Source organism: Balaenoptera ricei, chromosome 4 (genome assembly GCF_028023285.1).
Source record: "Balaenoptera ricei isolate mBalRic1 chromosome 4, mBalRic1.hap2, whole genome shotgun sequence".
NCBI lineage: Eukaryota > Metazoa > Chordata > Mammalia > Artiodactyla > Balaenopteridae > Balaenoptera > Balaenoptera ricei.
Window position 1 is genome coordinate 81,151,886 of NC_082642.1, and position 72,089 is coordinate 81,223,974.

The window sequence follows — 72,089 nt, forward strand, 5'->3', positions numbered from 1 at the left end:
ATGAAATATCTAGGATAAAATCTAATAAAAGATGTTCAAATCCTCTCTGCAGGTTAGCATAAAATTGTTGAGACGTTAAGGAAGACCAAACTAAACGGAGAGATACAGTATACTCATGGACTGAAGACCTATTGTAAATATGACCTTTCTTCCAAATTGATCTAAATATGCAATACAATCCCAATCAATCTTAAAGTATTATGATCATGTTTATGATTATGATAATCTTAAAGCTTATCTTGATAAGCTGATTATAAAATGTATATGAAATATGAAGAGTCAAGCATAGCCAAGATACTTTTGAAAAAGAAACCAAGGTAGGAAGACATGCTGTAAAAATATGAAGCCTTATTATGAGGTTACAGTTATTAAAACAGTGTAACCTTAGCACAGGAATATAAACCAAGGGACTAGAATAGAAAACATAGAGGCAGACTCCAGTATATATGGATGTCTGATATGTGATATAGGTGACAATGCTGAGCAGTAGAGAAAGACAGTTTTTTCAGTAAATGGTGCTAGCTTGACCCCTACCTTACAACATAAGCAAAAATTAACTCCAAGGGGATTTGAGATCTAAATGCGAAAGACAAACAAAAAATATTTTACAAGATAAAATAGGCAAATTTCTTTATACTTCAGGGAAAGTAAATTTTTCTTATAGAGGGCATGAAAGGGGAATTCCCTGGCAGTCCAGAAGTTAGGACTCCGCGCCTCCACGGCATGGGGCACACGTTCAATCCCTGGTTGGGGAACTAGGATCCCACAAGTTGCGCGGCACGGCCAAAAATAAATAAATAAATAAATAAATAAAATGGACATGAAAGCAACGATCATATAATAAAAGAATGAAAAATTTGAGTATATTAGAATGAAGAAATTACGTTCATCAAAAGACACCACCGAGAGAGTGAAAATACAAGCCATAGATTGGGAGAATATTTTTTCCAGGAGTTCATACCCAAAAATATAATTAAGAAACAAATCAATAAGAAAATGGCAGACAATCCAAGAGTTAGCAAGAGTCTGGAACAGGCATTTCACAAAAGGCAAAAAATTGTAGGAAATTAATATATGAAAAAGCACCCACTTTCAATAGTAATCCCAGAGATACAAAATTAAAATCACTGGAAGATATCACTACACATTCACCAGAATGATTATAATTAAAAAGACTAACCATATCTCATATCAGGGAGAATGTAAAGCAATAGGAACTCATACGTGTGGGAGTTATAAATAGGCACAATCCCTTTATATGAGTTAGGCAATCTCTACTAAATTTAAAGATACTCACCATGCTCCAACAACTCTACTTATTGTTACATAGCCAATGGAAATGTGTGCACAAGAAACTTGTTCAAGAATGTTCATAGCAGCATTATAAAATAGCCCAAGCTGGAAATAACCCAAATGTCAGACAATGGTGGAAGAGAAAAATAAATTGTTGTGTATTTATACGATGGGATATTATACAGCATCGCCACCAACAACCAAAAGCTATAGCTACACATAACAAGATGAATAAATCTTTAAAATGTAATACTGAGCAAAGGAAGTAAGACATGAAAGATTTGTATAGAATAATTTTATTTATGTACATTTCAGAAACAGGCAAATCTAAATGTTAAAGTACTGAATATACACCTTGGTGGTTAAAATATGAAGAGAAAGGAGGAAATTCCTACACAAATCAGGATAATGGTAACATTCAAGGGGAAGGTTGAGAATAACTGTTGGCTTTTAGAGTTCTGTCAATGATCTACATTCAGTTACTTGAACTGGGTAGTGGTTAGATGAGCAATTCTTTAAGCCATACATTTGTGTTCTATGCATCTTTTTCTGTATATTTCATAGTAAAAATTTAATGTATATCCTTAAAATACAAAAAAAAAAGAAACACCTAAGAGTGGCAATGTTAATATCAGATGAAGTAAAATTTGAGTCCAAGAGTAAAAATGGAAAAAGAGAATATTTCCCATTTGATTAGAAACACCAAGACTAGAACTCCCTGGCAGTCCAGTGGTGAGGACCTGGTGCTTTCACTGCTGTGGCTCGAGTTCAATCCCTGGTTGGGGAACTAAGATCCTACAAGCTGCGCGGTGTGGCCAAAAAACAAAAAAAATAAAACCCCACCAAGATTATATATTTGTCATAAACTTTCATGTACTCTACACTAAACAGTACTTTGCAAGATATACAAAACACAACTCTTAGAGACAAAAACAAAATTTGATAAAAACAGAATTGAAGAGTTTTTTTTTAACATTGTTGTCTCAGAATTTGATTGACCAAATAGACAAAAAAATATAAAAAGGATAAAAATGAGTTTAAGCATATAATTAGTAGGATAAACTTACTAGATAATCTAGTACTTGATACTTTATAGAGAATATATATTCTCACATGCCCATAGAAGTAGAAGAAAATCGTGATGTGTTTAGTCATAAAGAAAATCCTGAATAATACTTTTCAAAATGTAAAAATCTTACCACATTTTGGGACTATCACACAATCAAACTAGAGCCACATGAATGGTAGATCAAAACAAAAAAAAACCTAAACAAATAAAATCCACAATTTCTTTAAAGAAATTGTAAATTAAGTCAAAATCATACTCTGAGATCATCTAAATATCAACAAAAATAAGAACAGTGCATAGCAAAACTATGGGTTGGTGCTAACAAGAACTATTATAGATTTAAATTCTTTTACTATTAATCAAAAAAGGCGAAAGATAACAACCAAGCGTTCAACTCAAGACAATAGAAAAATTAATAAAATAAGCCAAATATATAAAATTATATATTATAATTAATAAAAGCAGAAATAACCTAGAATGCTAAAAATAAAACAGAATTAATAAAACAGAATTAATGGAAAAAGGAAGTGATTCTTCAAGAAGATAAAATAAGCAAGTCCCTAGGAATTTGGGCTTTGAATAAAGGGAGAAAATAAAAATATAAAACATTAGGAATGAGAAAGGTATAACTACATTAAGAAGCTAAGTGAAACATATAATTCTTTAGGAAAGTTGAAATAATCAAAATTGACTTGCAACAGGGCTCTCTGGCTCTCCCACCTTGCCTATGTGGGCACAGGGGTATCGGGAGAAGAGGCCTGTGCTCTCCAGTACTTTTCAGTGACTGGGAAGTTCAGTTCACCATTAGAGCTGCAGAGCTTCCTATGTTCTTCAGTCCAGCTTTGCCAGTAATAAAGGGTATACTGTGTTTTCATTCCCTCCTAGGTCCAGTGTCTATTTTTCAATGCATTCTGAATATGAATAGAAGGAGGTGTGAGTAATTAGCTTTCCAACATATTTAGAGTATAAATGAAATGAAAAATTTCTCAAATCTTTTTATGAGACCAACAAAGACCTGACACCAACACTTGCTAAAGAGAGCACAAAAAATTAAAATACAGACAATTCTAGTTTATGAATGTTACATTGTATCAACTGACTTAAGGGAAAAGGGGAGCTTATGTTCATGTCCATGTTACCAAAAAATATGGGAGTGTGTCTTTTGGCACACTAGAACAAGTGCGTAAAGCTTCCCTTTGTGCTGGTTTCATTCCCAATCACACTTCCACCTGGCTGTGGCAAGATGCTTACCAGTTGCACAAGCTAACATTCTATCAGCTTGGAACTGCAGCAGAATAAGAGAACCTCTCTCCTCACAATTCCAGCACAACTCCTGATAAGGAGTCTCATTGGTCTGGCTTGGCTCCAGTGCCCATCACTGAACTGTTCATTGTGGCCAGGAAATTGGTACTCCAGCTTGACAAGAGTGGATTATGTGTCCACTCCTAGAGCAGGGATAGAGTTAGCTTGACCTGATCCTCTTGGGCTAGGAGTGAGAAGGCAGTAATTCTCCAAAGGAAAACTGAACCTCTTTCTAACAGAAGGGAGAATGGGAGAATGGATTCAGGGTAAGCCAAAAAAGAAGAAAGAAAAGGAAAAGAAAAAAAAAAGACACACACACACACACACAACAGACAAAAAATATAAAACAACATCTAATTTAAGATTACTTACAAAATCTTAGCAAATCAAATGCAGCTATATATTCAAGGAATAGTATATTGTCAATAAGAAGAGTTTATTCCAGGAGTGCAAGGATGGTTCAGTATTAGGAAGTCCATGAATGCAAATCATTACATTAATTATTTAAAAAAAAACATATGGAGGAAAGGCATTGGACTTGATTCAGCATCTATTTCTGGGTAATTGATTCATTCCTCCAACAAGTATTTCCTGAACACCAACTATGAACTAAACATTCTTCTAGTCATTGGATATAGGAGTGAGCAAAATGGGCACAACTCCCTGCCTTATAGAAGTTACATATTAGTGATTAAAACTCTATGCAAAATAGTAAGAATATGAACCATCTTAAATATGGTAAAAAGTATCTGTCACATGCTAACAGCAAAATTTACATCAAATATTGAAGATTTAAAGATATTCTCATCCTAGGATTTCTATTTTATTTATCTTTCAGGGCACAATTTTAATAAGATTTCTGGAAAGAGGCAATGTATATATTATCTGGATTCTTACTTGTTAAGAATATCTTTTCCTGCCCTTGCAAATGAAAATAACTTGCAAGATTTCTCAGTCTTGAATATTTTCCCTTTAAACTCTGCAAATGTTGCTTCTTTTCCTTTTGGCATTTAATATTAATGAGGAATTATGTGAAGCCAACCTAATTTTTGTTTCTTTGTAGGTAAGCCATTTCCTCTCACTCAATTAAGAATTCTGCAGGACACAATCAATTTGATTGTTCTTTATGAAATCCTTTCAAACTGAAACATTGTCTTTCTTTGACTCAAGAAAGGTTTCTTCTTCTTTTCCTTTTATTGTTTCTACTCAATTTGCACTTTTCTCCTCCAGGTTTTATTTAATAACTAAATGGCATCTTCTAAAGTTTTTCCCTATGTCTTTATCTTCAATTGTTCACCTTCTCCCTTTCCTTGGATTTGTGGAGACATTTTTGAAACTTTCTCCTGCTTTGGTTTTCCTTGGTATCCCTGCTGTTTGTATTTTGTTGGTGTTGTTCTTTGTGAGGCTAACATAGGGAAGACAGGCCTTCCTTTATAAAACTGCATGATGTTGTTAGAAGAAATATCTATTTAGTTAAACATTCTCAGAATATACATTAAATACAGTATCCTCTCTTTCTTTCCCTAGCAATTTTATTTAATAGAAAGATGATGCTCTGATTCCAGAAGTCCATGCTTTCTCAATATCAGATGTTGAGCCTGAATCTGTGAAAAATGATATGCTGACCTTTTAGACATTTAGGTCTAGACAAGGAGAGACCAGAAAAGGTTAGATTTGCAGTACTTTTCCTTCCTGGTTCTGCATTCCTGAAGCCTGGGAAGGGGAGGCAGAAGCCCAGGGGCAGTGATGGTTGGGATCTTGGCATTCTTTGCAGGGCTCCTTTCCTTTCTTGTATTCTGCGTGATCTGGGAGTTAGAAGTAGCCTCATTTGCCCACCTTCAGGGTCCCATGGCACCCGGCTAATAGGTCCTTGGACAGGCACCAGTTACCAGTATACCTTTATGTTAAAAGGACCAGCAAACCTAATTCAAATAGTTCCAGGCAATAAAGGAGAATGATGTGCTCAGTTAACTGAGATAAGGTGAACTCCACAAGGGTTTTTTGGCTTTTGGGGTTTTTTTGCCGCGGCCCAGTGATGTTGTCAAGGACCAACAATCTCCCTTCTCTGCCTCTGAAGTGTCAGCTCCACTCCTAGGCTGAACTTCCTTAAGGAGACAAGGTAGCTGCAGCAGTTCCAGACCACATGGTACAGCAGGTGACGAAGCTGACTAGCTCAGAAGAGGGCACCTGGACTTCATGTGACTTCTGAAGGGGAATGCAATTTCACTAATTGGCTTAGACCAATCTTGGCACTCCTGCCCCCATGGCTGGGATGGGCAATTCACTCTTCCCTACCCCACCACACGGCTGCTACCCAGGGGAAAGGGTGAAACGGGTGGTGAGGAGTCACCCATAATATATTCAGATTTTTAGGGTTCCTTTTAGCATGTTCTCAGAGTTGGAGACAAGTTCCAGAATTGGTCTAAACAATGCAGGGATAGGTTTATTTGGCTATGTAAATCTATTATATTAATTACTCAGTTTATTAAAATCCAATTTTGAGAGTGAGACTTTGGGAAAGCCCCTTAGCTGTTATTTTGGTTTTATTTCGCTTTGATACTCTGTCAATCCAAAATCCATCAGAGGGGAGAAAGGAGACTGGACTAGCAGAATCTCATAAAATAATACTATATTTTGGACATTTGGATTCATTTATATATATAAGAAATACTTTTGAGCACCTACTACTTGCCAGGCATTTCATTCCTAAATGTGGGGATACAATGGTATACCAGCTAGAAAATGCTCCTGTTCTCAAAGAGCTTAAGTCATAAAAGAGATGATAGCAAAGTCAATAGATTTGTGAAATAAAAGGAAAAATACCAGCTGCTATGAGACCACACAGGGTGGGTGCCAATCCAGGTTTGAGGAAGCAGTCAAAGCTTACTTATCAGAGAAAAAAGTCAACTGAGCTAAAACTTAAGTGATGGGTAGGAGTTGGCCAGGTGAAGAGGAGATGAAGGAGCCTTCTAGTTAGAGGGTTAGTATGTAGAAAGGCCCCGAAGTGAGAGAGGCAGCAGAGCAATTCTAGAGGTAGAGCACCTGGGTTTGATTCCTGGCTCTGCCACTTAGCAGCTGTGTGAGAGTGAACATTTAAGTTTCCATCTGAGAAACAGATAAGAATGGGAGTGACCTCATAACATTATGAAGACTGAACAAATTAATACTTGTAAAGCACTAAGAGCAGTGCTCCGTTTGTTGCATAAGAAACAAAATAAATCTAACATAAACCATAAAACACATCTTTCCACACTGCTTCAGTCAACAATGAGTAAGAAAGAAGTTACTTTTTGGTGTCTTCTGTTCAAGAGAGCCATGCTTTTTCTCTAACCTCCACATAGTGGGTCCAGCTGCCTGAACAAGACTGTCCACTCAGTCCCCCCGGACTGAACCCCTGGTCCATTCAAGAGAGGCTAAAGTGTGAGATCACAAGAGAACAGTGAGAGTGGGAGTTGACAGCTAGGGCAGCAAGTAAATGTGAAGAAGGTCAATGAGGAATCCAGGAGAGATGGTTTTATATGTTGAAGGTGAAGGCAGGGGCAGAGCAGCAGTTAGCCTCCTGGGCAGGTTGTCAGAGAGACTGACAGCAGGTCCTTGTCAACGCTTCCAGACCCCATACAGAGGCAAGACTCCATCTCTGGGAAGCCTGACCAGGACAAAGCCAGGTCCAGATCCAGGGAAACCATAATGCCAGGCAAGTTATCAAAGCAATGATTCCTCGTTTCTTGCATTGATTCCTCAAAAAATTTATTAAAATGCTTAACATGTGCCAGAAAACACACCAGGGGCTGGAAGTATTAGTAATAATACAATGTCTTTGCCTTCAAAAGATTTAAATTAGTGAGACTAGTGAGAGGATAGACAGTAAATAATGTAGTGTTTTGATAAAACTATTCACAGGGCACCATGGTAATGATCCCAAAATTCTGACCTTACCAAGTCCAGTTGTAAGGGTGAGGAGAGAGGCAAGAAAAGGGGGCATAGAGAAAACAGAGATAGAGAAAGTGGATACAGAGTCTTCACTGAGAAGAAACCCAATTATTAATATAAAATCCGAGCAAGATGGCTTCCAGAGTGGCCTGTTGAAGCCACTCCATAACATGACTCTGTTTCTAGAAAGAAGGAGTTGAAGTGTGCAAGGACAGAATCATATAATGAAGGTAAGGAAGGACAGTGTCTGAATGAAAGAGAAAAAAATGCAGAGTATCCATAAAATATGAACAAACCTCAAAAATATCATCCTATAGAAAACTATTCAACAAAAAAAGGGAATGAAGTACTGATACATGCTACAACATGGATGGACCTTGAAAACATTATGCTAAGTCATAAAATACCATAAAATTGCATGACTCCATTTATATGAAATGTCCAGGAAAAGCAACTGAATAGAGACATAAAATAGACTAGTGACTGCCTAGGGCTCAAGGGGTTGAAGGAAAATGGGGAGTAACTGTCTATGGGTATGAGGCTTCTTTTTGGGTGATGAAAATGTTCTAAAATTGATTGTGATGAGGGTTTTACAGCTCTGTGAATATACTAAAAACCTTTGAACTGGTATACTTTGGATAAATTGTATGCTATGTGAATTACATGTTTAAAAAACTGTCACAAATATAAAATAAATTAAAAATTGTTCAGTAGAGGAATAAGGAAAAGCTACTATGGCTAGAAGTTCAAACATATAGGGTGTAGGGTGTAGTGACAGATTAGTCTCAAGCAGTGGTTCTCCACCAGGGTTGATTTTGCCCTCTAGGGTACATTCGGCAATGTCTGGAGACATTCTGGTTATCACAACTGGGGAGGTGGTATGACTGGTATCTAGGGGGTAGAAGCCAGGGATGCTGCTAAATATCCTAGAATGCACAGGAAAGCCTCCTACAACAAAGAATTATTTAACCCAAAATGTCAGTAGTGCTGACGTTGAGAAATCCTGGCCTAAAGAGGCAAGCAGAGTTCAGGTCATGAAGGGTTATGGGGTCAAGTCAAGGAGTCTGGCCTTCCTCTTAAGAGTAGTAAGGAACCATGATGGGGGATTGGCATGGTGAGATCTGAAATTTAGATAGATCACTTTCGGTGCAGCCTAGAAAAAGGATTGAAGAGGCAGGGGGATAGAGATAACGATGACCCAACTAGGATGGCAGGAGAAGAAATGGAGGGATTTGAAAGATATTAACTTAGGAGGAACAATTGGCAGAATGTGATGATTTGTTTGATTCAGGGTTCAGGAAAAGATGGAGAAAGAGGGGCAGGTTGGTGTCTAGACTTCCAGCTTGTGCTAGAAGCTGGATGGTGGTAATGCCATTGACTGAAGTAGGAAACAAAGGTAAGGGAGTTGGTTTGTGAAATAAAATAAGAGATTATATTCTAGATGCATGCAATGTCCTGTGGAAATCAAAGTGGAGATGTTCAGGGGATAATTGAAGATAAAGTTATGCAACTTGGGAGAGACTGGAACTGTAGATGGATATCAGGGTATATAAGGCAATTGTACATGGGAATCCCTGGGATAATCTAAGGAGAGTGAGGCTTGAGATGAGAAGGAAGAACTCTGAGGGATACTAACAGGCATAGAAAAAGGAATTTGCAAAGGAGACTAAGAGAGTAGACAGAAAGTTGAGGAGAAAAACAAAACAACACAAAACAGGACTGTGTGGTAACATAGAAGTCAAAGGAAGATTGTTTCAAAGAGGCCAAGAGTATAAAATTCTGCACAGAGATCAAATAATATGAAGACTGAGAATTACCCAATGGATTTAGCAACAGGAGTTTGAGGGAGACCATGGTGAGATCAGTTTCAGTGGTGTGTCGGGGATAGAAGTCAGATGTAGTGGGTTGGAGAGTAAGTGGGAGGTAAGGAAGTCGGTGCAGTAAGTGTAAGTGACTCGGCCATGACAGGGAGAGAGAGATCAGTGGTAGCTGGAAGGGAATGTGGGGATCAGATTGGGGGCTTTTTGAGAAAAAAGACTTCATCACTTTAAATGCTGAGTGGAAGGGGTTGGCAGACAAAAAGATTAGAGATATAGAATAGAGAAATTAAAGTGTCACGGTTTGGGGGAAGGACTGAAGTCATTGCTTAACTTTGGTTGAAGGACGTCTCTGCTATCAAAGCACTAGAGAAGGACAAAAGGATGGATGCAGATAAAAGAGAGTTTATAATTTTGGTGGCAGAAAATTGAGGATATTTTCATCTGAAGTTTTCAAATTTCCCCGTGGATGAGGTAAGGCCATCTCCTGAGGGTAAGCCAGTGAAATGGCAGGGTTATAATTTTGTGGAGAGTGGACACAGTCTGAAATAGCTATAGTAGAGTTGAAGAGAAGGAAGCAGATGGATAATCTGGAATATGACAAGGTCAAGTACATGGCCATGGGATCGGGTGACAAATAAATGGACGTGAAGGTCATTGAAAATGAATGGGGTCAGGGATTTAAGATGGAATTTCTTCATTGAAGCTGACTTGTCTTGGCAGAATAAAAGTATATCATGCCCCTTGGGGTATGTGCAGATTCTAAGTAATGTCTTGTTTTGTTTTTGGTTCTCAATTGGATTTTATCCTTAAATCTAGACTCAATAGTACTTGTTACACTTCAAATCTCTCTAGCACTTACACTTAAGGAAATCATGCAGAGAAGAATGGAAACATTTCAGAAGGCTACAAATGAATACAGACCATGATGTGCTCAATGACTTGAAGGTTGCTTCCTCTTGCACATGAAAAATCTTTGGTCATTCCAGGTAGCCACCTGTCTAGTGCATCTTCCCTTCCTCAAGGTAAGTAGTCCCATTTACTTCACCATTTCTTCCCTCTTCTCAGACACTGGCTTGTACATACATACTGGCTTTCTCCTCTTCCAGCAGGTATATTCCAGATATCCTCCTTAGCTTACATACTCCCCAGTTTTCTCTGAGGGAAAAGCCTACCAGGAGATACAACCTTCTGGAGGATGGCACTCAAGTTCACTACTCTATTGCACACTTGGGACATTGGGACAACCTGACGCTGTCAACAGTACTAACATGGGACACAGGAGGACTCTTTCACACCCCCTAATGTAGATCCAGAGTCCTGATCCATCCACAGAATGCCAGAATTGCAACTGAACTTGGAGATCATCTAGTCCAATGCTTTATTATGCAGAAGGGGAAGCTGAGGCAGGGAGTTGAAGCAACGTGTCCAGATCATGGCAATCAGCTAGTGGCACAGCCTGGATTCAAAGCCAGAGCCTCTCGCCCTTAATCTGATCCTTTTTATGCTTATTAAATTCCCTGGAACAGTATCTCATTTTCTTCTCCCTAAATATCTATGGCAGAATAATTTTTCAGCTCAGTTCCACATATTGACACTCTGAATATTCATTTCCCAAACCTCAGGAGCTTAACAAGAACAGAAAAATGGATCAAAAAAATTAATCCATTATTGGGTGACATGGATTATAACAAATACAAAGTGGGAGAAAACACACAAGAAAGTAAAACCTCAGCGTGTTTACAGCCTTATGACAACCATCAGGCCGCTACCAAAATTGGACATGACAGAGCATTATAAATCATGGGATTGTAAGGGAAGAACAGGGAGAGAAAAGAGTACAATAGTGCTGATGCCTCAAGCAGCATTCATCACCTATAATCTCCCAGCCTTTCCATCTTCTGAGCAGGTCATGTGCGCAGCAGGTTTTGGTCTGAAGCAGTAGCCCTTACTGATCTCTCTCTGCAGACCTGACACGTTCAACTGATTCCCAGTAATTAAAGGTGATCACAGGGCCAGACACGCTCCTCCTCGTTGAATCAGGGTTATAATGTACCTGGATTTTTAAAAACGAAATGGAAAAAAAATACCTCTGAAGAGTTGGCAGGGAGAGAGATAGCATTGACCTCTTTTTCCCCAACAACAATGAAAAACCTAATCTTCAGTCTGTGGCTGAGAATGAAGAATGCCCCACGGAGAGATACACAATGGCCTGTCAGAATGAACTCGGGAGAAGTCAATAACTTCAATGGAAGACTCTAGGTCAGACTGTAAAACAACTCCAGCATAAATCTCATGAACTATCCTTTAGGGGGGTAATTCTGAATTTTTGCAAAACACCTCCTTTGAGGTCAAGATCAATGACCTTTAATGCACTCACCAAACCACCCCTGGGTGAGTCTGTGGCTTTGAGCCTGCTTGTTTCCTGCTACTGGCCTGGGGCCCTGGTTGCTCTTTGCACAGGTCGGAAGTTCTCACTGACATCAGGAGGGGCCACAGGGCTCTCACCGAGGCCCAAGCTGCACGTTCATGGCCAGACTGAAGCTGCAGAAGTGAAAAGCCAAGTCTGGCTTATTGGTGTGACCATCAGCAGGCTGTGCAGCATCTCCCAGCTTCACGTCGCCTTGGCCCTGGATGATCTGCCTTCACTTCTCATAGCTCCCCTCCCTGGATTTCAATGTGTGCTGCTGTTAATTCAATTCGTACATTAGGACTGTGGCCATCTCGTGGCCTCCTTCCATCAGAGAGCAAGCTGCTTTCTGGTGCCAGGTCAACTCAGCCATAATGACTAGACTAATGAAGGCTGACCTTGCCTTCCAGATCTGCATGGTGGAAAAAAGCACACAAGTGGGATTTAAAGCAGCGGGATTCATCTCCTATCTCTGCCACTCATATGTTAGATCTTAGGATTTGCTCAAGCTTCCTGAGCCTCAGATTTTTAATTTATAGTGATTTTTATGCAGGAGTGTATTTTGGCATCATTCTTGGAGTTTTCTAAAAATACATGCCTCTCTACCCCCAGACATGTAGAATCAGAATTTCCAAAGGTAGGCCTGGACTTCTGTATTTTCCAAAGCTCCATTATATGCATCTGTTCTGAAACATTCCTTATTAAGGGTCATAAGCCATTGGGCTATTGTAGGAACAACAAAGATATGGTGATAAACATATCTAAGAGATAAAGTGCTCTAAAATTTAGTTATTCATTTTATCTTCCACTTCTCTTCTCCATAACATACAGACACAAACACTTTCTAGGTTCTTGGTCTTACAAATCTCTCTCCTTTACATATAAGGGTCCTTATCTCTTTTTTACCCTTTAAATATCTGGTTCAAATATTCTTTTCCATCCAAGAGCTACTATTTCAAGCCTCTACATATTCTTTTTTTTTTTTTTTTTGAAATAATACTGATATTTTGTAGCTATGGTTCATATCTATACCATAATAGTACATATACCATTAAATCTAATGGTATGGGTATCATTATTTCCATTTGGTAGATGAAGACATTAAGGTTCAAAGATCTTAAGTAACTCAATAAGTGTTGGAGTTGGAACATATAACCTTGTCTTCTAATTTTAAGTCCAATGCATTTCTCCCTGAGTCAGTCTAGAAATAGTATCTGAATGTTTACTCATAGGTCAAATGGTAACCATTACAAAGCAAGCAAGTAAAGAATAGGACTTAGAGGGCCTTTAAAATCTCTTCCAAGTCTTGGTGGTTTAATGATTCTAGTTGTATATTTTGAAATCTTGATAGCTAAATTCTTTATTCCTCCCCCAAATATTATGAGATGAGTTGAGAATTAGTTTGACCTGTGTGGGACCTGGCACCTCTCCCGGAAAGCAGCACAGGGGTAGCCCTGCCCCCTTAAGTGTATGCCAGGCTCTGCATTCTTGTCACTGCAAGTTTGGTGGGCTTTGTACTCATTATCGAGCAGAAAAGGAGTGAAGTCATTCCCATCCCTCACAGTGAAGGATAAAAGGGGCTGGCATTTGGGTATTTCCTTTCCCCCAGGTCAGTTAGGCTTCTGTAAAACCCAGCTGTGTTATGCTCTAGTGAAACAGTTTTCCTTAAAGGCAGACTTTAAGAACAGAGAGTTCTGGGTGTTTTAAACAATGTTTTTTTCCTCCTTCCCCTGTCAGAAGCACAGGAAGATTTTTCTCCATCTTCGTAGTGAGTTTCTCCTGGAGGTAAAACTCACAAAAAGGTGGGAAACCCCCCTAAGACTGGGTCTCCTGGATTTTTAAATTCTCAAGCTTGTCCACTGAGCTTCCAGCAATTGGCCATTGACAGTGTAAACTGTTCTTTCTGGTACTGGTTCTCGCGGGGGCTTCTGCTTCTGAGCATTTGACTGTGGTAAGCTGTGATCCTCTGTATCCACCCATCTGTCCCTCTAGTTTTCAGGGCAGTGGTTTGCCCTGTGACCCCAAATTCTCTCATGAATCTAAGAAGGGTTGTTGACTTTCAGTTTGTTCAGCTTTTTTCTTGTTGTAGGCATGGAAGTGATGACTTCTAGGCTCCTTCCATGTCAGACTGGAAAATGCCTTTTTTACACATGGGCAGGAAGTGAAGGAAAATTAAGTTGCTCTTTGTCTTGATTGGGGTTCTTCTAGAAGCACAGCCCAGGACAAGAACTTAGTGCAGGTAGTTAATGTGAGGGGTGATCCCTGGGGGCAGGAGGGAGGAATGAGGTAAAGTGAGTCAGAAGAGAAAAGCCAATGAGTGGGTATAGCTTCCACCTGCTGGTTTCCTGGCCTGGCCTGTGGTGGCAGGGGAGGGGGCCCTAAAGACCCTGCTTTATCACATCTTCACCACAGCTTTGGAACAGAGCCCAAATATTTCTGACTCTGGTTTTAAAACCACCTGTGCTGAAACAGAGAAGGTGGATGTCAAGAATGGGAGTCTGGGGCTCTATTTGTAAGCTGAGCAGCCTGGGGTTGGCCACTCTCCTCTCTGGGGTCAGCTTTCTTCAAGTTCACAGATGGTCTTTCTACCCTAAAATATCCAAATGGTTGTCTATCAAGGCAAACCCCAGTTTCCCAGATGGACTGTGCAAGGCCTGACACCAAACAGGTCTTCACAGAAACTGTGAAACAAACTGCCTCTTTGAAAATTTGTGAGCTTTTCTTTCAGTTCTTTTGATTTTACACATTACTTCTGGTTCTTTCTAAAAGGTTTACTTTATTGTCCTTTGAGCGTGATCTTTGCTGTCTGGAATGGTGTTCTCAGGAGGCCTAGCCCTGGGCCCGAGCGGCAGCAGGCGCTGGGCTTCCTGCCCCTTTCACAACTCTAATTTCACTTTTACAGGGGAGTTGACTATCCAGACAGGGGCTGAACATGAGTCCTGGGGGAGCACTGGCCCCGCCCAGGGAGGTGCACGGAACAGAGTGGGGCTGGGGATAGATAACAAGGTGTGATAGGAATACATATCTCTGCTCAGACTGGATTCCTAAGTGACTGCTGTGCTCTTGGAGGCCTTATATACACAATTATTTGCAGTTTTTTTCACCCTGTACTACTACAGATTGGTAGATGACAGACATATAGATAGATAGATAGATAGATAGATAGATAGATAGATAGATAGATAGATAGATGATAGATAGAGAGGTGAAAGACTTTATGGTAACTTACAAAGAAACATGCAACATAGCAACAATAGAAAACTAGCAAACACTTCTATTTGCTTACTAAATGACAATAACTATTTTTATATTCATTCAAGCCTCACAACAGCCCTTTAAGGTAGGTAGTGTTATTATCCCTACTTCTTTTGATGGAGAAACTGAGGCACAGAGAAGTTAAAGGGACTTGCCCAGGCCACCAAGGTATACATGGTGGAACTAGCACTCAACCCAGGCAGGCTGGCTCTAGTTCTACGCTCTTAACTAAAAGGATAAGCTGAGAAAAGTGAGACAGGGCAAAGTAAAGCTAGATGCTCTTTTATATACATACCTGTCTTTCCTGCTGGGCTGTTCCCTGCCTGAGGATAAGGACCAGCAGCTTATAGGTATTTGATATATGTGTTATTTGATCTTTTCAAGGCAACGGTCTAATTCTGCTTTCTCTTGTGTCTGCTGGTTCCCTGTTGTGACTATCCATACATGCAGCGAAGGGGCAATGATGAGAGTAGAAACAGCCCCTTCCATGACATTCCAGGCGATGTGAGTTCAACGCCTCCCTTCCCCTCCAGGCTGACCTTTTGCTGAGAAGTCATCCTAACTGGAATGGCAGGTCTTCCTAGGATGTGCCCAGGGGCCCCAGCTCAGAGAGCACAACCCTTAGAGGAGCAGCATGAAGACCCTACTTAGATTCCCCCAAATAGCTCCCCACGCCTTCTGCCTGTTCTTCAACCATTAGCAACTCATTCTTTCTTTAGACATGCCCATTCTTTCATGGGACTTAGTGTGGCATCAGAGAAATTTGAGTCCTGGCCCTGCAACTTACTGGACAAGTCATGTCAGGGTCCAAGAGATGAAGATATTTGTCTGGCATCACCAACACAGCAGGAACTCCTAGTCCAGAATTCACTTCTCCCTACTCTGAAGCATTGAGGCAGGAGAAATGGATTTAAGTTAGGGATCGTCCAGCCTCATTGTTCCCCAGATCAATCACCTTAAATTTTTTTTGTATCTATGTTCCATATACCTATAGTATTTGTGCTAACTAATCAAAGAGGTATTTTTTTAAGTTATTACAAAATAATGAATATAGTTCCCTGTGCTACACAATAGGTCCTTGTTGTCTATCTGTTTTATATATAGTAATGTATATATGTTAATCTCAAACTCCTAATTTATCCCTCCTCTCCCTTTTCCCTTTGGTAACCATAAATTTGTTTTCTATTTGTGAGTCTACTTCTGTTTTGTAAATAAGTTCATTTGTATTTTGTTTTTTTTTAGATTCCACATATAAATGATATATGATATTTGTCTTTCTCTCTCTGTCTTACTTAATATCATAATCTCTAGGTCCATCGATGTTGCTACAAGTGGCATTATTGCATTCTTTTTTATGGCTAATATTCCATTGTATATATGTACCACATCTTCTTTATCCATTCATCTGTCAGTGGACATTTAGGTTGCTCACATGTCTTGGCTATTGTAAAAAGTGCTACTATGAACATTGGGGTGCATATATCTTTCTGAATTAGAGTTTTCTCCAGAAAAGAGATGTTTAAAATGTAAAATTATTACCACGTTAAGGACTACATTCCTTATTTCTTGTTTCTCTCCTTTAACCAAGCCAATCCCTCCATCCCATCCACTCGCAAGCTAGAGTAATTATGGAAATAAAGTATCAAATGGATTACTTCCATAGATAGGGTCTCCATCTCCTTTTTCAGTCCCACCCCCTCAATCCCTATCAATAATGTCTAACCTCCTTTCTTCCTCTGCCTAAAATGTCCCCAAGAAGAACATATCTCTTTGTGTTAAACTTTGTGCTAGACCTATTTGTAATAGGTCATGTGATATTCTGAAAATGGGTACATGCCTAAGATTACAAAAACTGTACTTTAGTCCTAGTTAAATTAAATCTATCTTGGCTTTGGTTTCTGCAACTTGTAAAATGAGGGAGCTGGACTATTGAATGAATGGCAAAAAAATTGTCATCTATCAATCAGTTGGCAGTGGCTGCCTAGATCACTGATGAAAGAGATTTTGAAGTTATGCCCAGACCCAGAGAGAAGAGTGCAATCATTGATTAGCAATGTCTGCCTTGAAAAAGAATAGGGGAGTGACATCATGTGCCACCCAAGGATTAGATGACCCTGTAGATTCATTCCAGCTCAAAACTGCTGAGAATCTAAATTTTTCTTTTTCAGAACTGACCTGTGCTTTGTGCCCTTTGAGGATCCTTCCTCTTTTCTGACTGTCTCTCAGGAAATCTTCAGCCAATCTATTATAAGGCACCAACTGTTGATGAAAGCCTAGAGGTCACCACCATCACCCTGTGTGACTTGGGTATGTCATTTTGACACCTTGGCTATCAATGACATGGGAGGGGGAGATCACAAGATGATATATGAGGCTTCTTCCAACTACAAGTTCCATGATTTGATTATCCTAAAGTCACGATGCCTTGGTACGAGGAAACAAGTGGCTTACAGTGGATCCATGGGGTTTTTAAAGGGCTGTAATTTCTTTCTCTTTCTTCTTTTTTTCATCATGGTGGTGAGGAAGGTAGTGGGCTTCCTCCAGCCCTCAAATCTCAATACATACCCCTGGTCTCCCCATGTCCCTGTCCATTGGACCAGGCTGGCCTGGAGCAGTTGTGTGTGTCAAAGGAAGCACATGAAGCAGAGGCAGAGGGAAATGGCAGGGAGTGCAATGGATCAGTCAAGGCTACATTTTGGGAAAAAAGACCATTTGAGGAGTGAGGAGACAGGGACACTCTGAAGATACAGGACAAAAAGAGTGGGCTTGGGTTCTTAAACCCAGCAGAAAGTAGGAGAGGAAGGGTGGGGAAGGAGCCTAGGCATGGTTGGAGCAGGTGAGCAGAGCTCAGAGCTAGGACATGGGATGTCTGGGTTCTGGGCCTCTATTGGCAATAATTTTCTGTGTGACCTTGGGCAGGAGACTTCTTTCCTCTTTGTCTCTATTTTCTTATGTATAATAATCAGAGAGAAAAGAGGACAAGTTGATTCCTAAGGGATTTCCAGTTCTAATATTCCATGGGTTTAATTCCAAGTTCCTCCAACTATCTGTGCAGACAAGAGTTTCCTATATTGTCTCTGCAGACATAAGCACCCTCAATGTGTAAAGTTATAAAAGCAGAGAGAGTTTGTACAGAACAGAATATCCTGGGAGGGTGGGACAGGGGAGAGGGTTTCTGCCTTCCAAATAGAACACGTTAAAATCCAGAAAACACGAGAAGACTTAGGCTTATCCTGTCTCGGATACAATAACTGTAGGGGCTTCCAAGGACATAAGCATCCTGCTTGCCTTACCTCCCCCATTTGAATTTCAACTCCAGAGGGACAGAGCTTACTTTCTAGAATCTCAGACTCTTCTGAGTTAGAAGTGACTTTATAGGTCATCTAGTTCCAATCCCTCACCCCAGGAATGGGAACTCTATCCTGACATCCAAAGATGGCTCCCACACCTGCTCGTATACTGCGTTACATGATAATTTAACACAGCGAAAGGCAGAGTTAAGTAATCCTTTCATTTGGCCTAGAGTCCTGCCTCACGACCCAGGATATCTCACTAGACCAAATCACTAGGTCAGGGTTTCACGATGGTTCTTTCCACTGGCTCCAGAGTGCCAACCTGGAACCCGAAACACCATTCTGAGCTCCCTCTGAGCTCTCCCCAGGGAGGGAGGTGGCTGGAGACATCGCAGGTTTAGAGTCTCACAGGACGGGGTTCAAGTCTCACTTATGCTGCTTACCAGCCAGGTGGCTTTGAACAAGGTACCCCCGCTCTCTGTGCCACTCACCTGAAAAATACCAGGAATAATCCCCCCTAAGGGACTGTGGTGAGGTCTCGGCAGGTGCACAAAAGGAGCCTTGGACACGTGCTCCCCTGCACCGACCCCCCCTACCCAGTGTCTGCACGAGGGCGTGAGCATCTATGGGCATAGGAACTTCTTCTTAGTCGATGTTACTTGTCCCAATGCCAAGCACAGTGCTTTGCCTAGTGTAAAAATAAGAGAAAAATAAAATAAAAACTAACTTATAGGTACCTCCAGAATCCAGACCAGAGTTTTGTACTCAGACATCCCTTAGCAAGACCTGTTCACAAACTAGCAAATCCCTGCTGCCCCCTGTCGTCGGAACAAAAACTTGCTCTGTGTACTCAAACAGTCTGAAACAAAAGTCAAAAGAGCAGGTGACGTGTCTCCAGATGGAGAAACCGAAACTGTTTTTTCTTCTTGCTGGAAACTGAAAGTTATTGTCAACATGGACTCCAGGCCTCAGAGCAAGAGAATGGTTTTGGATGTTGGGACATGGGAGCAGATATTTCAAGAACTGATCTCGCAGGAGAAACCCGAGGCAAGATGGACCCTGAAGATGGATGGGAACCTTCAGCCAGACTGTGTGGCCCCAGGGTGGAAGCAATACAAGCAGAGAGCATTTGGCAGGTATGTGAGAGTCTGTCCAGCCATGGGCCTTTCTGAGCCAAGAGGTTCAGCTAAGCATTGATGATTCTTTTGAGAGATTGTTAAAAGAATATGTGTCACCAGGCTCTTCATGCTTTTGTAATCACAGTGTTCTTTAAGATGGAAATGATAAGGCCCTAAGCCTCTATTTTGCTTAACGGTAGGAAATTTTTTCTTTTACTAGCCTTCCTCCCTAAGTATTTCTGGAAATCCCCAGGGAATACCATAAATCTGCCCTCCTATTCTCTCACCACAATTTATTCCAGACTGCTTCTATATAGAGACCTGCTCTCCCCCATCAGTCCTGTCTGGCTTCCCCAGGCTGCAGCAGCCCTACGAGCCTAGTCCTGGTCAGTACCAGCCTAGGACTGGGGCCTTCCTTTATAGCCCCAAGAATTGATTAAGGCCAAGCAATGGCTTTGAACATTACTTTACTGAAGGCCTGAAGATAATAGGAGGGCTTGGTGCTGCAAGAAATTAAAACCTAGTTCTTGGAGTCCCTAAATACTGCCCCTCCCTTATTGTCTGTCTCCCTCAACTTCCAATGAGCCTCTAAGTTGCAGGAACCAGCTTCCTTGCCCATGCAGAAGGGTGAGAAATGCTGACATGGACAAGAATTGGACAATCAAGTCTTCTCTTTTTATATGGCATGCAGGGACCTTCGCTTCACTTTCCATTTCACCTGTTATCCTGCTTCCCTGCCTGCCCCTATCCTGCCTCAGGTGTCCTCTGTTCCATTCTTTATGGGTTACTAGACATGCCATAAAATTTCAGACTTCTATACCCTTGTCTATGATGTTCTGCCTGTTCAGCAGGCCCTTTCCTTCCTCCCTCCCTACCTGTCCCTCAAGGACTAACTCAAGTACCCTGGTCTTCCTAGGGAGAGTAAGTGTTCTTTCTTCTCCATTCCCATAAGACAGTGAATGGTTCTCTCTCTCTCTCTCTCTCTCTCTCTCTCTCTCTCTATATATATATATATATATATATATGTTTGTAATACATTTATAAATAACATATGTTCATGTATTACATACTACAGAACATATATATTTATATATAATTATTTTTAGCTGCAGAACCCATTGTTTACATGAAGCCTCCCGGGGCTCTACAGAACACAGTTTTCAAGCCATTGGCCAGAGCCCATGTAGCAGTCATTCTGTTCTGCTTGGAACCTGGTGAACTATGTAAGAGTCTCTCTTTGCACCAGCCAGAGCTCTTTGAGGGACTCATGATGTTTTTTATCAGTTTGGCACTGCCGCAAATGGACAGGTGCTTCCCTTGTTCAGATGAATTGACCTGATAGTCATTCTGAGTTGGGAAAAGCAACAGATCAGCATAGTTTTAGAAAAATATCAACCAGCTTTTGAACAGCACTTTGTAGTTTACAAAATGCTTTCACATATATTATCTCACTTAATGTTGACAATATAACCCTTGAATATTTTTCCCTTGAATATTTTATGGATGTAAAAATTGAGGCTCAGAGTAGTGATTTTTCCAAAGTCCCCCTGTTGTAAACTATGGACTTCAGTCTCCAACCCAAGTATTATGGTTCCAGTAAGTCAGGTACAAAACTAACCACATTGCTCAATAGAGGTGATGTGGTATAGTAGGTAGATAATGCTGGGATTGGAAACATGGCTCTACCACTTAACTTTGTGTGTCCTTAAGCAAGTTGTATACTGTTTTATGATTCAGTTTCCTTATCTGCATATTGGGCTCAATAATGCCTACCTCAGAAGGGTGCTTTAAAGATAAAATGGGATAACATTGTAAAACATTGCCTCAAAATAGGTACTTTATAAGAGTTTTCTATGACCTTGTGAAGACCAAATTTCACTGGCAAATGGCAGAAATGTTTTTCCCTCTGAGACATCCAGAGATGTTTTACTGGCAAAGAGGCAGACTTGGTACCACATATAGGTGGGAGTTCAATGGGCCACAGGAGAAAGCTTTATTAGAAATGCAGTCCCTCTCATTCTTGTTAAATTGTCAATATCACATACACTTTTTCAAGTTGAAAGGGTTCTTAGAGACCGAGGCCAGGCCCATTTCCCTGGCCTCGGTCAACAATCAGCTGAGGGCACGATGCTCTTCTGTCTGTAGGTTCTTGTGTTCCTCATGCCATCGAAGCTGGGCTTCCGCCAAAGTGCAGATCCTATGTCACATGTACCTGGAGCACCAGAAGTCCCAGGGAAAGGTGCTTGTGCGGCTCTTTGGTCAGAGGTGCCGGAAGTGTTCCCAGTCTCAATTTGAGAAGCCTGAGTTCTCCCTGGATAGCACCAAGAGGATTCTGAACAACCTGGTGCAGCGTATTCTGGAGAGATTCTACAGAAATGGCATCAGGAAGGTTTTGGAGATTCCAGTGATCCAGGAGGTGCCTTTGAATGGGCACCATGATATGGTCAATTGTGAGGCATGTGTCCTGGGCTTCTGTGTACAGAACTTACCTAACTGCACGACAGAGCCAGCCAAATCCTCTCTCTCCTACACGAAGACTGGCAGCTCCTCTCCTCACCTTGGTGACGTGTATGGCCAAAACCGAGCTAGGAACCAGTCAGCTGAGGCAAAGGAGACACAGGGAAGTGGGTATTCCTGTGCCCATAAAGGCCCAGGGCCCAGCCATGCCACTGCTGGGATCCAAGTGCCTGGGGCAGGCCCTCAGCTCAAACAGGAGACGGGCCGACTGCTCACACCAGGGACAGACCGGCAGGCTGCACAGGGAACAGGCGTACAGCCCATCCGAGTAGCAGGATCACTTCCCCCAGGGTGGACAGACCCACAGCCCAGACAAGCAATAGGTCCACTACCTAAAGGGTTGGCACATTCACAATCCACACTGGGGACAGGACCACAGAACCCCCGGCTGACATATTCTCAGGCTATAAAGATGTCAGGCCAGCAGTTGACACAGGACGCACAAGCCACCCAAGGGGCAGGTCGTCAGGCCACAAAGGTGACAGACCCACAGCCCACACGGGGGACAATCCCAAGGGCCACATCAAGGTCAGACACTCAGGCTACAGGGAGGGCAGACCCCTCACCACTGGGGTCAAACTCACAGCCCACACGGGGAACAATCCCAAGGTCCACATCACGGTCAGACAGTCAGGCTACAGGGAGGGCAGACCCCTCACCACTGGGGTCAAACTCACAGCCCACACGGGGAACAATCCCAAGGTCCACATCACGGTCAGACAGTCAGGCTACAGGGAGGGCAGAACCCTCACCACTGGGGTCAAACTCACACCCCACACGGGGAACAATCCCAAGGTCCACATCAGAGTCAGACAGTCAGGCTACAAGGAGGGCAGACCCCTCACCACTGGGGTCAAACTCACAGCCCACACGGGGAACAATCCCAAGGTCCACATCAGGGTCAGACAGTCAGGCTACAAGGAGGGCAGACCCCTCATCACTGGGGTCAAACTCACAGCCCACACGGGGAACAATCCCAAGGTCCACATCACGGTCAGACAGTCAGGCTACAGGGAGGGCAGAACCCTCACCACTGGGGTCAAACTCACAGCCCACACGGGGAACAATCCCAAGGTCCACATCAGAGTCAGACAGTCAGGCTACAGGGAGGGCAGACCCCTCACCACTGGGGTCAAACTCACAGCCCACATGGGGAACAATCCCAAGGTCCACATCAGAGTCAGACAGTCAGGCTACAAGGAGGGCAGACCCCTCACCACTAGGGTCAAACTCACAGCCCACACGGGGAACAATCCCAAGGTCCACATCAGGGTCAGACAGTCAGGCTACAGGGAGGGCAGAACCCTCACCACTGGGGTCAAACTCACACCCCACACGGGGAACAATCCCAAGGTCCACATCAAGGTCAGACACTCAGGCTACAGGGAAGGCAGACCCCTCACCACTGGGGTCAAACTCACAGCCCACACGGGGAACAATCCCAAGGTCCACATCAGGGTCAGACAGTCAGGCTACAGGGAGGGCAGACCCCTCACCACTGGGGTCAAACTCACAGCCCACACGGGGAACAATCCCAAGGTCCACATCAGAGTCAGACAGTCAGGCTACAAGGAGGGCAGACCCCTCACCACTGGGGTCAAACTCACAGCCCACACGGGGAACAATCCCAAGGTCCACATCAGGGTCAGACAGTCAGGCTACAGGGAGGGCAGACCCCTCACCACTGGGGTCAAACTCACAGCCCACACGGGGAATAGGCCCCATGGCTACATGTAGGACCTTCAGTGAAAGTCAAGCTGCCTGGGTCAGGCAGGAGAGGTGCTCACCTAGAGGGTCTGCTCCAGACAGCTTTTTCAGATTATCTCCCTCAATGCAACCAAATAATTCCCTTAACCAGGAGCAGCTGTTCAGGTGGGGCTATGTCTGTGTTGTTGCTCTGTTTACCTTTTTTGTATCTAAATACCTATAAGTAGAACGATGAAAAAAGACTTGTCTTCTCTTGTCTTAATTCCATGGTAATCAATGAACTGGCTGCCATTTTAATATGACAGAATTTGCTTTGGGACCAATGCAGGGTCAAGTTTATAGAATAAGATCGGTGCTTTGTGACCACCTAGAGGGGTGCGATAGGGAGGGTGGGAGGGAGGGAGATGCAAGAGGGAAGAGATATGGGAACATATGTATATGTATAACTGATTCACTTTGTTATAAAGCAGAAACTAACACACCATTGTAAAGCAATTATACTTCAATAAAGATGTTTAAAAAAAAAAAAAAAGAACTGGTTCCTGGACCTCCTTTGCAGATAGTTTAAAACATGACCTAGCAGATAATGGACCCAATAATAAATATTTGTTAAATCATTAAAAGATTTTTACTCATGCATTCACTCATTCATTGATATCAATATATATAGACCATATCTTGACAAGAACTGAGGGACCTGAGTTTCATCAGAAAGTTATTGTAGTAGGCTGAATAATGGTTCCCCCCAAATGCCCATGTCCTAATATGTTACTTTACGTGGCTAAAGGGACTCTTCAGATGCGACTAATTTAAGGATCTTGAGATGAGGAGATTATCCTGTGTTACCCAGATGGGCCAAATGTAATCACATGGGTCTTTATAAGAGGGAGGCAAGAGGGTCAACGTCAGAAACAGGAAAGTTAACTATAGAACCAGAGGATGAAGTGATGTGCTCTGAAGGTGGAGGAAGGGGTCACAAGCCAAGGAATGCAAGCAGCCTTTAGAAGCTCATAAAGGCAAAGAAATATATTCTCCCCTAGAGCCTCCAGAAGGAACCAGCTCTGCTGACACATGACTTTAGCCAAGTGAGGCTGATATTAGACTTCTAACCTCCAAAACCATGAGATGGTAAATTTGTGTTGTTTTAAGGCACTAAATTCATGGTAATTTGTTACAGCAGCAACAGGAAATTAATACAGTTATCAGTATCACTGCAGGGATCAGGCAGTTATGCTTTGGGTATGCTTTAGCTTTAACAACAACAACAACAAAGAGTATAGATTAGAAATATTGACATACACATCCCCTCTTGTTCTTTTTTCTCTCCTACATAAACCCACCCAAATATCCCCATCCTAGAGAGATTTTCTAAAGCGTCATCAAATCAAAGGGAATCTGTTTAGAATGGAGGTATTTGGGTGGGCTTAAGTAGTTTGGTGACCCTTGGAGCTATCATATTCTTTCACTCCTTCTAGCATTGAATTGGGAATCATGTAAGAACGTGCCAATCCTGAGATCTTGTGATGCATAGCTACATCTTTCACTCTCTATTTCCATCTGTCTGCTAGGCATTTCTACATGGTTCTCGTACTGCCATCTCTATCTTCCCACATTCAAAATCAAGCTCATCAGCATCTCTGACTTTCTTGTTCAAATTTGCCCTAGTCACTCAAGCTTATCACCTTAGAGTCATTTTTAACTTCTCCTCCTTTACACCAATGCTTATTGTCCCTTCTTTTGTCAAGTTGCTCCCATCTCTTGCCACTAGGTTTTCCTATCAAACCCTCTCCCCAACCAGTTCAGGGACTTGGATTATTGAAATAATGAGGGGATTTGGATTTTCCCTCATAGGCAGTGGGGAGTCATTGCAAGCATTTGAGAATATGGGCAATTTGAGTAGAATAACAGTTTAAAAATATTATATCTTTCTGGAAAAGAATGGAGTATAGGATAGAACCAGTTAGGATTCTGGCTTGAAATAGGAGAGTGGTAAACACAGAGAGGGGTTCTTGTAGACAATAAATATCTTGAAGGAATTTGAAGACAATGAAATGCAAGATGGCAGAAAACCCAAGGATGAAAACACTTCCTTTTTTTCTGGCCATCTCTTTTCATTTCCTCTCAGGCCACTCCATTTATATATGCCCCCATCCCCAAACCACTTTACTAAATGTCTGCATTCCTCCTGTTTTCATACCTTTTTGTTTCTTTCATAAAGAACATACACATGAGGACTAGAGACTTTATTTCTGGCTTGGTTATGAGATACGACTGGTGCAGGTCATTATCCCTCCCTGAACCTCAGTTTCTCCATCTGTAAAATAGGTTAATGACTTCTAATTAAGCATAGAGGATTGAACACATGCATTTCCTTCTGATCGCTCTTGAAATCCCACTGCATGACAGTAAAAGGGGGAAAAAAAGGCATCAATTCACAAGGCAAAGAGCATGAGTGGAAGCTACAAAACGGATGGATTAGTGATGGGTTACTGACTTAGCAGAGAGATCTGGAATACAAGTTAGGCAAAGGAAAACCAAGGTGCAAGGCAATTGATGTGGCACAATTTCAGAAAAGTTCAAAAACTGTAGGCAACAAGTAGCTCTGAAGGTGGGTGTTAGGAAGCCTGAAGTGGGAGGATTGGTTGAAAGCCTTTAGAAAAAGTTCCTTTTCCCCACTCCGATGCAGCCTTGTACCCACTCTTAACTCATTCCAGAGTGAGGAATGGAGGTTTATTCTCTGAAGACATTGACCCAGAGGGACTCTGGGCTTAGGAACTTGGGCATAGTTAAGGGAGGGGGTACCAACCAGCAATCAGAAAGATAGTGAAAGTCTACATACTGACTAGAGGCACTCCCTTAGCCCACTACCAAATCTAGGAGCCAGCATTATATCCTACTAACCCTCCCCTCAAATACACAAAGAATGGACAGTTTCTCATTGGGAAAACTGATCAGCTCAAGAGAGAGAAAAAAATACATATACTGAAATGGGGGAAGGGTGTTCCTCCAATGGAATGACCAACTCAGATCATATAGTACTGTAGTACATATTTATTGAAAAAAAAAATCTGTGTATAAGTGGACCTATGCTGTTCAAACCCATGTTGTTCAAGGGTCAACTGTATATGTAAACTACTAGAAATAATAAGGGGAACAATTCTGTATGCAAGGAAAGTAAGACGTGTTTTTGGCTAAGAAAAGGTATGAGATATGGAGATGCATTTTTGTTAATGGAAAAGAAAGTAAATTTGTCCCAAAGTAATACTGATTATTTCAGAATTGAAAAGAGAAAAACAGAAAAATAGAGGACAAATTATGGACATATCTATATCTGTAACTATAGAGAGAGAGGGAGATTAAGCATGAGCATGGAAAATTTTAACTAGTCTAATCAAGCCAGCTAAAATTGAATTGTTATTAAAAGTGTTTTTTTAAATAAGACTTAATATTAATAGTGTACTTATATAAAACTAAAACTTGATTTTTTTTTCATGTACTGAAAAGACAAAGTTTTACTGAACTGTTGGTCTGCTCCTGATAAGAGACTATGAAAGGTTTTTCTTTACCTATTAAATAACCTTCCTAAAAAACAGAAGTTCTGTGTTTTATCAAAATAATTTCCTGTGCTTCATGTCATCTTAATCAGGTCTTTGATAACTTAAGAAAACTGAATCTTCTCAATATTAAAAGAGTGAAGTTTTGTTAACAACTATGTAACATTCTATATTTGCCTTTGAAACACTTTATTGTCACTTTGTCACATAGATAATTAAGTACTGTTTATTAATAATCTGGGATCCTATTTAGTCAAGTATCTAAACCTTTTGATATTTTTCACAAACTTCCCAAAATTAATTCTAAATAAAGTCTTTTTGACATCAAACTAATTTGGGGATTTCCCAGAGGGCCCCTGGAACATCTCAAAAGATTTGTTCTCTCACTTTAAAAAAAAAAAAAAATTGAAGTATAATTGTTTTACAATGTTATGTTAGTTTCTGGTGAACAGAAGAGTGATTTAATTATATACATATATTCTTTTTCATATTTTTTTTCCATTATGGTTTACTACAGGATGTTGAATATAGTTCCCTGTGCTATACAGTAAGACCTTGTTTTCATCTATTTTATATATAATAGTTTGTATCTGCTAATCCCAAATACCTAATTTATCCCTCCATCACCCCCTCTCCCCTTTGGTAACCGGAAGTTTGTTTTCTATCTCTGGTACTCTGTTTCTGTTTTGTATACAGATTCGTTTGTATTAATTTTTTAGATTCCACATATAAGTGCTATCATATAATATTTGTTCTCTCTCTTTATAGAGGAGAGATGATGAACTAATTAGGCTTGTTTGTTATGTTGGATTATGTAAGAAGCATTGCCAAATAAATGATGCTAAACCTTCTTAGATTATATTTGTGTGGCTACATGTTATTTATATGTGTTCTAGAAATTGTATAAAATCTGATATGTCCTGGTATGTTATCACTTTTAATTCTAATTATTATCTTGAAGTGTTGTGTGTTACAGAAATAAGCAAATTTCCTTGTCAACTGCATTATAATGAACTCTCATGAGATCTTTAACCATGGCCATTTTAAAGTCTTTGTCATTTACAGAGAGTTACTCTCTTACTTTTATGCTTTTGCAAATATGTTTCATTTTCAGAGAGATTCATGGAGAGGGCTCAAACAAGTACTCTAGAATACAGGTTTCTGATAACTGTAAGGTCATAAAGCTGAACTGGGTAGGAATTTCCAGAACTCATGGAAAAACTGGATTCAAGCAGAACAAGAATAACATGGGACTGAATGAACTGATGAGGATGATTATAATTTTATGATTTTTATTTGAAACATTGCTGATTTTTAAAAATGTTTTCGTTTTTCCAGATTTGAGGGAAACCCTCCCTCTTTTAAGCTATCAACAAAGATGACTTATTTATCTTTTTCTCCCTTCTTGATCCCTCTATAATTCATAAACTCTCAATGAGTATTCTTATTTTCATGGTAATATATTTATTTGCATAAGTTCAATAAGAATCTGTTCTTATAACAGGACACAGTTGGAAACACTGGTTATATTATCAAGGCTTTGACTAGGACGTTAGGTTTGAGAATGTGCATAGACTCAGATGTAACCAGAAAACTTAAAGGAACTAAGGTTGACTTTATGAAGCCAATATAACCCCTTGGAAATACTGGCCTGCCCTTGCTTACAAGGTTCCCAGCAACCTAATCAGGTGACTAAGGAAGGTCACTTCCTGGTAGGTACAAGAGCCTCAAGATACTTTGGGGACCTTGAGAAGAGAGGAACTCACCCAAATCTATATGTATTGCAGGAAATTTCTGATGGTAAGTCCTTGGCTTGGCTTCCTGGCCTTAAGAGGCTTTTAAAAGCTCAAACTGTTATTTCTTAAGAAAAGTTCCAGCAAACAGATTTAAAAGAGCCTCTATGATCAATCACTATTCTTGCCACACTTATGTAAATAATCAGGTCAATTTTTTGGAACTAGATGTATTTTGCAAAAAAACTAGACTTAATTTGGCTCTCTTTTATAGAAATGAGGGTCATTTTAGAGAGATAAAGTATGTTTCAGTAACACACCTTTGTGGATATTAGATTCTAGTGCTGTTAATTGTCTTTGAGGTTTTGTTATTTACCTGTAAACTGGACTGAATCCTGAATTCTTCTAGTTTCCTCCAATATCTGGCTATAACACCCCAAACTAATGTTTCCAATTTTCTCTTACCCTTTTGACTTGGAATCACTAAGAGCAAAAGCTGCACTAGTCCCTGAAACCCTGCAAACTGAATGTGAACTTGATACAAACTTCAGAGAAATCACCACAACAGCTTATGTGTAGGCCATCTTTGTGTCTGCTGCTGTGTGCACCACTCAGAAAGTTTACCTGAACACATGATGACATCATTAGAGACATTCAAACTACAGAAGATGCTTTGACCCCAACATCTAGAGTATTCTCTAGAAATCTTCTTGACTGACTGCCCTCAGAACTCAGACTGGGTTTTCAGTCTGCTGCAATCATTAAGCTTTGTTTTTCTTTTGTTTCCATAGAAATGCCTTATTAAATACCTGATTTCTCACACAGTATAGGCCTAATTTGGGGAGCTCAAATACAAGACAACCTCCTGAAATGAGACACGACCATTTAACTGAACTGACCTATTCTCAAGACGGAGATTGGTTTAATGAGATATGAAGCAATCTATCAACTTAGCTTCTGGGTTGTGAAACTTCTTGTTTGAAGTTTCAAAGGCAGGACTGAAGAGGAGCAGAATTTGTTATCCTAAAACATGCCTCTTCAGCATAAGGATTATTTTAAGCTGGCTATTTTTAAGAAACAGCAGACAGGGCTTCCCTGGTGGCGCAGTGGTTGAGAATCTGCCTGCCAATGCAGGGGACACGGGTTCGAGCCCTGGTCTGGGGAGATCCCACATGCCGCCAAGCAACTGGGCCCCTGAGCCACAATTACTGAGCCTGCGCGTCTGGAGCCTGTGCTCCGCAACAAGAGAGGCCGCGATAGTGAGAGGCCCGCGCACCGCGATGAAGAGTGGCCCCCGCTCGCCGCAACTAGAGAAAGCCCTCGCACAGAAACGAAGACCCAACACAGCCATAAAAAAAAAAAAAACAGCAGACAGAGGAGAAGCTCTGAGAACTGAGTAGAAGTTACCCTTGTGTAAGAGACATTTATATTTATAAGGGAAATCTCCATGTGTGAGAGTGTCTCCCTCTCTGTATCAAGAAGAGAAGGATGATTCTAAATCTCTAGAAACTCTTTGCAATGGAGAAGGTAAGGACTTAAATCTGTATAACAACCTTACTCTTGTTTACTATGTTTTCCTGGTCACCTTCCATAACTGACTCCTCACCCTCAACACCTTCTTTTGTCTTTAGCTGAAGATAATATTTAACATGATGATTCTGACCATCTTGGCGAGTTACTTGGTTTCCCTAGGTCTCTCCCACGTATACATGAAGGTATACATGTTATACTTTTATTTGACATTCTCCTGTTAATCTGTCTTATATCAATTTAATTATTAGACCAGCCAAAGAACCTAGAAGGAAAGAAGGGGAAATCTTTCCACTCCTATACAGCCCAGGAAGCATTACTCTACCTCCATGCTTGGTAATTAACTTGAACTATGAAATAATGGATTGGGATGTTACTGGAGTGAAGAAAGAAATGGAGAGAAATTCAGCAGCATCTAACCAAGCCATGAGGAAGTATTATCAGTCAGTCCAGGCAGCCAAACTGGGATCAGAAACAAAAAAAATATATATTTATTTTATGAACACTGTAAGCACAGAGATAATTCTCAGCCAAACAGAGATCTGACCTGAGAGGACTCAGCAAAAAACTCCTGTTAACAAAATCAGTCATCCCCTAAAATGGAAAAGTTTTTCATTAATGAGAGTCCAGGGCCAAAAGCTATGGATTTCAAGGAATGCTAAATGCATCCACTGACCTTTCTTGACCTGCTTTTCTTGTTCTGTACTACCATCTATCCTTTACATCTTCACCCCTGGTTAATTCAAGGCACTTTCAGCTTGTGCATTATGTCTGAACATCCTCAGGCCAAGAAGTCACAGGGAGGGAAGACTCTGGAGGTTTGGAAGGACAGATTCATCAGATGTCAGAGCCAGAAGCAGGTTTAGAGAGGAATTCTGACCCACCTCTTTGCAGCAGTGGGAGGGAAGGGAGTAGCTGTTTGACCCCTGGTCCCTCAGCAGAGGTCAAATGTCATCAATTTCCACTTAGGGATGTCAAAGTGATGAACACTCAGGGGTGAAGCCTTACCCTTGGGATTAAACTAAAAGCCTGCAGTGTGGAACTAGGAATTTCTGAGGTTTATAGTGGGAAGTAGGGAATGGTTGGAGGAGAAAAAGGCAGGGGAACGGAGTAAATTGGGTGAAACAACACAGTCTGGCTCCTGGAAACTTCCAAATAATCTTAGAATTGCTGCAGGCAAGCAGCATTCTGGTGTGATCTGACCACCTCTCTGGGGGCTGGATGTCTGGGAGCAGTGCTGGCAGGCACTGATTCTCAGCTCTAGAGAGTTAGTGTGGTTCTTTCTCCAGAGACCCTGGGAAGCTGGGAAAGAGGGTCCCAGATGGCTTAGTGGCTCAGATACCTTAGAGTGGGCTCTTAGAAACCCTCTAGTCCTAATGTACTTTTTAACAGAGAAGAAAACCAAATCTTTAGAGGCATAAGATTGCCTGTTAGAGTATAATTTTCAAAAAGGTAAAATCATGTCTCTCATATAGACGTTAAATGAACAGGTTTCAAAGATTTTACTGAGCTCATTAACTAATGAGGAAAGCAGTAAGATTTAAAACCAGCCCAGAGAACATTTGAGAAGCTAGGTATGTATAAGCAATTTAATTGCTTGCTGAGTTACAAGCTATCCAAAAACTGGCTTATGTTTAACCGGATCATAAACTGTAAACTTTCAGGCTATCTGTTCCACTGGGAAGAAATTATTTGCACCTCCACTGAACAAAATTTTCCTAATGAACCTTTGCCTTATCGTGAAGTAAAGTCATCCAGTAAATTGAAAGTCTGCATGGAAAGAACACCCAATGGTTTCTTTTGCCTATTTCCAAGTTTCAGGTAATTTTTAAAAACCTGTCCAAAATAACACTGGTGTTTGCTAGCAGATGTAGGATGACATTTGAAGTCTCTTTATACTCAACCCAATGTTGTTGTCCTTGCCACACAATCCAGAAAGACCCAGATGTACAAGAGCGAAATTGTGAATGGAAGAAGTAGTATATTCCCTACTCTGGTCTGTCCCGCCCATCCACTCACTTAAGGCGTTGCGTATGAAACACTGACCTGTGAGGACGCCCAGACTAGTTCCTTGTCCCCATATTTCCCAAACACAAGGTATAATCTCAATACTCTCTTTCCCTCCAGTGTCTTACAGGAATCCTTAATCACCCTCCCCCACCCACACACACACTCAGACCTTATACTTGACTGTCTCTAGGATCCTTTTCTGCATATTCTCTATTGGAAACTTCATTAGATGTGTTCCAGTGAGGCTCAGTGACATCTTGGTGGAGATGTTACCTAAAGGGATTGAAGACTGAACGTGCTCACTTGGCATAGGTATCCATTAAAGTCCTTTCACTTCTTAAATTCAAGGATTCTGTAATAGTTTTTTTCCCAAGATAGGACTGAGAACTTGCATATAGAACCTAGGAAGCCTCAGGTGGATTTGCAAAGGTGGCATTGATTTTTTGGCTTTAGGATAACTCTAATTTCTTGGCTCTTCATTAGAGTGAATGCTAATGTCCTTCTTTTTGGGAGGGCTCTGAGGATAAGTGAGTTACTATTTGCCAAAAGATTTGGGAGCCTGAGACAAGTAACACTGAGCTGCTCACCAACAATGACAAGTCATCTACACAAACATCCATCCTTTTGTTCCAGCCAGATCTTTGTGCGTGGCAGAGATTGGAATAATTTCATTACCAGAGTTCATCAGACTTGCCAGTGTCTCTTTAAGATTGCCTTTTTCAAAATTACTTTGTCTGAAATGGAATTCAGGTAGATAAGGAATGGAGGTAGCAAAGGGGTAGTTATTAACCACTCAAAAGATAACATGATGGGGATGAATCATCTACCCCCAGGCCCTGATTTTGAGGCTTGCTTTTGTATTCTTGTTATCCTCTAGATGAAAAGAAAAAAATTTTTAAGAATGAATTTCTTATGGTTAATGTTAAAAAAAAAAAAAAAAAAAGGACCACAAGCCCAGAATAGAGTCACTTGTGCTAGGCCCCAGATCAATAAACCAAGACCTAATACCTAACTTAATTAGTTTCAGCTTTTCCCAGGAATGGAATCTTAAACTAGTCAATCTGGAATCACCTGGTCAATACCAGTGAAGAAATCTGCCTGATAGACCCCTGCTGGCTCCTAAAGGAAGGTGACCTCACCACAGCCAATTCGTTCTTTGCTAGTTTAACTTCCATGTCCTGCTCCCTTCTGTCTTTAAAAGTCTTCGATTTTGTACAGGTCTTCGGAGCTCCTTTCTATCTTAAAGAGCATCACTTTTTTTCAGGTATTTACCTTTCTCTTGCAAAGCTCACTTGCTTCACCCCCAACCCCAAGGCCTGATTTATCCAAGGGAAATCACATATCCCGGACAGTGATTGATTCATAAAAGAACGTCGACACAAAGTTGGTCAATAAGATGCAAGGAGAAGTTTGCAGAGGGCTTCTGGGAAATCCTTCCTCACTTTTTAAATAAAATTTCCAAAAAGTGACCCTAGTATATTCTCTGGACAAACCATGCCCATGTTTGAAGTCTAGAATGTCCACAGCTGCCTCACTAGTAGGTTGAGGATGAAAACTCAGAGGAAGGGAGAGCCAGGGCCACAGGTTTATATGCACTCTAAGGTTTGCCTTACTGCTGGACTTTCTTTTTTTTTTTTTTTTAATTAATTAATTAATTTATTTTTATTTTTGGCTGTGTTGGGTCTTCGTTTCTGTGAGAGGGCTTTCTCTAGTTGCAGCAAGCGGGGGCCACTCTTCATCGCGGTGCGCGGGCCTCTCACTGTCGCGGCCTCTCCCGTTGCGGAGCACAGGCTCCAGACGCGCAGGCTCAGTAGTTGTGGCGCATGGGCCTAGCCGCTCCGCGGCATGTGGGATCTTCCCGGACCGGGGCACGAACCCGTGTCCCCTGCATTGGCAGGTGGATTCCTAACCACTGCGCCACCAGGGAAGCCCTGCTGGACTTTCTTATAGGAGCCAATAAATTTCCCATTTGTTTAAGCCACACAAAATCCAGGGATGAAGACTGAATCATGAGTTAGGCAGACAATCCAATGGAAACGTTATCTGAAAGAGCTGGGTAAGGTAGCAGAATATGCTATGAAGCAATGGGAGAGGAACAAAGATACCAGCACAAAGGAGGATGCTGGGAATCAAGAGTCTGAGGCAAAACTTAAAGAGATTCCTGAGAATCTGGGGCATTGTTTCTGGGGTTGTGTGCTGGACAACGGATCTGTTGATTATTGCCTTATTGTGACTCCTGGAATTCTCTTTCTTGTCTGAGTCCAAATACCACCCATCCTTCAAGCCCTAGCTCAAAGCTTACCTCCCATGGGGAGTCTTTCCATTTGCCCTGGGCCTTGTTTACTGCCCCCAGCTGAGACTTCCTTGGGATCTCTCTTCTCTACAGAATGTCTGTCATGCAGAACCTCTAAGTATCCTGGGTGAGAGCCTTGTCCCTTAAGGCCAAATGAACTAGTATGCTTCTTTGTTTCTTCTCCCACAGTGCTGAGCCCAGAGTTATTCCCAGAAATCACAAGAAAGTGAATGTGTTTGCAGAACAGTGTGCTGAAGTTTATTAGTGAGGGCATCTCAGTGTTCATAATGAAATCCTTTGTCAGCATGGCTCCTGAGTGTTATCCCTCCCTGGGTGCTTGATCATACAGGGCTGCCCCACAGCTGAGTTCAGAGGGGGACCCCCTCTTCCATTCTCAGGCTGTGCTGAGGAAGACCATAGCCCTGGCTCTCAGAGAAGTTCCCAGAAATGGTGAGAGAGGTGAAGGAATCACTTTGACCTTGTTTAACTTGGAATTGTGGAATACCTGAGCTGAAATGAAGCTTAAAGTTCACAGAGGCACATTTTCCTATTTCAGCAGGGGAAACTGAGGCAGAAGGTAGAAGGAACCCGCCTAAGGTTCTACTATTAACGTGATCTTTAAACAATCACCATTGAGTGTATGGGGAAAGCTAAGCAACTCGGCCCATCATTTCCTTAAAGACAACTGCTTGTTTATTACTTAGGTTTCCTTTTCACTAAAAAGCTGGGCAATTTGATAGTAACTAAAAAAGGTGTCTAAAGAAATGGCCATTTTAAAAGCAATAATTACTCATATTTTGATACAGCTCTATAGTTTAAATTTTTTTTTTTTATAGCTTGGTCTTTCTTACAATTATTTTCTGGAAGGAGAGATTGTTGTTTCTATTTTAGAAATGTAGAAACCAATTTCACCCCACCCAGGTCATACTTCAGATTCAGGCCTGGAATTCCATCTCCTTTGCCTACTCCTGTGTGTATTCCTTTCTGTTCACATGGGATTGAGAAACATGAATTTTGAAAACCAGTTTGATCCCTCCAATGTTTCCAAACCCCAATTACCCTTCAGAGTGGCAGAGCCCTGGCTTTTTATCAGCCTAGCTCTAATGCTAGATTTTGGGTCTAGACCCCCCCTTCCTTGTCTTTGGTTGATAGTGGAGGCTTTTTAATGAAATGGCCCAGAAAATACTGCCTACTGTCTTCAAGTATTAATAACTTCATTTGTTTGCAAAACTTAGGGAGGGTGTCATAAAAATTAATGAGTGTGTTGGTGGAAATCAATTGTCTTTCTGCAAAAGATTCTCTGGAGACATTGTGTAGGAAATTATGTGAATTTCTTTCTTTTTTTTTTTCACTTCTGGGATAGTATATTTCTAGCTAAAGGGTATGTTTTGAGTATATTTATGATACAGAAAATGGAGACTTCGTGAAGATCTTCTGGTCTTTTGCTATGAAGAAAGATGAAGTTTGGAGAAAAACAATCCCAAAGAATGAAAACCCAAGGGAACCACTTCAATCAACATTATTTCTCATAATTTTGGCCTGGGTATTTGTATTCCTCTTCAGTCCTTATACTTTTACACTCATAACTGGGCTAAGGTAAATTCTTACTGAGTTGGAGACAGAGCCAGGCTCAGAGAGAAGAGATGTACAGAGTCTCATAGTCCAGTTAGTAGGAGAGACTGCTGGTCCCCAGCCCACAATTTTTGCTGTGTTACATTGTTTGTCTTTCCTGCTGTCTCTTAAAAAAGAAAAAAAAACAAAAAACAAAACTGGGCATGGGGATAGAAGTTAGCAATGTATTCATTTGTTCTTGTTAATTTTCCAAACTAAGGTATTTTAATTACATTGAGTTAAGATCACAATCTTTTTCCACTCTAAATCTGTGTTCATCTCAAATTTACTAGTGTCACATGGCATCAGATAGGCTGTAGGCTTTTTGGAGGTCCAGCTATGAGGAAGTTGAATTGGAGATACATTTAGCCTGGACTGAATGGACCACACTGATGTATTTCACATCTTGAACATGGATAAAATGCACAATTTTATGTAGAGTTGGTAACATTTAAATACACCATATTAATTGCAATTTGAAAAACATATTGGAACATTTCAGTAAATCAAGTGAGAATTTACTGACTACTGATTTGGACATACATGAAGGGTACTTTATTTTCCTTTGAAAATTATTTATTGAAGAATTGAAGGAAAATTCAGATAAAAACTGGTGGATATTTATTGCAACATCTTTTCAACTTTTTTTGATTGTTTGAAAGTTTTCATAATAAAAATTCAAGGACTTTTAAAAAATTAAGGGAATACAGAATAACAGTGATCAAGACAAGCAAGGAAATTCCAAAAAAAAAAAAGACAAGCAAGGAAATTCACAGAAATTTTCTGATATTGAGAGGAAAATTGTAACAAAAACAAAAATTACCAAAGGAAGTAATTCATTAAGAAGAAGAGAGGGACTTCTTTCGTGGCACAGTGGTTAAGAATCCACCTGCCAATACGGGGGACATGGCTTCGAGCCCTGGTCTGGGAAGATCCCACATGCGGCAGGGCAACTAAGCCCGTGTGCCACAACTACTGAGCCTGCGCTCTAGAGCCCAAGAGCCACAACTACTGAAGCCCGTGCACCTAGAACCCATGCTCCGCAACAAGAGAAGCCACCGCAACCGCAACGAGAAGCCTGCCACCACAATGAAGTGTATCCCCACTTGCAGCAACTAGAGAAAGCCCACGCATAGTAACGAAGACCCCACTCAGCCAAAAAAAAAAAAAAGTTTTAGGGAAAAGTATTATAGACATGAGGCTATGTCATTTTTCTGGATTTTGTGTTATCTGTCAGCATTTTACAATCTGTTATTTGTTGCGATTTCTTTTTTCATTCCAAATAAATATTCACTTTTGCTCCTAATTTTGTATCCTTTTTCTTTTTCTTTTAATTTTTTATTTATTATTTATTTATTATGTTTATTTTTGGCTGTGTTGGGTCTTCGTTTCTGTGTGAGGGCTTTCTCCAGTTGCGGCGAGTGGGGGCCACTCTTCGTCGCGGTGCGCGGGCCTCTCACTATCGTGGCCTCTCTTGTTGCGGAGCAGAGGCTCCAGACGCTCAGGCTCAGTAGTTGTGGCTCACGGGCCCAGTTGCTCCGCGGCATGTGGGATCTTCCCAGACCAGGGCTCGAACCCGTGTCCCCTGCATTGGCAGGCAGATTCTCAACCACTGCGCCACCAGGGAAGCCCCTGTATCCTTTTTCTTAAAGAGGGCCTGACCATATTTTATGGGCTTCAGGCCCTCCCTACCAAACCTGTGGTCCTCTAGCAGTGAGATAGGGAGAGGCTGAAGGATGGTACTTACTGAAGTGTAGGTGCAAGTTATAGAGTAAAGTGAAAAGAGGGATCATCTAGGTGGCTGGTGGCACCAAACTGAGAATGTTGGCTAAGTCAGGCTATATTTATCAATAGGAGAGGTGAGGAGTGAACTGGGTGATTTCCAAAGCCTCTTAATAACAATGACAATAATAGGCTCTACTATAACTGAGCACTTACTGCATATCATGCATTACATCAGAGGTCACAAATGATGGCCCATGGACCATTCTGGCCTGCCCTCTGGTTTATAAATAAAGTCTTATTGGAAAACAGCTACAACTATTCATTTAGGTGCTGTCTATGATTACCTTTGTGTAGCGTGGTTGCACAGCAGGGTTGAGTAATCATGACAGACACCACATGGCTTGTAAAGTCTAAAATAATTACTATCTGGCCCTTAGAGTAAAAGTTTGCCGATTTCTGCACTATGTAGTCATTGGCTCTGTGGTACACTGTATTTTCCAAATATGCCCACAAATATATGCGTATTGCCCAACCCACATGCTCTGGTAAAAAATGTGATCTTCTTATCCCACCTCCACCAAGGGGTGGGGTCTACTTGTATCTGGGTGGGTGGGCCAAGTGGCTGCTTTGACCAATAACATAGAGTGGAATTGATGCTGTGCCATTGCAGGTAGGGCCCCAAGTTGCCTGGCAGCTTCTGCTTCCTGCCTATGGAAGCCAGCCACCACGTAAGAAGTGCAGCTACCTGAGACCGCTATGTTGTGAGAAGCTCAAATCTCACAGAGAGGCCCTCACAGATGACATACCATGTGGAGAGAGAAAACAAGGATCATGGAGGTATCAGACATGTGAGTGAAAGAGCCATCTTGGCAGTAGATCCTCCAGCCCCAGTTGCTCTGCTGATACCATGTAGATTAAGACACAGACCACCCAATCAAGCCCTTCCAGAATTTCTGACCCACAGAATCAGATGTAATAAAATGGTTGTTTTTATCCATCAAGTTTGGGGTAGTTTGTTATGCAGCAATAGATAATTGGAATAGTCGCATACACTCCTCATCACTGCCCAGTGAGATGAGAATTATTAGTCCCAATCTATGTGTAGAGAACCAAAGTTTGAAGAAGCCAAATTACATACCCATGTTACACCGCTGATAAATGGCAGAGCCAGAGTTCAAACCTGAGTCTAGCGGACTCCAAAGGCCAGACACCTGACATGCCTACTAGTGTTGACATTCTGTGTGCGGAAAGCTGCCAAAGCTAAGAGACGATGGGTCAAGCAGGAGGCTCCTGAGAAAGTCATACTCCCAGCCCTAGTGGAGTTATATTCAAGAGGGAATTTTTTAGTACCCAGCTTCCACAAAGCAGAGCAACTAATGCTGTGCCAAACATTTGTTCCCTGGCAATTCGCCTGACAACATTTCTTTTTCATCCATGATATGTTTTTATTCTCTTCCAAGGCATTATGCTTTCTTTTTAAACAGTTTTATTGAGGTATAAAACACACATACCATAAAATTCACCCATTATAAGTGCACAGTTAAGTGATTTCTAGTAAATTTACACAGTTGTGCAACCATCACCACAACCCATTTTAGAACATTTCCAAATGTTCTAAATGTTCCAAATGAACACTTCCTAAAAAGGTCTCTCATGCCAGATTGCGGTCAGTCCCTATTCCAACAGCTAGCCCCCAGCAACCACTGATCTGCTTCTGTCTCTACAAGTTTGCCTTTTCTAACAATGTCATATAAATGGAAGCATGTGATATGTGGCGTGCTGTGTCTGGCTTCTTTTACTTAGCATGTATCAGTAGTTTGTTACTTTCAATTGCCACAGAGTATGCCATTGTATGATATATCACATTTTTAAAAATACATTCACCAGTTGATGAGCCAATCCATATGGACTGGTTCCACTTTTGGATTGCATTAATGGTGGCATTCAGTCAGTGTTTGATTGCTTAAGACTCATAGGACCCAAAATGACAATGGGGGAAAATTAGGGAAACTGGCAGTTATTGACCAGGTCCTGATGGCTTTGCGTCCAATTGCTGCAGAGGGTGTGGTTTGGCTTCTCAGGCTGGTTGTTGACAAGGTTGTGGGTCAGAGTTCTATTTTTATATGTGGTCAGCCCACTGACCATTTGCATATTCAGTCTTTCATGGGCCAGTCTTCTAGAGTCCCCTCCATCTAACTCTAGGCAACTATGTCTGTAGTACAGTAGAAGTGAAAAGCATTTGGTGTCAAAAGACCTAGTTCTACCCCATGGAAAAATCACTTCACTTCTGAGACATGTTCTCTGCACACAGAATGAGCATAAAGATAGTAATTCTTGCCCTTTTATTTTGTAGGGTTTGGAAAAGATTGTACTATCTTTTTCTTTGCCATGTGATTTGTAGTTTTTCTCTCAAAAGGGGAAGAGGATATTTCCCCATCCCATGACTCTGAGTTCAGCCAAATAACTTACTTTGGTCAAAAAAATGAAAAAAAAAGTGACAGTATGACAGTTCTGAGCTTAGCTCTCAAGAGGCCTTGTGTGTTTCTACTTGCTTTCATGAGCTTCTACCATCACAATGAGCAGATCATGCCCAAGCTAGCTCACGGGTCCCACAAGGTGGAGCAGAGCCTACTTGTCCCAGCTGAGTCATTCTATATCCCCTGACCCGCAGTCAACCCCTAGACCAATGAGCAAGCTCAGCTTAGATGAGCAGAGCCACCTAACTGAGCCCTGCTCTGTGAAAATAAGTGATTGTGTCTTTAAGCCACTAAGATTCTGGGTGGTTTCTTAGGTAGCAAAAGCTAATATATACAGGGTTGTCATGTCAATCAAATAAAATAAGGGATGTGGAAGTTTTTTTGAAACTGTAACCTACTCGGAATAATGTATTACCCTTAGTTTTTTAAATTTCCACATGACCTTATTTTCAGTTATTTGTGAAATTAACATCAATGAAGTAGTACCTGTCAAGGTTTAAGGTACACTCTTCTATAAGGTATTCAGCCATGTATTAACATTTATTCCCTAAATATTTTTGAACATCAGTGTGTTCTATAGAATACAGAAAGGCTTTTTCTTTCTTTCCTTCTTTTTTTTTTTTTAATTTTTTGGCTGCGTTGGGTGTTCGTTGAGGTGCGCGGGCTTCTCATTGCGGTGGTTTCTCTTGTTGTGGAGCCCGGGCTCTAAGCCCACGGGCTTCAGTAGTTGTGGCTCACGGGGTCTAGAGCGCATGCTCAGTAGTTGTGGTGCAAGGGCTTAGTTGCCCCGCGGCATGTGGGATCTTCCCGGAGCAGGGCTCGAACCCGTGTCTCCTGCATTGGCAGGTGGATTCTTAACCACTGCGCCACCAGGGAAGCCCCAGTAAGGCTTTTAAATGCAAAGAAATCTCTCTCTAGAGAGACAATGAAACGATTTTAGACACTGAAACGATTTGGAGTGAGTAGGGAAAGATATGGGCTTTGAAGCAGTAAGTCAGACACTGGTCCCCCTCATCCCAATGGTGGATACCTATTCTGCATTCTGCTTTCCTCTAAAAGCAAAGAAAGAGCCAAAGCCCTTTCCCTAGGTGGTGGAAAGCATAGAATTCCTTGGAGAGTAAAACAGGAGTAGAACTTCTCCCATTCGGAAAGGACTAAGGAAGAGGGCCTCACTGCACCTATAGCTGTGGGTCCAGGGAAATTACTTGAGAACCTTGTCCAGTCCTTGCCATTTACATCTTCTGAAATCAAAATGTTTCTTCAAAGCTCTGCTCAAATTCCACCTCCTCCAAGCAGCCTCCTTTTCTGAGGCCCTATGGGTAGTATCTTTTTTCTTTACATCTGGGGCGACCTTTGATATCTATATTAGCCTCATACTCCACTACTTTCACAAAGACATGAGCCTACTAAACTAGTAGGGTTTGGCTTGGAATGGCTGTGGCAATGGGTGCAACTTAAGGCAGAAGAGAACAGCACAATGAAAAAGTAAGGATGAGGAAAGTAGGGCATGAAGAAGCTGATCTTCATGACAATTCTTGGGAGAACCAGGAAGTCAAAGAGTGAGCTGACACCAGCATGGGCTGCATCAGGGTCTTGGAAAGAATTTATCTCTGGCTGTGAATTCAAGGGCCACACTTATTCGGAAGAGCTTACCTTGTGTCCTAAGTCTCAAGTTCTGTAAATGGACCAGGCCCAGCCAGGTAGGGCCCCAATGACATCTTCCTTAGATGCTTAAATCAGGTCTTAGATTTTCTTGGGGCCAAATTTCATTTTAGATGACTAGTGCTTATGTATGATACAATTTAGAATACTGGCTTTACTTGACAATTCAAGTTTTTAAAATTACTGAATTTTAAAAAGGGATTTTTCCAGATCCTTAGAATTTGGGAAGGCATTGCAAATACAGTGGTTTGTGGTTATGATAGTTGTTATTAAAGAATCAATGCACTTATGATAATTTTGATAAGAATGAAATATGCACATAAATCCACTTTTACTTAATTATGGAAATGATCTTTTTCAATAATAAAAGGGGATCAGACAGATCTTTAAACTGCCTGAAGGAAATATTTTGAAATGAGTTGGATTCTCTTAGGGTAAATGAATGGTTTGCCTTCTGACCTCAAGTAGCTGTGTATATGCCTGTCTCATCTAGTAGCCTCTATTCTCGTGAAGATCAGGAATTGTCTCATTTCTATCTCTATCTCCTCTATGGCTAGTACAGTGCCTGTTACACAATAAGAACTCAGAAAATATTTTTGCTGTTTTGGAGTGTTATCTCCACCTTCTTTTACTTATGCAATTCATTTACTCCTTGGAACAATTTTGCAAAACATTACCACCTTAGTTTCCACAGAGGAAGGAACTAAGCCTAAGAGAGTAGGCGATTTGCCCAAGATGGTACCATTAGTAAAGGGCAAGATCAGGATTCAATTCTAATCTGCTTTCTATGGAGTCCTTCTTTTTAGACGGAGATACAGGACACCAAAATGATCAAACACAAGGCTTTCATTGCTATCCTGCTGTTGTGGATTTCACTTTTTTCTCTCCTTTTCACTCCACTGACATCACATAATGCTCTTCAATTACAGCTGTCAACTTCCTCCCACAATTGCTCTGTATTCTGGGCTATAATTGCTCCTCACAGAACCTGAGCCCACACGCCTACAATTTCTCTATCAGCTAAGCAGCCCCCACTGCCTCCAAGGGACCATGGCTAATGCAGTCCACAGAGGTACATGCACCTGTGATTACTGCCATTTTCCACTTTAGTTATCCCAGGAGAAGTGCTATGCTAGAGTGCCTTTTAAGTAATGCGTAGTGACAACATTCTGATGTGGGTAGGTGGCCAAGAATCACTATCCTCCGCATTAGTATTTGAGAAATGATACCTTCACGGTGGGAGTTGACACGTTCACTTGGACGTTTGAGGGAGGATGCAAAGATGAGTCCCTCTGGTACTGAGATGCATTTCCTTCCTTAATGCTAAGGGCACAAGGCTCTTTCCTAGAGAATAAATTAAGCAAAACTTCAGCTAATAAACGGCAAAAACTTCAGCTAATAAGCTACCAACTTGTACTGTCCAAGAAAAAAGTAGTTCAGAAATAAAGGATTCCTCCAATTTCTTCTGTAGAGAAATCCCTGAAATTCATTTCAAAAGAACTCAAATAGGTCACAGAACCTGTGAACTAAAAGGGCCTTGTTCAGATGGGAGAATTGGGATCCAAAGGGGGAATAGGACTTGGCCAAGTCACCCAGCAAGTGGATGGCAAGAGCCAGATCTTAAGACTTCTAGACAAGGACCTTCTTCGCTTTGGTTAAACTGAGGGTTGAAGGAGAGGAGTGATGTCACTTCTACCTTCAGTCTCCTGGGAGCTTCTGACAGGGGAAGTTATAGAAACACCAGGTCCCTGGGATAGTGGTTCCTGACATTGGTAACATCTTATTACTAGGACACCCTAGTCCAGAGTGCAGTCAAGATACTCTGGCCCAGAAAGCCAAACATTGCTGAAGAGATAAATAAACAAACAAGATAAAACTCTAAAAGAGATACTGAATGTGCCTGAGATGAGCCCCCTCTCTCCACCTCAGGACTGAGAGAAGCTGGTCAAGGTCAAAAAGCTGATTCTAGGAACCTGAGAAACTTTGGGGAGAGAGGAAGAGATCAAGTGTAAGGATTTTCCCAATCAACCTGAAGCTCAGGGTGCATAATCACTGTCACAAAGGGAGGGGCTGCCTTTCCTGGAGGTTAACTAAAAGTAAGGAGCTGGAGGAAAGTCTGGGAAGGAGTCTTAAAGGGCTGCTGTAAGGCAGGGACATTACAGAGTGAGCAACGGTCTGAGGGAACAGCCTGGCGTCTAGCAAAGATAAAGCTGAACCGACACAACAACAACCTAAACAGCAACATGACCAAACTTCATAGAGCACTTCTCTCATACCAGACTCTTCTCTAATTATTCTATGTACATTATCTCATTTGATCCTCACAGCAGCCTTATAATAAGAATTTAGAAAATGTGGTAGGGCCACTTTCAAAAGTTCTGGGAAAGGATTATTATACCTGAGGACTCTCCCATTAATGACATTTCATAAGAGACCAAAGCTATTTTGGATCCCCACAACCTCTCTATGGATGTATAAATAACATTTTAAATACATATTACTTTGAACTAGGGGAAACTGCTAGTTTTGTAGATCAAAAAATTGTCAAATAGCAGAACTTACATATGGTTCAACCTAATATATAAAATATATATACTTTAAGGGAAGTAAGTAAAAAAGTAACAGGCAAATACAGTAGAGTGGGATATGTACCACATAAGCAGTAAGTGTTGTGCACTCTGGGAAAAAAAAAACCACACAAAAGAGTGTTCTAACCAAGTTTTCAGTGAAGGAGAGCAGTAAGGGGAGACTTCTAGGAGGAAATGTTGAAACCTGAAGGACAATAGAAAACACTAAGGGAAGTTAATCATTATGAGCCTGATTCAGTGAATCAGGGAGGCTTTAGGTCATGATAAAGTAACAGATGCTGGACTTGCACTACCACTGTAAACACGTAGAAAACTAAGAAAAATATGTGAAAAAAACCCACTTTCAGACATTGAACAGCAGACATCACAAGATCATAATCACTGGGAGTAGGAAAACAAACAAGGTGAGTCCTTCAATTGGTTAAAATCAGTAAGTTTTTAAAGATTGAAAGAGTATGTTCTCTAATTGTACAGAATTAAATTGGAAATAAAAATAGAAAGAGATCTGAAAAATAAACAGCTTAGTTTTAAGTAAGTCTTGGATAATAAAAGAAATCCCAAGGGAAATTTAAAAATATTTAATGAACTGAATGAAAATAGAAACACAACATATCAAAACTTGTGAGATGCAGTTGAAGCAATCCTAAGGGAAGATGTATAACTTTAAATGATTATATTAGAAAAAAATCAAATCAATAATGTAAACTTGCATACTAAAAAGCTACAGAAAGTTGAGACAATTAAACCTAAAGTAAGTGAAAGAATGAAAAAATAGAAATAAAAGCAAAAATCAATCAAATAAAGAATGTACAAATAATGGAGAAGATAAATTAAACCAAAAGAAGATTCTTTAAATGTCACACCATGGGCTACAGGTAGAAGGCCGGAGGTGGGAATAGCTTATAAAGAAGGTCTGTTCAACGGAATATATACTGACTGCAGAGGTGCCACTTTGGTGTGTTATCATCTTGAATAGCTTGTTGTGACCAACATTTCAATAAAACTAATAACTTCTATCTAAACTCATCAAAGAAACAAGGGAAAAGACACAAATTATCATCAAGAATGAAACAAGGGACATTATTACAGAGTCTACAGTCACTAAAAGGATAATAAGGACTATTAAGAACAACCTACTGGGCTTCCCTGGTGGCGCAGTGGTTGAGAATCTGCCTGCCAAGGCAGGGGACATGGGTTCGAGCCCTGGTCTGGGAAGATCCCACATGCCGCGGAGCGACTAGGCCCGTGAGCCACAATTACTGAGCCTGCGCGTCTGGAGCCTGTGCTCCACAACAAGAGAGGCCATGATAATGAGAGGCCCGCGCACTGCGATGAAGAGTGGCCCCCACTTGCCGCAACTAGAGAAAGCCCTCGCACAGAAACGAAGACCCAAAACAGCCATAAAATAAAAATAAATAATTTAATAATTAACAAAACAAAACAAAACACCAGAATTCTCTAAGACTCCTTGAACTGAATTCTTATCCCATCATTTCTGTGTCCAATTTATAAAAAAAAAAAAAAAAAGAACAACCTACTGCCAATAAATTCAACATCTGATATGAAATGGAAGAACCCTTTGGAAAACAACAACAACAACAAATGACCAAAAATGACTTAAGAGAACATAGAAATTCTAAATAGTCCCATATCTATTAAAAACAATTGGATTTCTTATAAACGATATTCCACAAAGAAGAATCTCAACCCAGGTGACTTCTCTGGTGAATTCTTTCAAACATCTAAGGAAGAAAAAAGAACAGTTCTATACAATATATTTCAGAAAATAGGGAAGGCAATAATACATTGTTCTTCCACCAAACAAAGACATTAAAAGAAAACACCAGCAGCATTGTTCGGATCCTGTCTGCTTAACAGAGCCTTATGGTATCTTCAATTCCAAGAGCAATAAAAAACATGTACCCATAAAAATGCTTAAACATGTACCATAAAAATGTATACAGATCTTTAAAGAATATTTATTTATACCAAATAAAAACTGGTAACAATCTAGATATACATTAGCAAGAGAAGAGAATAAACGAATTGTGCTACACACACGTGGTGGAATATTACTCAGAAACAAAAAGGAATAAATTACAGATAGATGCAACAACATGGATTAATCCAAAAAAATTATACTGAGTAAAAGGAGCCAGACACAAAAGAGTATATTTATATATTCTATTTTTATAAAAATTTAGAATATGTAAAACTAACCAATAATTATAAAAAGCAGGTCAATGGTTACCTGAGGCCAGTTGTGAAGGTGGATGAAGGAACTTACTTGGTGGTGGAAATAGTCTATTTCTTAATAGGGGTAAAGTTTCAAATGTATATACTCCTGTCAAAAACTCATCAAACTATATGGTTAAAATGGCTACATTTTATCACACAGAAATTATATCTCAATAGAATTGAATTGAAAAAAATAAGTCAGAGAAATAGGTAGAGATGAAGACATTAGGGAGAATGTTATCAAGGTTGTCTCTCATGTTTCAATCAGAGCAACTTTATGGATGGTGGTTCCCCTCACTATTGTGGAAAGAAATGCTGGAACAGAACCAGGTTTGAGGGAAGGAGTGTTAAGAGAACAGTACTGAAATGTTGAGTTAAAGGTGCCTATGGTAGTGGTGTTCTATAAGCCATTTTTCAGGGGGAGAGGGAATAGATGGGGAGCCCTGACTTGTAGCATTTTCTGATCTTCATGGTGTAGATACTTCCATCACATCTGATTTCAAGCTACCAACTGTTTAATAACCAGCTTAAAAAATCTTGGAAACTTAACAATCTTTCGTGACCCAGAAGCAGCCAGCTCCAGCAAGCCACTGCCTATGAATCATCAAAACAAATATGTGAAGCAAGAAACTGTATCAATCGAGGGGTTCTTTCTAGAAATATAGGGAAAAAGTGTAGTCATCAGTGAATAGATGTTAATAAAATCCAGGTATGTGGATGCAATTAGGGAAAAAATATAGAGGGGAAAGAAGAGATGCCTAGAATTTTACCTCAGGCATGTTATTTTTAAAGGTCAACTAGAAGAGAATGGGCAAGTAGAAGAAAGTGAAAAGTAAGAACCAGAGAGGCAGGAGGAAAAACAGGATGGTATTTTGTCATCCATCCAAGCCAAGGTAAGGAGCTGAGAAATGGTTAGCAGTGTTAAATTCAGCTAAGTTAAGTAAAATGAAGACTAACATTTGGGGGTATGGGGCTTATGGTAACCTTTGAGAATGCAGTTTCAGTGGAGTTTTGGAAGTTGAATGGGCCACAGGCAGATGCCTTCATCTAGAAGCCAGAGGGGGGAGTAGCTCGTAAAGAAGTCTGCTCAGTGGAATATATACTGGCTGAAGAAGTCCATAGCTGCAGACTGCCACTTTGGTGTGTCATCACCCTGATCGACTGCCATGACCCACATTAAATACTCTAACCAGGGACAGAGGTGTCTTGACATCCAAGCTGACATTCCTAGGCCTAAACTTATACCACACACACATACATACACACACCTAGAGACATGTACAGACACCTAAATATGTGTAAAAAACAAACACTATGGTGTACTACAGAATATAAAAGTAATAGATTTTTAAAATATAAAGCATGAAATTTCAAAGAAATTTTATGTTTGCATCATGTTACTTCAAATTTCTAGGCCTCCTTCAACTCCCGCCCTCAACTCCACACTTATCCCACCCCTGTGTGGGGTGTCTATATTCATTCTCCTCAGCCATGGGGACATTTGGATGAACAAGTTTGATAGGCTGAGAGAAGGCATGTGTCTACAGGTGCCAAGAATCAGGAGGTGATTTCCAGTGCTGGAATCTCTTTGACTTCTGGGCACCACCTATCCCTGAGGAACCTGGAGAACTGTTGCTTAGGGCCCTTCCCAGCAGAATATGTCAACCTTGTGGTTTGACACTTTCATTTACCATCCTTCACATCATACTATCCATCTGCCACAACTTCTGTCCACACCAGGCCCACAAACAGCCCATGGTCCATTGCATACCCTACAACTCAGACCCGGGGACCACAGAGAGGGTCACGATGTCCACAAACATGTAGACAAGGAACTTCCAAGTTCTTACTGATGCCAGCACTGGCTTCAGTGCCTAGGTCACCAGTAGAGAATGGATATGGGATAAGGCCTTGACAGCCTTCCCATATTTCTGTGCAACTCGGAACTTATTGAGGGCTTCTCAGAACAGCTAATGGAATATCGGCCCTGCTTTATAGACAGAGGTTTTACATATAGACTCTGGGCTGTGCACACTTCTTTGTTTTAAACATCACATGTTCTCTGTATGAGAAGATACCCCTGGAATTGAGTGTGGCTATGCGTGACGGCTCTGGCTCCAGCTCTCTGAAACCTTCGCCTGCTAGGCTACCCTCTAGGTCTCCTACCAGGAGAAAGAAATTTGGACTGAAGGGTCATGGAAGGTTTGGGAGGAAGGTCTGCCCTACATTCTAGGAAGTTGACTCGGTGGCTCTGTGGAGGGCAGATGAGAGAGAATAAAGATTAGAGGTTGGGGGAACAATTGAGATTTTTCTTTAATGAGTCAGTGGTTCTCAATAGGGGTGATACTGCTCCTGAGACATGTTTTGAAATTTTGTGGGATCTTATGATTTGCTACTAGTGTTTAGTGAACAGGAGTCAAGAATGATAGGCATCGAATGCAGAGCGGTTTGGTCGGTAGTCGGAGGAGCTTCTTCCATTAGTTCGGCGACTGCGGTTCTTCATTGGGCAGCAGGAGCGGCGCGGCTGTCGGAGAAGCGGCGTAAAACTTCGGCATTGGGTGAAAGAAAATGGCCCGAACCAAGCAGACTGCTCCTAAGTCCACGGGTGGCAAAGCGCCCTGCAAAGAGCTGGCCACTAAAGCGGCCGGGAAAGCGCCCCCTCTACCGGCGGGATGAGAAAACCTCATCGCTACAGGCCCGGGACCGTTGCGCTTCGAGAAATACGTCGTTACCAGAAATCCACCGAGCTTCTGATCCGGAAGCTGCCTTTCCAGAGGTTGGTGAGGGAGATAGCCCAGGATTTCAAAACCGACTTGAGGTTCCAGAGTGCCGCTTCAGGAGGCTAGTGAAGCGTAACTGGTGGGTTTATTTGAAGATACTAATCTGTGTGCCATCCACGCTAAGAGAGTCACCATCATGCCCAAAGACATCCAGTCGGCTCGCCGGATACGGGGAGAGAGAGCTTAAGTGAAGGCAGTTTTTATGGTGTTTTGTAGTAAATTCTGTAAAATACTTTGGTTTACTTTGTGTCTTCTTCTGTAAGAAATTGTTTGTAATATGCTGCATTTGTACTTAAGTCATTCCATCTTTCACTCAGGATGAATGCGAAAAGTGACTGACTGTTCACAGACCTCAGTGATGTGAGCACTGTTGCTCAGGAGTGACAAGTTGCTAATATGCAGAAGGGATGGGTGATATTTCTTGCTTCTCATGATGCATGTTTCTGTATGTTAATGACTTGTTGGGTAGCTATTAAGGTACTAGAATTGATAAATGTGTACAGGGTCCTTTTGCAATAAAACTGGTTATGACTTGATCCAAGTGTTTAACAATTGGGGCTGTTAAGTCTGACCATACATCACTGTGATAGAATGTGGGCTTTTTCAAGGGTAAAGATACAAGTCTTAACCACAGTGTAACTTACAGTTTCCTTATTAAAAAAAAAAAAAGTAAACCTGGCAGCTATAGAATCCACTATGTGCATTTATAATAGCTATTTTATATATTGCAGTGTCAACATTTTTAAATTAAATGTTTTACATTCAAAAAAAAAAAAAGAATGATAGGTATCTAGGCAGTTTAGGCCAAACAACTAAAAATTGTTCTGAATTCCACATAAAAAACTGAATATTCCTTTCTATAATAGTCTGGACCTGGCATTTAACACTGTTTTACCAATATACACACTACTAATGATATTCGAGTCCTAATACAACACACCTGTACTGGTCTGCATTTATAACTATGATGCTCAAATTATGAAGAGGTGCAAGCATTTGACTGCTTGATCACACACACTAGTTTACTGAAATATGTTATTATTTTGTTATAAACTACTTTCCTTTATTTCTCTATGTATTAAAGTCAGGGTATTATTTTGTTGTTTGTGGAACGATATATTTTGATAGATTATATTATCTATAATTTTAATTTCCATATACTGAACAGTCATCATGAATATTTTTAATTTTTATTTATTTTTTAGGAAAGAAAGCATTACATCTAACAGTGTTGAAAATGACTGGTTTAGATGATAAATACTGAGAGCCTAGGCAAAGCCCTGTGGGAAAAAGAAAGTCACTATGGATATAGAACTAACAGAATTTGGAAAATGATTTGATTCAGTGGATTAAAATTAAGCTCTGTTTCAACTTTCTCTTCTGCAGGGTAAATAAACTAAATAAACCCAGAGCCATCATCCAACTTGGCCTGCTTCACAAACCTTGCATTATCTTGGTTGCTGTCTCCAGAATCACTTCCCTGAGTCTCAAAATGGTATTCAGTTCTATATCGCCAAAAGAAGCTTAAATATATTGAAATGAGGAGCCAAGACTCCCAACCCCCAAACAAATAAGCCATGTACCAGCGCACAGATCTGACCATGAACATTAATACACACATGTAGCAGACACTGTCAGTAGCCTGAAAATATTCCCTCATCTTCTGTATCTGCTGAGTGACTTGCAACTGTCAGCACTTGCATTTCTTTGATTAAGAGGCTTCTTTGGCCACTGAAGCCTGTTTTGCCCAATGAAGGAGGCTGGAAGGGCTAGAATGAATGCATCTCCCTATTCCCTAAACAGCCCTCAAACAATAACTGGCTGCAGTTGGTGTATAAATAACCCAGCTACCCAGTCCCTTTTGTGCAGTAACTCTAAGGTGTGTGTCCCATATTGACCCCCAGGAGTTTCCCCAATAGGATAAATCTCCAGTCACCCACAGTTGTAACTGACTTGATAACATACCCCATATTGACTACCTTTTTTGGCGTATTTCCTTCTTCCTCTCCTGGTGTTTATTTTCCCTCCCCATCAAACTACTTTGCTATCATATTCTTGTCTGAGTGTCAGCTTCTGGGAAACCCAAACCAAAACAACTTGTTATCTGTTGCACTGGGGACCTCTTGTAGTTGATGGATGTAGTCAAAGAGCACAGACCCAGGAGACAGGCTTGGGTCTAAGCCCAACCTGTACCAACTCACCATCTTACTTCAGGCATTTTAACTCTCTCTCTCTGCTTCAGTTTCCTCACCTTTAAATTAAAGGATTTTGACTACATTAACATTTCCCAGAATGTGTTCATTGGAAGAACATTCCATTTTTGGAATGTTAATAGTTGTTATGGGGAAAAGGTGAAAGAGGAAAGAAGATTCCTGCTCTGTTATACACAGCAGTCTCTATCTACTTCCCAGGATGATGCTGAAGTGGACGTGGAGTGCCTGGCTAAGTGTCTGACACATAGTAGGTGTAAAAAAATGGTGATTGATTTCAAATCCAAAGCAGTTAGCTCATGCTCATATAGAATACATCATCAGTAGGCAGTGATTCTTAACCTGAAGTTCATGTACTCTCTGAAATTGTAATAAAAATTGTACACTCTGTGCTCCTGTGCCTTTTCCTGGGGCGAATCTCTCAGATTTAATTGGATTTTTAGACTCGCTAAAAGATTAAGCCTTAAGCCATGTTGTCTTAAGCCATCTGGTCTTATCAGTTGTTTTAAAACATAGAAGGAAATCATTACTTCCTAGTTTTAATGATCAAACAACAAACACCTATTAATCATCCTATCTCCCTTTTAGGGGAACACTCCAAGTCTTTGTGCAGTGGTCTCTCATTAAAATTTCTGAGATATGAATTCAAAATGCATAAGTGATGTACAAATATGAGAATTCAGTTGATATAACAAAAAAACCAATGGATTATAAAAAATCCTGGGAACAGTTCCACTGGGAACTGTATTTGTATTTGAATAGAAATAATTTTTTTTAAAAATTCTGGCTAGTTTGATGGATATATGCTGTATGTTAGAATGGGGTGGGATAGTCCCTAAATGGATTGGGCTATTGTTGAATATTTCCCCTCCACTCTCCTTTGTCAGAGCTACAGGCAGATCACAGGTCTTGGATTCAAATGTTTTGCTCACCATCAGACCATTCATTGGATTAATGTGTCCCGGGAAAGGTGCTTATTGTATCTATCTGTGATTCCTCAATAACTTGCACAGTCCTTTCCCATTTCTAAGGCCTTAGCAAAGGTTATCCAGGCTGTTGGGAGATTTGCTGTCATCTCAAACCATGAGCTGTGCGCTCTCTCTGAGATGAGTCAACTGCAGGGAGAATGGAACCAACCACTAGAAGTGTTTCTGGCTCCAATTTTCTGAATGTTTGTCTCCTTGTGGAGCTTAATCTTTGGTTGTTATTGACAACTGCTGTGACCACATTTGAGAGTGTGTGCAAGGAACTGTGTGGAGAAGTATGGGGAGGCGGAGAGAAGACAAATTGGCAGGAATTATTTTAAAAGATGCCTGTTTTCCCAGTTACTTAAGTTTACCTGGTTTTGTCGACATCAAGAGAGGTATAATTTTCTAGTTTTTAAAAAACAAAATTATGCCTCAGTAGAAAGTAAATGTGTTATCATGGGTAAAAGGAAAATATATTGTCAAAATAATTGCTGTGGGAGATAGAATCCGGTTTCAGGAAACTTTTTTCAGTTTCTTACAGGCAGAGAATAGTCTTATTAGAACAAACCAACCAACATCATTGGTACAATGGCTTCTGCTCTACTTTCTCTTTATCAGTTAAAGTTTCTAGTTCAGTGTGTCTTCACCTTTTTTGTGAATATGAGGACCTTGTTTAATACATTTTTTAAAATTGAGAACCTTAAAAGCTGGAAGTTGTACTTCTAGTAACTGTTAAAGGGAGAAAATATACAACAGTGTTCCAGTTATCTATTGCTACTTAACAAACCACCTCAAATCTAGTGGCTTAAAATAACATTGGTCTGTTTGGCTCATAAATTGGCATTTGGGCAGGGATTGGAAGGGACAGCTCACCTCTGCTCCGCACGGGGAGCTGAGGCAGCTTACAGACTGGGGGTCAGAACCACTGGAGGCCACAGGAACTCACACGACCAGAGGTCGATAGTGATTATAGGACCTCAGCTGGGGCCGTCATCCACAAAACCTATACGTGGCCTCTACCTGTGGTCTCTTTGCTTTCTCATGGCATGGTGACTGAATTACAAAAGAAAGTGTCCCAAGAGGACCAGGTGTCACCTGTATTGCCTTTTAGGACCTTGGCTCAAAAGTCACATAGCTCATTTCTGCTCCAGTAACAAGCCCACCCAAACTTAATGGGTATGGTGTCAACACTGCATTCTAGGAAGAATGTATGGATCAGGGATATTGTTGTAGCCATTTGGAAAAATATGAGCCTCCACAAGGAGCAAAATGCTCACAATTTCAGTAATGCTTTTAAATGAACGCATGAGCCTATCACCCCTGGCAATGATGCCTCAGGGTCTAGGGATTTCTTACTATAATTGGGCACCTCTGCTCCAGAACAGATACATGTAAAACACACTCTAATGGGGCCAAAGCAGTTGGCCACAGCTTGAGACCCTGACTATGCCATGTTTCCATCCATGGAGGATGACACTCCTTGGTCTCTACTGCGCATACCTTCCAGCCCACTCCATGTTCTGTTCATTCTGGTCTTCATTTAATCATTCTCCTATGTGTAGTTTATTCCTCATTCGGCCAACAGCATTTTTTAAATATAAAAATACATACCTATTCACAAAGTAACCCACTTCACAGACTAACTCTGGCTCGATTTGCCTACAGAAATAACAACAATAACATAAGCAGCTACAATTCTGAACACTTAAATGCCAGACACTGAGCTGAGTGCTTTACAGACATTAACTAAATTAACCATCATTGATATAATAAGGAAGTTCTGACATTATCCAATTTTTTTAATTAAAAGAAAAAAACCCTGAAGTTTATAATAAACTTACCCCAAATCTCACTTAGTAAATTACAGACAAGTTCTCACAAAGATCTTGCTTTTCATCATTAGGATGCTATGGGTTCCTGTACAGGATAGGCTGATCTATTTAACGTAACATTCACGGACTTTCCAGAGCTGGACCTTATTTTTCTAGTTTCACATGGTAACAGTTTTCTTTCACACCCATACAACTTATACAACAGTCATCTAGTATTCCTAACTATACACACACTTTTTTTCTTTGTTCATTTGCTTAATGTGTCTTTCTACTCTCCAACCAGCAAAATAGAAATTTCCTGCTTAAACGCCATCTTCTCTAGGAAGTCTTTCCTGATTTCTTCAGTTAAATGTCCCCTCCTCTGAATTATTATGACACTCAGTACTTTTCTCTACTAAAACTCCCCTGATGTCATTGAACTTATTTGTCTGACTATCTTTTCCAGAAGGTAATGAGGCCTAGGGTGTGCTGTTTATCTGTGAAGTCTCAAAGACTAACACAGCACTTTGTACCAAGTAGTCACATATTCTGTATGTTGGAACTTCAACTTCCTGCCCTGATGGTGGAACAGATACTACATTAGCCCTCTTTTGGTAAATTAGTATAAACCTAGACTAATTATATAAAATAACTGTTTTCTGATGTTGAACCAAAGGCAGTGCAGGACTGTGATCTCTGAGAGGTAGGAAACAAACAAGATAATCCCCAATATTGTAATGGCTCTCTGTTTTAAGGCACTTTCCAGACCGTAGTACAGAGAAGGGGAGGCAAAACAGAGCACAGTTGCTTAGCAGAGCTAAAATGATAGAGATTAGAATTTGGGGTTACTGAAGCATCTAGAATTTCTGGGACAGGGTAAGAGAGGGAAGGAAGCTATGTACAGAAGGAGCTCCAAAAATGTGCTTAAGGATCCCCTTGAGTCTTTGGCTGAATACTAACCTGTGTATGTGCAGAGAAAAACTGCATGAAGCTAGAGTGAAAATATCTATCAGAGGAAACCAACTACTTGGAACTGTGAGTTAAACAAATACTAGATTTTGCATAAGGCTGAAAGATGTTTGCATTCTGACTAGCCACAGTAGAGACTTTGCTGAAAATCCCAGAAATTCAATAAAACCCATATAAAGGCAACACGTTAGGAATAGAACTAGCCTAACCCTAGGGTAATAGTCATTCTAGACCAACTATTTAAAAGTCTCTAAAGAAAACTGGAAAGGACTATGTTGGTCCATGAGCAAATTAAATGCCTGCTGCAACAAAGCACTAAACTCTGTTATGAATAAAGATAAAATCCTTCAAAAATATAGTACCCATAATGTCAACCATACAATATAATTTACTAAGTATATAAATGAGCATAAATACCTGATGTATAATCAACATAAAAATCAGAAAAATAGAATACAACCAAGAAATGGGAAAGATGATGAAATTTGCAAACAACTTTAAAACAGCTATTATAATTATATTCAAGAATTTAAAGGAAATAGTAACATAATGAGTGAAGAATAGCTATTATAATTATATTCAAGAATTTAAAGGAAATATTAACATAATGAGTGAAGAATAGGAAATCTTCAGAAAGAGAAGGTTAAGATAAGTTTAATTCTAGAACAAAATGGAAGTTCTAGAATTAAAAGTTACATGATTTGAAATTTAAAAATTATGAGAGTAACATCAATCAGGCAATGCATAAGAAAGGCTAATAGGGAATACCCTGGCGGTCCAGTGGTTAGGACTCTGTGCTTTCACTGCTGAGGGTGTTGGCTTTGTCTCTGGTCAGGAAACTAGGATCCCACAAGCTATGTAATGCAGCCAAAAAAAAAACAAAAAAACAAAAAACGCTAATAAACTTGAAGACAGACGATAGAGATTATGTAAATGGAAGCACATAGAGATAAAATGCTGGGGGAAAGAAAAGTCTCAGGGACAATTGTCCTGTGATACAATATCAAGGGATCTATTGTAAATTTAAGTGACATGAAAAATATAAGCCCACAGATATAAGAAGCTCAGTGTACTTCAAGCAGGATAAACACACACACACCCCACACCACAGTCAGAGTGTACTGTAATCAAATCATTATAAACTGATTATGTGTTAAATAAATGATAAAGAGAAACATCTTAAAAGCAGCTGGATGGAGTTGAGATGGGGAACATATTACCAACAGACAAAGGAACAACTATAAGAATTACCACTTGTTTCTCATCAGAAATAATTCAAACCAGAGAAAATTGGAACAACAGTCATGTCTTATAACTATTATTTCATAACATTTTTTAGTTGACAAAGTACTTTCCCACTCATGTTTTCGTGTAAGCTTTACAACATTACCCCATGAGACAAACAGGATTAGGATTATTCTTCTAATTTTACAGATGTAGAAAGTAGGCTCAGAGATGTGAATTTGCCCGACAGAGCTAGAACTAAATCCTGGTCTTCAAGGTACCCATTTTATCATCATTGCCATCACACTGACTGATACCTCACTTGGGTTGATCTCTGATATGCCTCTCCCTGTGGGCTGACTTTCTGGGTTTGCCTTCTAATTAAAACAGCCATGACACAACAATAATCCCCATTCCTTGCCAAATTCCAACTCCTAGTTTCCTGCCTTCCCAATTGTATGTTACAGCTCAGGACTCTGAGGAGCCTGAATGATACCTTTAGCCCTTCCCAGGTAAGAAACACAAATGTGAAACCATGGTTTCTTAATCATAGCTCAGCTGCCTCCTTGAGTAGTTCATCTGATTCTGACATACCCCAAATTCTATGTCATACACCAAGCTGGGGCCACTGTAACCCAACCGTCCTCCCACACTAAAGCTTGGCCATCCTCTCATTGGTTCCTCCATGTCCCAGCTTCCAGCATGAAACAGAAAAGTTCCTATAAGAGTGACAGTAAAGTTAGTAACAGCAGATCATAGTTAAACGCCTCACATGTTTTCTGTGGGAAAGGAGCATCTTCCCTTGCCTGGTCTCATCCTCTAAATGCCCCATCGCCAATCACAAAATTGGATTCACTCAGTATGTGTCCCCTAGAATGCTTTTCAGGACAGAATGAAGTTGAGAGGGTGTGATGCACAGATTTTACCAACTCATAAATCTGGAAGGAAACTTTTCACTTTACAGACACATAATCCAAGATTCTGAGAGAGAAGGTGGCTTGTAGATGGTCACCCAGTGAGCTGGCAGCAGGACTAGGACAAAGACTCTTTCAGTTGCTCCCATAGTGTCTCTCCTTTCTCAGGTAAGTTCCAAGATGAGGACGCAATGATTCTGGTTGAGAGATTTCCTCTTAGATGAAGTTTGGATGGAAAGAGGAGAGAACTAGCTGCCCTCTGGTTGAACGGGCTCCATCTCCCAAGAGAAGACCCTACATTTATGTACTCCTGAGGTTTCATTCCTTTGAGGAGGTCTCACTGCATGCTTCTCATCAGCCACCCATTGTTTTCCCTTGGAAATATATTTGCTGTGTTCCTTTATATTTGCTTGGAATGTGGTTCTCACATATGCAGCTAAACCCTAAAGAACTTGCTGATTCAATCTCTAATTGATCTTTTGCAAGTGTTTTCTACTTCAGAGCCCTCCTCACTCCAATGAGGGTGGTGACAGGAAACTTAGAAGGAGTAAACTCAGTCGTGGGAGCTTCACTGCATTTCTTTAAAAAAGAAAATCAGCACAACCTTTGACAAGCATGTCCCAAGGTTTAATTTCCCCTTAGAATGTCAGAGAAAGTCAGTGTAATGAGCATACAGGAAGCCTGTGGCCTTTCTTATAAGGAAATTTCAAGAGGGCCTACCAGCTTCTGGAAGGAAGCAGCACTTTGCTATGTGGCCAAACATACCCCTTGGCATTTCAAGAATCCTTTCTGAAGGGAGGGGAGAAACAGTTCATCTCAGCAACAGATCTGCTGCAGGCAGTGAGACCAACGGGGAGCTGGAATGGTGCTTACTGCTGTTATCAGTATTGCTGTTGTCATTATTATGATCATGTTGCAAATTCACTTAATGGTAACAACAGGGTCTGGCCCCAAAAAGAGATTCTAAAAAGATGTCATCTCTGCCCAGAAGCCTCATTTTTTAGCCAGATATTTTTCCAGTAATCCATTCTCATAGTCCTCTGGTGCTTGTTGTGGATATGTGTCTGCGTGCTCTGACCAGACTGGCTAGATTCATGTTGATAAACTATGCACACAGAGGAACTGCCTAGCTCACATACACTTTACTGCTGCTTTTGATAAACCAGAGCCTCTTTTTAAGATAATGAGATTTATTGACATAATTATGCATATACTGCTGTCTTCTCAAATAGGATTTAGAGAACATAATAAGATGCCTGGTGTTCGAAGTGACCTGAGAGAAAACTACATAGTGCTCGAATTCTGCCCTTCAATCTCTTGCCCATTCTTGAATACTCCTGATGTTGGAGAACTCATCACCTCTTAAAGCAGTCCATTACTTTCTTAGAGAGTTCTGATAGAAAGTTCCTCCCTACATTAGGCATCTGCTAGTCACTTTCTCCTTTCAGCGAGCAGCATTCTCTGTACAGGAAAGCAGAGGTTTCTCCTTCTCTTTGCTCACGGCTCTGCCCTCTCTGGAGGGATCCCTGCACTGGGGAGCTCTCTTACTGCTCTGGCTTCTCTGTGGTTGCCCTTCCGTTCCCCTGGGTGTCATCTGGAGTTCATGCTCCAGTAAACAGGCTGACGCTTAATACGTCTCCCCAAAGCTTAGTGGCTTAAAACAAGATAGGATCATTATTTGTTATGATTCTGAGTGTTGGCTGGGGAGTTGCTCTGCTGGCACCTCCTGGGCTCCCATGGCTGGGCTGGAAGGGGCAAGTTGGCATTATTCTTGTGTCTGACCGTTGGTGCTGTCAGTGGCCTGGGACTCCTCAGTTCTCCACATGGCCACTCTTTCTTCACTAGGATAAACTGGGTTCTCAAGTGGTGGTCTCAGACAGTCTTCCAGGGGGTGAAAGGCCTAATCTTGAAAATAGCACATATTTCTGCCACATTTCTATTGGTCAGAGCAAATCACAAAGGCAGCCCAGATGCAGGATGGGCAAACAGGCTCCGCCTCCTGATAGGCTGTGGCATGTTCTTCAGTCTACCAACCCTCTTTCTGCTGGAACACACACAAGGTACATGTACAGAAGGTAGAAAGGAGAGAGGGAGCACGAGGGCTTTCCCTTTCTCTCTTGACACTCTGTTCCTTCATTTTCTCAAGACCAGTATCTCTGGGTATATGGTTACACAAAAATTTATTTTATAAAGGGTTTCAATGATTTGGGAAGATAATTAGTATAGAGAAAGGAACAAAGTATAATTGCAGCAAATTTGAATATTGCCTTAAATCTCAAAAATGAAGGATCTTAAAGACTTGTGAAGAGATCTTCTGTGGTCACTTTACAGACTTTCATTCTGGATCCTTTATTTCAGGTTCAAGAGTTTCCTCTTCCCTCATATCAAGTGTCTCATGGTTCCAAGGTTGATATCCAAAAATTTCCACCTTCACTCCACTTCCTTTTAGGAAACCTTACTTCTTTTTGAAGGACGAGATTTCCCCCCCCTAGATTCTTTGACCTTTCCTCATATAAAGTGACTTAAGTTTTAATCCTATGGTCTTAGCACCCCAAATCCTCACTACAGTTGGTCATCAGCCAAATTTCATAGACAGGCAGTCACATGATGGATGCTGGTTCCCTGGGGAAGTTGAGTGTGGAGTAGCCTTTTGGAGTTTCCTTTTTTACCTCCCCTTGTGAAGGCTGAGGCTGGCAGTTCCTGTTGACAGGGGTCTATTGAAATAAGATCAGATCCCAAGAACAAATATCAGTTGTGTGTGTGTGTGTGTGTGTGTGTGTGCGTGCGCACACATGCATGAGTGTGTTTGTGGGGAGACTGGGGATGGTTTGAGTAGAGTGGTCTTTTCTCAATTAAAAATGGAGTTCTCTATAACACAGGAAACTAGTTCAATATTCTGTGATAAACCATAATGTAAAAGAATACGAAAAAGAATATATATACATATATATGTATATAAAACTGAATCACATTGCTGTACACCAGAAACTAGCAAAACACTGTAAATCAACTATACTTCAATTAAAAAAAAATACCATTAAGTATACTGAAAAAATAATCTACCACTGGTAAACCAACAACAACAAAAACCAAACCAAAACAACAACAAAAAAATGGAGTCAGTGGAACCTCCATTACTAAATGAGAAGTATTTGGTTTCTCTCCTGCTCAGTCTTGGTCCCTGCCAGAATCATAATAGCTGTGCCCCAGACTCTAAATTCAGTGGTCCCTACCTCCATCCACACATGCACACAAACACACCTCTGAAGGGATGTGTGACCCCTCTTACTATATATTGGAAGAAATCCACCTCCTTTTCTCCTGAGGACACACAGACAATTCATTATTTTTTTAACACCTTTATTGGAGTATAATTGCTTTACAATGTTGTGTTAGTTTCTGCTGTATAACAAAGTGAATCAGCTATATATATACATATATGCCCATATCCCCTCCCTCTTGCATCTCCCTCCCACCCTCCCTATCCCACCCCTCTAGGTGGTCACAAAGCACCCAGCTGATCTCCCTGTGCTATGCGGCTGCTTCCCACTATCTGTTTTACATTTGGTAGTGTATATATGTCAATTTTACTCTCTCACTTCGTCACAGATTACCCTTCCCCCTCCCCATGTCCTCAAGTCCATTCTCTACGTCTGCATCTTTATTCTTGTCCTGCCCCTAGGTTCATCAGAACCTTTTAATTTTTTCTTAGATTCCATATATATGTGTTAGCATACGGTATTTGCTCTTCTCTTTCTGACTTACTTCACGCTGTATGACAGACTCTAGGTCCATCCACCTCACTACAAATAACTCGTTTCTTTTTATGGCTGGGTAATCTTCCACTGTACATATGTGCCACATCTTCTTTATCCATTCATCTGTCAATGGACACTTAGGTTGCTTCCATGTCCTGGCTATTGTAAATAGTGTTGCAATGAACATTGTGACACATGCTTCTTTTTAAGTTATGGTTTTCTCAGGGCATATACCCAGTAGTGGGATTGCTAGGTCGTATGGTAGTTCTATTTTTAGTTTTTTAAGGAACCTCCATACTGTTCTCCACAGTGGCTGTATCAATTTACATTCCCACCAACAGTGAAAGAGGGTTCCCTTTTCTCCACACCCTCTCCAGCATTTATTGCTTGTAGATTTTTTAAAATGGCCATTCTGACTGGTGTGAGGTGATATCTGTTTGTAGTTTTGATTTGCATTTCTCTAATGATTAGTGACGTTGAGCATCCTTTCATGTGTTTGTTGGCAGTCTGTATATCTTCTCTGGAGAAATGTCTATTTAGGTCTTCTGCCCACTTTTGGATTGGGTTGTTTGTTTTTTTTATATTGAGCTGCATGAGTTGCTTGTATATTTTGGACATTAATCCTTTGTCAGTTGCTTCATTTGCAAATATTTTCTCCCATTCTGAGGGTTGTCTTTTCGTCTTGTTTATGGTTTCCTTTGCTGTGCAAAAACTTTTAAGTTTCATTAGGTCCCATTTGTTTATTTTTGTTTTTATTTCCATTTCTCTAGGAGGTGGGTCAAAAAGGATCTCGCTATGATTTATGTCAAAGAGTGTTCTTCCTATATTTCCTCTGAGAGTTTTATAGTGTCTGGCCTTACTTTTAGGTCTTTAATCCATTATGAGTTTCTTTTTATGTATGGTGTTAGAAGTGTTCTAACTTCATTCTTTTCCATGTAGCTGTCCAGTTTTCCCAGCACCACTTATTGAAGAGGCTGTCTTTTCTCCATTGTATATTCTTGCCTCCTTTATCAAAGGTAAGGTGACTTGTGAAGAGAGTGTGGGTTTACCTCTGGGCTTTCTATCCTGTTCCATGGATCTATATTTCTGTTTTTGTGCCAGTACCATACTGTCTTGCTTACTGTGGCTTTGTAGTATAGTCTGAAGTCAGGGAGCCTGATTCCTACAGCTCCGTTTTTCTTTCTCAAGATTGCTTTGGCTATTCGGGGTCTTTTGTGTTTCCATACAAACTGTGAAATGTTTTGTTCTAGTTCTGTGAAAAATGTCATTGGCAGAGTGATAGGGATGGCATTGAATCTGTAGATTGCTTTGGGTAGTATAGTCATTTTCACAATGTTGATTCTTCAATCCAAGAACATGGTACATCTCTCCATCTCTTTGTATCGTCCTTAATTTCTTTCATCAGTGTCTTATGGTTTTCTGCATACAGGTCTTTTGTCTCCTTAGGTAGGTTTATTCCTAGGCATTTTATTCTTTATGTTGCAGTGGTAAATGGGAGTGTTTCCTTAATTTCTCTATCAGATTTTTCATCATTAGTGCATAGGAATGCAAGAGATTTCTGTGCATTAATTTTGCATCCTGCTGCTTTACTAAATTCATTGATGAGCGCTAGTAGTTTTCTGGTAGCCTCTTTAGGATTCTCTATGTATAGTATCATGTCATCTGCACACAGTGACAGTTTTACTTCTTCTTTTCCAATTTGGATTCCTTTTATTTCTTTTTCTTCTCTGATTTCCATGACTAAAACTTCCAAAACTATGTTGAATAATAGTTGTGAGAGTGGGCAACCTTGCCTTGTTCCTGATCGTAGAGAAAATGATTTCAGTTTTTCACCATTGGGAACAATGTTGGTTGTGTGTTTGTCATATATGGGCTTTATTATGTTGAGGTAGGTTCTCTCTATGCCTACTTTCTGGAGAGTTTTTATCATAAATGGGTCTAGAATTTTATCAAAAGCTCTTTCTGCATCTATTGAGATTATCATATGGTGTTTATCCTTCAATTTGTTAATATGATGTATCACATTGACTGATTTGCATATATTGAAGAGTCCTTGCAGTCCTGGAATCAACCCCACTTGATCATGGTGTATGATCCTTTTAATGTGTTGTTGGATTTTGTTTGCTAGTATTTTGTTGAGGATTTTTGCATCTATGTTCATCAGTGATATTGGCCTGTAGTTTTCTTTCTTTGTGACATCTTTGTCTGGTTTTGGTATCAGGGTGATGGTGGTCTCGTAGAATGAGTTTGGGAGTGTTCCTCCCTCTGCTGTATTTTGGAAGAGTTTGAGAAGGATGGGTGTTAGTTCCTCTCTAAATGTTTGATAGAATTTACCTGTGAAGCCATCTAGTCCTGGGCTTTTGTTTGTTGGAAGATTTTTAATCACAGTTTCAATTTCAGTGCTTGTGATTGGTCTGTTTATATTTTCTATTTCTTCCTGGTTCAGTCTTGGAAGGTTGTACTTCTCTAAGAATTTGTCCATTTCTTCCAGGGTGTCCATTTGATTGGCATATAGTTGCTTGTAGCAATCTCTCATGATCCTTTCTATTTCTGCAGTGTCAGTTGTTACTTTTCCTTTTTCACTTCTAATTCCATTGATTTGATTCTTCTCCCTTTTTTTCTTGATGAGTCTGGCTAGTGGTTTATCAATTTTGTTTATCTTCTCAATGAATCAGCTTTTAGTTTTATTAATCTTTGCTATTGTTTCCTTCATTTCTTTTTCTTCTATTTCTGATATGATCTTTATGATTTCTTTCCTTCTGCTAACTTTGGGGGTTTTTGTTGTTGTTGTTGTTCTTCTTCTTCTTTCTCTAATTGCTTTAGGTGTAAGGTTAGATTGTTTATTTGAGAGGTCTCTTGTTTCTTGAGGTAGGATTGTATTGCTATAAACTTCCCTCTTAGAACTGCTTTTGCTGCATCCCATAAGTTTTGGGTCATCGGGTTTTCACTGTCATTTGTTTCTAGGTATTTTTTGATTTCCTCATTGATTTCTTCAATGATCTCCTGGTTACTTAGTATTGTTTAGCCTCCATGCGTTTGTATTTTTACAGTATTTTTCCTGTAACTGATATCTAGTCTCATATCGTTATGGTCAGAAAAGATACTTGATACAATTTCAATTTTCTTAAATTTACCAAGACTTGATTTGTGACCCAAGATATGATCTATACTGGAGAATGTTCCATGAGCACTTGAGAAGAAAGTGTATTCTGTTGTTTTTGGATGGAATGTCCTTTAAAAATCAATTAAGTCCATCTTGTTTAATGTATCACTTAAAGCTTGTGTTTCCTTATTTATTTTCATTTTGGATGATCTGTCCATTGGTGAAAGTGGGGTGTTAAAGTCCCCTACTATGATTGTGTTACTGTCAATTTCCCCTTTTATGGCTGTTAGCATTTGCCTTATGTATTGAGGTGCTCCTATGTTGGGTGCATAAATATTTACAATTGTTATATCTTCTTCTTGGATTGATCCCTTGATCATTATGTAGTGTCCTTCTTTGTCTCTTGTAATAGTCTTTATTTTAAAGTCTATTTTGTCTGGTATAAGAATTGCTACTCCAGTTTTCTTTTCATTTCCATTTGCATGGAATATATTTTTCCATCCCCTCACTTTCAGTCTGTATGCATCCCTAGGTTTGAACTTGGTCTCTTGTAGACAGCATATATTTGGGTCTTGCTTCTGTATCCATTCAGCCAGTCTATGTCTTTTGGTTGGAGCATTTAATCCACTTACATTTAAGGTAGTTATCAATATGTATGTTTCTATTACCATTTCCTTAATTGTTTTGGGTTTGTTATTTTAGGTCTTTTCCTTCTCTTGTGTTTCACTCCTAGAGAAGTTCCTGTAGCATTTGTTGTAAAGCTGGTTTGGTGGTGCTGAATTCTCTTAGCTCTTGCTTGTCTGTAAAGTTTTAATTTCTCCATCAAATCTGAATGAGATCCTTGCTGGGTAGAGTAATCTTGGTTGTAGGTTTTTACCTTTCATCACTTTAAATATGTCCTGCTACTCCCTTCTGGCTTGCAGAGTTTCTGCTGAAAGATCAGCTGTTAACCTTATGGGGATTCCCTTGTATGTTATTTGTGTCTTTATCCTTGCTGCTTTTACTATTTTTTCTTTGTATTTATTTTTTGATAGTTTGATTAGTATGTGTTTCTCCTTGGATTTACCCTGTATGGGACTCTCTGTGCTTCCTAGACTTGATTGACTATTTCTTTTCCCATATTAGGGAAGTTTTCAACTATAATCTCTTCAAATATTTTCTCAGTCCCTTCCTTTTTCTCTTCTTCCTCTGGAATCCCAATAATTCGAATGTTGGTGCATTTAATGTTGTCCCCGAGGTCTCTGAGACTGTCCTCAATTCTTTTCATTCTTTTTTCTTTATTCTGCTCTGAGGTAGTTATTTCCACTGTTTCATCTTCCAGGTCATTTATCTGTTCTTCTGCCTCAGTTATTCTGTTATTGATTCCTTCTAGAGAATTTTTAGTTTCATTTATTGTGTTCTTCCTCATTGTTTGTTTGCTCTTTAGTTCTTCTAGATCCTTGTTAAACATTTCTTGTATTTTCTCCATTCTATTTCCAAGATTTTGGATCATCTTTACTATCATTACTCTGAATTCTTTTTCAGGTAGACTGCCTATTTCCTTTTCATTTGTTTGGTCTGGTAGATTTTTACCTTACTCCTTCATCTACAGCATATTTCTCTGTCTTTCCATTTTGTTTAACTTACTGTGTTTGGGGTCTCCTTTACACAGGCTGTGGTTTCATAGTTCCCATTGTTTTTGGTGTCTGCCCCCAGTGGGTGAGGTTGGTTCAGTGGGTTGTGTAGGTTTCCTGGCAGAGGGGACTGGTGACTGTGTTCTGGTGGGTGGGCCTGGATCTTGTCTTTCTGGTGGCAGGGCTGTGTCCGGTGGTGTGTTTTCGGGTGTCTGTGAACTTAGAATGATTTTAGGCAGCCTCTCTGCTAATGGGTGGTGTTGTGTTCCTGTCTTGCTAGTTGTTTCGCATGTGGTGTCCAGCACTGGATCTTGTTGGCCACTGGGTGGAGCTGGGTCTTAGCGTTGCGACGGAGATCTCTGGGAGAGCTCTAGCCGATTGATACTACATGGGGCTGGGAGGTCTCTGGTGGTCCAATGTCCTGAACTCAGGCCTGACACCAGACTGGAGCACCAAGACCCTGTCAGCCACACGGCTGTGTGTATGACTGTTGTCTCCTTTTCTTCACATCTCAGAGCTCTTTACTCAAAAAAGGTGACCGGGTTCAGCTTAGATACAGCAACACCTGGCATGCGGCCCAGAGGGCAGAAGTGGTTTCAGACAATTCATTTTTATGAGAGGTTTTCATGTATTTCAAGATAATTACCATGTCCTTCACAAGTCTATTCTCTCAGCTAAATACTGAGGCTGGCTTAATAAATTGTTATCTGACAAACGTCACTTTATTGATTCAAAAAATATAAGAAAATATATTTATGAGAAAAACTCACACCTGTTGTTTCTATTGTAGATATTTGTCATGCATTTAGCAGAAATCCAAAATGTTAGACACAGGATATGGATAGTGGATGAGATACTGAACATAAAGTGTTAAATCACTAATTCTGTTTCTATTTCTCTTCTTCTGTGTCCAGCACCTACTCAGAAAAGACAGGAATGAAAGAAGACTGTGGAAAAGATCCTATATTTAATCTAATAATTCTTTTCACTAACTAAACAAGTCCTACAAATTCATTTAATAACTGTTTAATAATATTTATTAATCACTTACTATATATCAGTCACTGCACATCTGGCACCTAGAAAACCCTTGGTAAATGCCTGTTGGGTGAAGTAAAGGGATCGCTTAATTGATATAACTCTGCAAAGTAAAAATTATCCCCATTTTCTAGATGAGGAAATTGGAATTTGGGGAGGTTAAGTGAGTGTGTCAAATTCTTACAATTAAGAAGGACAGAACCCAGGTTCTTCTTCTCATTCGACTCAGTGCATGCCTCTCCTGGGCACTGGGGGATATGGGGTAGAAACATTACACGAGCTTCCTCCTTTGTTCTCACCTTCTGCATGTGAGGAGGAGAAGCCAGGGCTCAATTCAAGGAGGAGGGGAGCACTGAGCTGGTCCTGGAAAAACAGTGGCAAAGGAGGCACAGGAAGAGACACTGACAGGGAGGGACTTAAGAACCAAGATAAGGAGAGAGGAATGTGCTGGGTGCTCAGCAGGTACTGAGAGGACCACTCCGGCCAGATGAGGGAGGACTCATTTTGGGGGTGTGTGGAGGTTGGTTTGGAATTCCGTGTTAGTTTGACTATAGTTTTTGATGGAGTTGGACCATGGAGAGGCTTGAATAACAAATTAAGAAGGCTTTTTACTATGGATTGGCCAAGGCCAAGAGCACTGATGGGCCATGTTTCCAGAGATGTAGGTAAGTCTGTTCAGGGAAAATTCTTTCTTCCTGTTGATGTTAGACAAGTTCTGGCCTGGCCTTTCCCCACCACTGCAATGGTAAACTGGAGATTTAGATTTGGGATTGAGAATATAAAAAGAGACTAGCTCCTTTGACCTGCTTACTTGCCACTAGAACTGGGAAAAAATGAGTTCTCCACATGGTGTCTAGCATATACTTTCCTTGGGAGTCCCTAGAAATGTTTAGCAACAGAATTCAAAGATGCTGGATCCTGTAGCCCAGACATTTAATTCTTAATCTTTCCTTCATCCTAAGTCTAACAAGAGGGAGCCAGTGAATATTTTTAGCAGAACTGTCACTTGAAGAAAAGCGGTATGAGGGAGCGTTAACCTTGGCCTCATGGCTCAGCATGGCTCAGAGAGACCCAGGAGGGAGGGAGACCGAGTGGGAGACATTTCACTAGTTCTCTCAAGTGGTGGGCAGGGTGTCCAGGAAATCTGAAAAATTCGTTCATCCCTTTCCTCAGTTACTTGTTTATTCACTCAACAAATATGTAGAGAAAACCCACACATGTGCTAGGTGGTGAGTGGGTTAAAGCTCTGAAAACCAGGGGTGAACAAAACAGACATAATTCCTGTCCTCAAATAATTTACAGTGTCTTTTCTTAACTAATCATCCTAATGTTGTTATCCAGTATTTCAGTGTTTTAGGGTGATGGGATATTACAGAATTCAAGACATCCAGCAAAGGATGAAGATACTTGACTACATAGTGATCTCCCTGAACCTAGAGGCAATTTCTGCACCTAGTAGGAGTTCGACAAATTTCTACTAAAACATAAGAATCTAGAATTCATGTTTATAGGTATGTGCATCTGAACCTGAGACATTTTACTGGGATTGGTATTGAAAGGAATCAAAAAAGAAAGTAGGGAGATATTTTTCTTCCTTCTTCTGGAGCAAAAACAATGTGGGATAGAGCAACCATAGGCCAAGTCCTCTCAGGAATACTGAGGAATACAAAGCACCGTGATAGTTCTTTCACCAAAAAAACAAACAAACAAACAAAAAGTCACCCTTTAGGTTTAACCTGATTGCAAAGTCAAGCAAGCATGAGACTGGTTTCTTTCTTTTTTTTTTAATTTTAATTTTATATTGGAGTATAGTTGATTAGCAATGTTGTGTTTGTTAGTTTCAGGTGTACAGCAAAGTGATTCAGTTATATATATACATGTATCTATTCTTCTTGAAATTCTTTTCCCATTTAGGTTGTTACATAATATTGAGCAGAGTTGAGACTGGTATCTTTTTGTGCTAGGCGTGGTGATGTAACTGACTCAGACAAGGAGAAATGACCTTCAGAAGTTCACCACCAGGAGGATGGTAGTACAAGGTGCACTTGCAGTCATCAGCTTATTTCTTCAGTTTATGCCTCCAGCCTCAACATGTAATTGTACCAGTCCCTTCTCAAAATCTCGTGATATTATTTGTGAGATAATTTAACATGTTGCTATGTAAACTTTCTGAGCCTCAGTTTCCCCATTTGTAAAACTATGATATTTTTTAAGGGCACTGTAAGATTGAAATGATACCGCATAAGCAATTTGCCAAACATAGTACCTGGCACCTGACTGGAACCTAATGCTTGCCTCATACCATCACGTCTAGGAAAAGTAAAATACTTTTTTTAAAAGTCTGGGGTTTTTTTTCCTCCTCACATTTTGTGAGAGAAGTTTGGCAAAAAACATAGGAAATTATTATTAACGTTGTCCTCAGTCAAGTTTGAAGTTCCTGAAATTACTCATCCCAGGATTGGTGGGAAGCTCAAAGGAGGTGGCACATAGGAAGAAAGCCCCTTGCCAACTATTAAGTACCCTCCACACCTGAGGGGCCAGCTTAGGCCTGAGGGGCCTGGTGCCTGCCTTTGCACAGGAATGCTGGTGTCCCGAAGGCCAGCGTCACTGGGTGGAGGAGGCCCTTGTTATCTGGCCAGGATGCCTGCTAATGAGGACCGCAAGCAGCCATGAAGAGGATTTCCACCGTCTGGCCTTCTTCTGACTCCAATTTGTGCAGCCTACGCTGCTCTGCTTCGGGGAGCCCAGGCTCCAGAGGCCCTTAATAGCCAAAGTCACCCGGTGAAACTCTGCCCACCTCCAGCCAGCGTGGCTGACTGCCCCAGAGAACGTAAATGACGATAATGCCTTCGCAAGCGAGGAGACACTTCTTATTAACAACTTGGGGTGGACGACCCAGGGCTGAGCAGAAAAGCAGGATGCAGACGGGGCGGCCTTGCGGCTGCTGCCACTCTCACCACTTCCTGGCCCCATCACGGGGCGGCCTCGCGGAAGCTATTTCCAGGGGTGCTTGCAGGAGGAGCAGAGGCAAATCCTTCCAGAGCTTTCTGATACCAACTCCGTCACATGTGTTTTCTCGACTGTAGACCTGAGGCTACATTACAAACCTCCACTTAAATGTAGGCTCGGAGGAGAAGCCACCTCTGAATGCATTCATTTCCTCTTTTCCTTTCTCAAAAGAAAACCAAAAACCAAAACGCCACAAGTATTTATTCATTATTCCAACTATTATTACTTTTCTAGGGTAGAGATTGGTTCTCAAAGCTTAGTGTACATCAAAATCACCTGAAAACACTATAATCAGCAGGGCCCCTACCTCCATTGCACCCTGCAAACCTATGGACATCAGGGGATCTGAGTTTTAACCAGTTTCCCAGGTGATTCTGATGTAGATGGTTCTTAGACCACACTTTGAAATACACTATTCTGAACACAGAAACTATTTCATGGGGTGTTAAAACTGTAAGAGGCTTCAAGGATAGCTAGAACAACCTCTTGCTCTACAAATGAGACAGCATCATGTCACAGATAAAAGCACAGACTCTACCAAACTGCCAGGTTAAATTCCTGGCTTGGCCTTTTACACGCAGTATGATTTGGAGCAAGTTACTTTAATTCTCTGAGCTTCAATTTTCTCATCTACAAAATGGAGATAATATAAAATGGGGATAATTACATACCTCACAAGAGATTCTGGAGGTTTAAAAAATTAATATAGGCAAAATATTGAGAAAGTGCCTGGCACGTAGTAAACATTCAATAGATGTTATTTGTATCATTCACAATTCAGAGAAACAGAACCACTTCAAGCGGTACGGAATGAGGAATATATTATGAAGATTAGGCCACACGCAATTGTGGGAGCTGATTATGTTGGCTATTCAAAGCTGTAGTTTCTGCATTTGGCACTGGATCTGAAGTCAGCAGGGCTAGAAATGTAGAAGGAAAGACAGACATAAAGTAGAGATACCAAGAACAGACTAGAACCTGTAAGAATTAGCTGGAACATCATCTGTCTCTCATCTCCTTCAATCCCTATGATGCTGTTGACCTACAAGATGAGCTGGCACCTGGCATCACAGAGTAACACCTGTGTTTGGCCCAGGACTCAGGGAAGCTGAAGGCAGGGATCTGGCAGAAGCTGGAGGGGATGAAGGCCTGACTGTATCCCATACCAATCAAGTAAGTGGGCAGACCAGTGACAATGTGCATGAGTTCCAACAGTGCCTGCCTTATTGACCTTCAGAGTGGAAAAAAAAAAAAGCTCTCCTTTATGTCCCCCTTGCAAAACTCACATGACCCTAACTTGGAACACTAACTTGTGGTCAAATCCAACTTGGAATCATATAGAGAAGGGAATTCCAACTGTAACTCGGAATTCTAGCCCTAACTTGGAACCATATAGAGATGTGAATTCTATGATTTGTAGTTTCAACTTAGAGAAACTGATACAACACAAATCACATTATCAATTTCTCTTACTACTCATCAGAAAACTGAAGACAGAGAAGGAAAGTAACTTAAGGTCACACAGCAAATCTGTAGGAGAAGATTGACAAGGGCCTGGGC

The 72,089-nt window shown here is 40.7% G+C and overlaps 1 protein-coding gene and 1 pseudogene across 1 annotated transcript; both read left to right on the plus strand.

The window, feature by feature from the left end:
• The first annotated feature begins 19,313 nt into the window (after positions 1 to 19,313).
• RTP4 (receptor transporter protein 4) lies at positions 19,314 to 24,094 on the plus strand. The gene is made up of 2 exons (XM_059922071.1): positions 19,314 to 19,505; positions 21,633 to 24,094. Exons 1-2 carry the CDS (start codon positions 19,324 to 19,326, stop codon positions 23,932 to 23,934), a joined length of 2,484 nt encoding a protein of 827 aa, XP_059778054.1. The 5' UTR covers positions 19,314 to 19,323; the 3' UTR covers positions 23,935 to 24,094.
• A 25,490-nt stretch (positions 24,095 to 49,584) lies between these two features.
• LOC132364713 (histone H3.3A-like) lies at positions 49,585 to 50,099 on the plus strand (annotated as a pseudogene).
• Positions 50,100 to 72,089: the final 21,990 nt, after the last annotated feature.

Bases quoted from the DNA above. Each gene is read 5' to 3' on its own strand.
- RTP4 (XM_059922071.1), top strand. From the start codon at position 19,324: ATGGACTCCAGGCCTCAGAGCAAGAGAATGGTTTTGGATGTTGGGACA. The intron at 19,506-21,632 runs GTATGTGAGAGT...TTCTGTCTGTAG, and splicing joins AAGCAGAGAGCATTTGGCAG to GTTCTTGTGTTCCTCATGCC.